Raw genomic sequence first — 60948 nt, forward strand, 5'->3', positions numbered from 1 at the left:
AACTCTGTGTGAGATGTGATGCACGAGCAGGCACATTTTCATGGTGAAGCTGTCAATCACCAGTTGCTCATTGCTGCAGCCATTTTCATCATATTGTATCTTTCAACCAGTGAAGAACACTGAGGTAGTACTCCTTATTAATTGTTTGGTCTGAAGAGGTGTACTTGTGATGGACAATACCTTCCCAATCAAAAAAACACAGTCAACATGGTCTTGATCTTTCTGTGACTTTGCCACACCTTCTTCAGGCTTAGAGAACCAGTGACTTCCATTGGGATGACTGGGCCTTTGTTTCCAGATCATAGTGTAGACCCACGATTCATCTTGTTATTAACTTCTTGAGGAAATCTGGTTCGTTGATAGCAATTTGAATCAAGTCATTAGAAACTGCAGCACATTGTTCCTCGGGCTCTGGTAGCTGATGCCATGGAACAAATTTTACCATGACATGTTTCAGGCCAAGATTCTCCATCAAAATCTCAGATACAGTAGTTTTTGGAATCCCCAGATCAGCTTCTAGTTCTTGCACTGTCAGTCACTGCAGTCAACAATCTTTGTTGATTGTAGCCTGTACATATTCAACATTCAGCAGGTGCCACCAGGGTCCTATGGGACCCCATGTTCTGCTTGTTGCAGGCCTTCCAGAATGTGGATCACTTTCAACAGATTCTTGACCATCTTTGTAGCATTTGTGCCACAATTTTATTAGCACTGCACTCATTGCATCATCCCCAAAAGCCTTCTGAATCATCCGAATAGTTTTTGCAGAGGAATGTTCAAACTTAATGAAAAATTTGATGCAGATTCATTGCTCTACTGGCTCGGTATTTTGAGCATGGCAGCCACACAGTACACATCCTCACTCAATGGTGTCTAATGCCCCCACTCACTAATACAGTGAAGTCGTTGTTGTTCACACATGCACATTCCTTATCTACTCTCTTTGGCTGCCAGGTTACATAGATGTCACGCAAACCATTCTTGTTATATTAACAATGGTTGGACTTTTTTCCAGACAGAACTCGCATATAAGGCAAAGGGGTCCTTCCTGGTCTCCATACTTTCTTCACCACCATCACCATCTCTTTCTTACTACTTCATTCCTGTTTGCCACCTTCCATACAAGCATGCTCTTGCATTTTCTCTCACCTGTTGTGGGTTGAACTGTGTCCTCGGAAAAGCTATGTAGAAGTCCTAACCCTTGTGAATAAGCTCTTTTACCGATGAAATTGAGTTAGGAGGAAGTCATTAGGGTGGGTCCTAACCCAAAGTCTAGTGGCCTTATAAGAAAAGGAAACACTATGTGAAGGCAGAGGCACACAGGGAGGTCACCATGTGACAGGCATATTGGGGCCATGCACCCACAAACCTAGGAAGCCAGAGGCTGTGGGCATGACCAGAAGCCAGGTAGGAGGCACAGAAGGATTCTACCTAGAATTTCTGAAGGAGCATGGCCCTGCCCACACCTTGATTTCTGGTGTCTGCCCTCCAGGACTAAAAGACAATAAGCTTCTGTTCCTTTAAGCCCCCCAGTTTGCGGTGCTCCGCTACAGCAGCCCAGAGGATGGGTGCAGCTCCTTTTAGTCAATCACCTTCCGTGTTAGGATTCAGCAGGTACACAGCTGAGGCACCTCTTCCAACCCACCTGTTTTGTCCACAGCTGGGATTTGATGTGAGCATACTGAGTGTTAGGACACACAGACAGCAGTACAGACACAGGGTAGAAGTGGGAGAAGAGCAGGTGCCACCAGCATGGCGGTGGGTGCCTTTACCACCTCTTAACACCAGATGCAATAGTCACAGGCAAAACCCTTACCACTGGATGTACATGGTCCCTACAGGGATGTTTCTCCATACAACCAGCCCCTCTTGGAATACTCTGGACCCCACACTCCTAGAAAGGACTACTTTTAAGGAACAGGTGCATATCTATCAATCTTCTTTAATAATGAGAATTAATGCACCAAATGTTTCAACCTAGAGAAAACAAAGGGAGGAGGGTGTGCTCATTAATTCTGTTTCTAAGCAGGCATCTAAACTGTGACTACAGACTGCCACTCTGCAGCCCTTTTCTCAGTGGGATTCTGGACTCGAGTCCAAGATCATGGGCACCATGTGGTTAGCTCACTGCACTGTTCCAGCTGGATCGAGGTGGGCAGGAGACCCTCCATGCCCATCTAGGGGTGATTGTGTCTGGCTCAGCCCTGAGGCCCAGAGTACAGACCTCCTAGCACCCACATCTTACAGGATTGTGGTGCTTAGAGATGCAGGTTACTCTCTTAGAACCTTCCCGAGCCAATGTGTGGCACTGGAGGAGAGCACTGTCCACATCCAGACACACTTTGTTCTGGCCACTCAGTTGCCCCACTTCACATGACACAGTCCACAGCATATCTGTGGATAGGTTAGCCCAACAGAGGCTACACAGGAATGGTGTTGGAAGGGCTGCACTGCAGCTCACATGCATGTTCATGCCACACATGAGTCCCTGCATGCCTGTGGGAGCCGTGCCCTCTCTGAGCTTCCAGGTAGAACCATGTTTCCTCCTGCAGGGCTGGCACTGAGTTAGAGCACTCCACATAGCAGGAGGTTTGTGCACCAACCATCTCACCAGGCCAACGATCCTAACCTTGTTACACATTACACCCGGGAAGACTTTCAAATTACCAGTGTCTGAGCCTTACCCAAGAGGTTGTATTTAATTGGCCCTTGGGGAGCAGGAATCAGTTTTTCCTAAGACAGCTGTATACCACCCTCTCCCCCAGGTGCATCTGTGTGGCCAGGATGAGATCGCTGAACTAGAATATAAAGCCCTAAAGTCCTTGGCATTGCATTCTATTCTTTCCTTCCTTTCTTTCAAGGCCTAGCATGGTCTATCACATTTAACAAATGTTTCAAGAATGAGTGGATGAATGAATGAATGAAAACTTCATGTGGCTTCCTCAGGTTAAGAGGAAGATCTGCAGGTTCTGACTATGTAAGGATGAAGGTTACATTCCTGTTAATTTTGATTCACTAGAATTTGTCATTTTATAGGAAAGGGGAAATGCTGCATGAAAAGTGAACAATATTTTTTTCACACCTGCAAAATTGGCTAACAGCAGACCTCATTTGAGTCAAATAAGCCTGGAGTAATTTGACTTTGGAATTAGATTAAATACGGCGAGCTGCAGACAAAAGCCACAACTTGTGAAAATGAGAAGCAAATGAAAATTGGTGAGTGAAAGGGGATTCCTAATGAAACAGTTTGTGAGTGTAGCTGTGACACGGGCTGAGCTGTGGCAGTGCTGGACCTTATTAAACTTCCCGTTCTTTGCACAGTAAAAACCCTGGTAAATAACATCTTGTTTACCCAACTTCAAACAAACAACATCTCATCAAATTCAACCCACTGGACTCAAACATTTACACAGTAGGGGAAAACAAGCCTTTAGACAAGCAAGAGATTAAGACATAATTTCAAAAATATTTAAGTAACGAAGGAGAGTAGGAATAAGTTAGGCAATAGCAACCAATGTGTAAGAGTCCCCAATTCCCATGGAATGAGATCTAGCAAAAACTTCTAATCATAGGTAGAAATGCAAGCATTTTATACGTGGGTAAACAGAGACCCAGCACAATGAATTCACTGCGTGGGAGAACATAGGGAAATAAGTTTCGATAAGAAAAATCGTCTTTCTGTTACTACTCCATCTTTTTACTTCACAAGAAAATATATATTTAATAATGGTCTAATATTAAGTAAGCTACGTTTTTTGTTTAAAGTATGCTGCCCATTTCCTTTGCTGTGCTCCACTGGATTTAAATGTCTCTGGTAACAGGAGCCACGTCTTCCTCCTTCCTAACGTGCGCGTTTTATGCCTGATGCCATTTTATGAGGAACATATGTCTAGAGTATCTTATTCTAATTATACCATTTACAATAATGTATGTATGTGTATATACACTGTATTGTGTAATATGCCACATATTGTAATTATACTTACATATAATGATTTCTGTTATATTTCATTATATACAATAATCATAATTTTATATTGTAATTACTTGTAATATAATTATTATATTTATTTATGTAGCCTTTAAAATTTGTTATATTGGAAACTATAAAGTCCCTCTGTGCTTCTGTGCTTGACTAAGACACATTTAGTCTTTTGCCTTTTTAGATAGGCTGCTCCTAAAGATCTTTGACCAGTGGATAGATGGATAGATGGAAAAAAAGAATTGATGGGTAGAGGGTAAAATAATGGATAGACGGATCAAAGGATTCATTGACATATACACACATATCTTGATTCAACAGACATTTGTAATATAGAAGCACTATACAGGTGATCATGCTTGGTACAGTTTATACAATTATTTTAACATTTTTCTGGAAGCAGACTATGGTTGGCCAGAGGAATTAAGGATGCAGCAAATTCCCAGTATACATTGTTTACTTTATGGGTAGTCATAGCCTCAAAACCACATGTTTGTATCTAAATTTCTAACTTAACACTATGCAGTCACAAAGTAATTCTGGGTAGGATGTCTTTTCTGTGCTAAGCACCCCTTCCTCAAAGACAAGCTAACACAGAGACAAGGTAGGGAACTGCAGATACGGCATCTGGAGATTTCTCTGGGCTTCTACGTGCCTGACATACCATAACTAGAAATTCAGTCCTTCTGAGTTAAAGCTGTGGTCTCAGCCAGGGGTGATTTCACCTCCAGGGGACACTTGACAATATCTGGAGACAATTTTAGTCATCACAACCAAGGTTGGAAGTGCTCTTGGCATCTAGTGGGTGGAGACCACCCCTCCCCCACTAAACATTCTAGAATGTACAGGACAGCCCTTACCACAAAGGTTTATGTGGCCCCATTTGTTAATAGTATCAAAGTTGAAAACCCCTGGGTTAAATCAATGAAGTTTTAGACCTCTGAAATGAAAATAAAGCTAAAAAGGAGCATTATTGATGTCTTTTAGATCACTAAAAGACACAAATATAAATTGAATGACTGGCTAACAGTTGCTGAAAATTTGGAAAATCTATTAATTATAATACTTATCACAATTACTGGGAAGTAGGTATTATCTTCATTTTATGGATCAGTTTCACAGGAGTAAAATAACTTGCCCAAGCTAAGTAACTCATGATGGTATCCATAAAATCAAACCGAGAGACTAGTCACCAAATGCCTCTACTTATCAAATGAAAAAAAACTTCACCAAAGCATGAAAGATGCAAGTTTAAGACTGAGAGAAGGACAGCCTCACATGGTTGTGAGTGAACTTATAGAATCCAATACTCACAAAAGATAGTACAAGCTATATAAATGTATTAAAATCATTAATATAAATGTATTAATAACATTATTAATGGCATTCTTATGGGAAAGTAGGCTGCTTAGGGCACATTTCTGAAACTGACATCAGGAAGGATAATCATATCCTTCTAGAAACTACCTTCAAACTAGGCTTAATCCTGTCCTGTGTCTCTATCTCAGTAGTCACTCAACCATTGCTTTCAAATTAATTTGAAATCTTGGTGCTCTGGTCAAAGACAAAATTTAATTGAATGGATTATGGACTTTTTTAGGCCTGATAGTTTCTATATTTAGATCTCTTTAGCTGAGAGAAAGGAAGGAAGGAAGGAAGGAAGGAAGGAAAGAAGGAAGGAAGGAAGGAAGGCTAAACAGACTAACCTGATAGCCAATGAGTTCAGCTCAGGAAATCACAGGACATTTAGAAACACATAAACAAGTCTCACCCACCAATTCACGGACATCTCTTTGAAGACAGGGCAATATTTTTAGTTCAACACTACTTTAATACCTGTTTATTTTAATGCTATTCCCAAATCTGAAATTTTTTCTTCATTTACTACTTTATAAAATTCAGCAAACTTGAGGCATTTAAAAAATATTTTGACACGTCATCATGACCTCCGATATGGTGACGTTTGCAAATCGTCATGAGATGGATCACCTTTTCTGCTTGGGCTCAGGCTAGTTTTATGTCACAGGCACAGCTTTTGTGTGTTGCTTTTAAAAATAGCCTGCTTTGGTTCCACGCCGAGCTGGCTCATTGTTTGCGTCTGCATTCACTTGGAGAGGTTCCCAGGCAGGAGGGTCTGCGGGGCTGTGTGGGAGCCTGCGGATCCCCGCCAAACCTGACACAGCCCAAGGCTCAGGCGCAAGGCTGTCAACCAGAGGCCCAGGGAGCTGCGTTGTTTTCTTCCTCTGAAACCTTTTCATGACAGCAATGGCCCTTAGAAGCTTGTCTCTGAAATCCATGAATTGGATGAGATCTTTGTTCTGGGCTCAACCAGATGGAAGCACAGGAGCAAGCAGCTTCTGGTCCACGAAGCTGGCTTTCTACACCCCACAGGTGCCAGCCTCAGCTCAGCTGGGGGACTCCTGTTTCCTGCACTTGTCCCCGCTCCTCGCTTCCCTTACAGAGCCCCCAGGGACTGCCCCTTCCACTTCACTAACAGTGCTGGGAAAAGGGAAGACAAGGCGTTTTTAGCTCTCTGGGTAAGGTTGCCCAAGGGAGGGAAGGAGAGGGTGGGAGTTCCCCTCTGCCCCCACACCCTCCACGGAGGACCCAGCATCTATCAGCCAGTCCCCAGCAAGCACCTGTAGGTGCCAGGATCTCTGCTAGACATTGACATTGAGGACTATAGAAGAGAAGGTGAGGGCCCTGCTCACAGGCAGTTCATAACCCACTTGGGGGGAAAAAAAGCAAAACCATCTGTTAAAATAAGATGCTTTCAAGCAGAGGAATGAAGACAGTCCTGTGGGACTCAGCTCCACTCCCCTCTTCCCCTCTGCATCTGTCCCAGGTTCCACCTGGGGCCTCTCCCAGTACCCGAGTCCCACACCCTGGGATGAGCCCAAGGGGAAGCTGCCAGTGGTAACAGCAGAACAGAAAGCAAGGGAGCCCTCTGGGGTAGGGGGTTAAGTGTGTCTGTCTGTCTGTCCGAGGGGTTGTGAGAGAAGGCATAGAATGACTGGGATATAATTCCATATATTAAAGTTTAAAAGACCATTGGTCTGGGCACCTTATCACTACACACAATACTGTGTTTAGGACAAATACAATTTGTTCTCTAGAAGACTTAAAAGTGAGCCTTGGTGACACAGTGCTTCCCAAACTAGCTGGAGAAGAAGGTTAAAAATAGAAGGCACAGCTGTCTAGACGAGGCAAGGGATCCATGCTCAAAGCTGTCTCCCCTACGTATTGCACAGATACGGACTCATCTGAGTCAACAAATTTCTTTGAGGGGAGTGTATTGGTTTACTAGGGCCACCATAACGAAGTACTACCATTTCAGTTCTGGAGGCTGGAAACCTGAGCTCAAGGTGTCAGCGGGGTTGGTTTCTTCTGAAGCCTTTCTCCTTGGCTTGTCGATGGTCGTCTTCTTCCTGTGTCCTCACAAGGCCTTCCATCTTGCATGTCTGTGTCCTAATCACCTCTGAGGACATCGGGCTTATTGGAGTAGGGCCCCATCCACCCAATCTCATTTTACTTTCAATACATCTGTAAAGGCCCTATCAGTCACATTCTGAGGTATTAAGGGTTATGACTTCAACATACGAATTGGGAGTGAGAGGTGCAACTCAGCCCAGAACAGGGGAAAATTGTGCATGTATGTCTTGGGGAGAGGAGAGATACAGTATTCCCGTCAACCCCCACCCACACTCACGTATACATGATTGAGTAATCCAGGTAACTGAGAAAGGTGAGTGAGGGTGTTTCTGGCAGCAGTGAGACTCTGGGGCAAAAGTGGAATAATTTTCAAGTACAGAGAACGTAAGTGGGCAGGTAGGGAACAGGCTGAACAGAATGCCTGGAGGAACTGTGCAAGGAGGGAACAACTAGGCCACTAGCTAGAAATGAAGGCTGGACCCCACTGTTTCTCAGTGAGCCAAGAACTGGCCCTGGTGGTTGGATTAGGTTCTGGTAGTTGGATTGGGTACCTCATGCAACGTACAGTGACTAAACCAATCAAAAAGGATCCTCTCAACTTGAGTGGTTCTTTCACTTCTCAGCAAATATATTTCCAAAGATGCTCCGTTTTGCAAGATATCATTCTACATTCTAAATTCCTCTATCCAAAAACCAAAACAATGTTTATAAAATGAGTTTGAAAAAAAAGAAAATATTAGATGTTCTTCATGAATTCTTATAAAGATATTGTTTTGTTTGAAGGCATTCTAATTATAAAACTGCACAATAAACCTCAATTCCAACCAAGCTACTCTTTCCTATCAGACAGATGGTAATTGCATATATATATATATATATATATACACACACACACACACACACACACACATATACATATACATATGTACACACATATACATAGATATATTACATATATATGCATTCCATCGCTTACCTGTTTATCTGTTTTGAGGAAATAATACCTATTTTTTTATTTTGCTTAACTTTTTTATTCTTCAGAAGCTAACTCTGAATAAAATCTCTTTTCAAGAAAAATATCACTGCCTAGAGGAAAAAGCAGCACTGAAAAACCGAAGACTTTTTTCAGAAAAGACGAGATGGCAGTGATAGATTAAGAGGGAGGTCTTATAAGCCTTTGCTTTCAAGCTGCGTGTGAAGGCAGAGAACAGCAGGGCCTCTTTTGGTGTTTTGGCTCTTCTGTGCTCAGGTGCACTGGGCTGGCTGGGGTGAGGGTTTGACTGGGGCCAGGGGCCAGGGGAAGAGAAGGAGGGTGTTCACACCATTCAGGAATAACCTAGGCTTGATTACTCATACTGTCTTAGAGGACCATTCCCTTTCTTTAACAAATGCCTTTGTATTGAGTGTTCCAGCATAGCCCACTACGCCTACCTATGAAATGTTTCACTGAGACACACATTTTGAGGTGTGTAGGAGGAAGGGGGGGTTATGTGTTCTTAGTGGAAAATGATGTGGGGCAGCATTTTAATACTGCAGATCAAAGCCTATTTTCTAAAAAATAAACTAATTGAACAGACTCAACTGGATTAGAGTAAGATAAATAAGAAAATAATCACAGCGTCTTCCTGGTGCAGAGGAAGGGTAAGCATCGCTGGGTAAACCTTTAACTCTTAAAAACTGTATTTAAAATAAACTTTGCAAATTTGGCAATGAACAGTAGTATCTTATTTTTTTAATTGTTTTAAGTAGAGGATTCATTTACACATAGTGTAGTGCACAGGTATTGCCTGAACAACTCAGTGGGCGTTGAAAAACATGTATACCCGTGTAACTTACACCCCAATCGAGATAGTTCCATCACTCTAGAAAGTTCCTCCAAGTTTCTTCCAGGCAAGCCCACCCCTCCACCAGATACACCTTCTGTTCTGATTTCACTCGATCTTAGCCCAAAGACCGAGAGACAATGTTCTGATTTTATTACCATAAATTAGTTTTGCTTATTTTTGAATTTCATACCAATGGCATTATGCAGTATGTACTCTTTTATATCTTGCCTCTCCCAATCAATATATAGTCAGTATATGATTTCATGGTGAGATTTTTCATGTTGAGTGTGTGTCAGTAATTTTTTTTTATCAGTAGTATTCATTGCATAAACATAACACAATCTGTTTATTCATCTTCCCAGCCAGGGACATTTTCGTGGCTTCCAGTTTTGTTTGAATATTGTGATATAGTTTCTATGCATGTCTGAGTCTTTTTGGACACATGTTTTCAATTTTCTGGGTTATGACAAGGACTGACTGGCTGCATCAAAGGCTAGGCATCTGCTTAACTTCACAAGAGACTTCTAAACTCTTTTTCACATTGGAGCATGTTGCACTCCCACTGGCATAACTGCTAGGAAACAAGAAAGAGGGTCACCAGTGGATGTCAAATTCGGAGGGATCCCCAAAGGACAAGAGCATCCTGGAGTGAGTTGTCGGAGAACTTAATGCAAGGGAGCCACAGCATGCAAGCTCGCTGCAGAGGTGGGCACTATTTCAGAGTGAGGGGGCCAAGAACAGGATGGGGAATCCCGATAGTCACTAAATGATTCTGGCTGTGCCAGCAATAGGCTGCCCTGGAAGATACACCCAAACCGAGAAGAAAGCAATGGTGCAGCTGGAGACCCCAGGGGGAAATGGGAGCTGCTCACCCAGATGACCAGCTCGACTTCAGTCACCATGAAACTGTGCTGCTCATCCTCAGTCACGAAACACCAGATATTCAGGATCTGCCTCTCCCAGGGCGCAAGCAGGGGTTCCTGCGCAATCCCATATTCACAGAGATACATCTCCACCAAACGTTAGAGAAAAAGCAAACCTAACCAAAGAACTAACATCGAAGGAAACAAAGCTAGAAGAATAAAAACAGAGATTTTAATATATACAACCAATGTCTTCAAGAGTAATGTGAGATACAATTTTGTCTGCTCTCTGTCAGTGGACAGCATTTGTGAATGCATTCTTACTGAGTGATTGAATATGTGCATAAATGAATGCATCCAGGAATGAGTATTAAAATAACAAAGACTGTGTCCCGATCAAAGGAGTCCCCACAGGTGATGCTGCCTCACCAGAAACAATCTGTGCAGCTTCCCTTGTGTGGAAAGGCAGGCACCGCAGGCAGGGAGGGGCAGCAGTCTCCCATGGGTTGTCATTCTGTTGTTCTGGCTGTAGTGATGGATGGTGCCCACTGTCCTCTCTATTTGCTTTTCAGGCAGGGACTGGTTCTCAGCGCCTCTCAGTTTGGGCAGCCTGGGTAGTCCCACACTGACTGGAGGGATGTGACTGAACAAACAATGTATAGAACAGACACCGGACGGTCCCACACTGGAAAGAGTTGTGACTGCTTTTTGGCAGCCAAGACTATTACAATGCCATAGAGTCACTGAGTTCAAATGTTTTCTCAGAATCTGTGACATGAGGTATAGGAAAGGGTTTTATTCTTCAAGTACAAGAGCCTCTTTGACAGAAAATCAGAGGACAAGAGACTCAGCATAAAATTATTTTAAATACATAGACAGGGCTGGGGATAGAGAATAACAAGCTAAATTCTTACTTAGCTTAAATTCGTGCCACCTAGGTAAAAAAGAGGGGAAAAGCCAGTGTCACACATGCTGATGATTTTGATGGAATGCAGAGGCTGTAATTAGGGGGCACGGTGTTACTGTCCCATCATGATTTTAGAATCTCATAGTGTCCGAGGGTGCGGGAGTGTTTGTTTATCTGGATGAAAGCAAGATGTTGATGATGCTGGTGGTTGAGCCAGCAAATATTTATTTCAGCAGTGATATTTTTGGATCGCTGCTGCGGACTCTGAGTTGCCTCTATACCTCTAAATCTACGTGTGGGTTTCATTTTGTCCTTTACCTGGTATAAAATGCAAATTTTAATTATAAACATTTGTGTAAGAAATTTATGTGTTTTGGACACATGAGATATGTGGGTGGGTTATAACATACACAAGCACGGTGACGTCAAAAATCCAGAGTAATTCGTTAGGAGTAAATGGACCCTTTCTGGAAATAACTAAAGTGTCCCATTTTCTTATTTGAAAAGATGGTGTGTTTTAGCACACATTGATATTGTGATGATCCCTTCTCTTTGCCTCAGACTCTTATCTCTCCATTAAAACCAGCTCTTGAGTCAACAAACAAGACTAGATGTTTTGCCCTGTTCGTTCTACAGCATGCCAGCAGAGATAATGAGGCAGTGACACTTGCCAGTCTAAGTCAGCTCCCAACTCTTCCAGGGCTTTCTGTCTTAGTGTACATGGCTCAGGGGCCGTATTAACCATTTCTGCCTGGTGGATAGGTGACCGGACAGTGAGCATCTAGAATAAAGTGTCATGTAATCCATAAGAGCAGAGTGACCTTTACTGTTTTATACTGCTGCTAAGATAAATAGCAAAAAGGTTCAAAAGATTCCATTATAGTCTAACACTTTAAAAATGCATACGATAACTCTAATACATGTTCTCACTTTCAACTAATTATAATATTTCACTCACCACCCCTCAGCTGTGCCAGGAAGCAGAACTGACTTTCCTTTCTTTCTCTTTGGACCTATATTTAGACCTAATATTTAAGGTGGCATTGAATAGAGATGCCACCTTGACACACAATATCAACTGTCATTTCATACTTCCACACAACCGGAAAGTAACTGTCTTTGCCTCGAGCAAAGATGAAAAGGACAGGGAAAATTAGATTATTATCTCTGGAAATCTCTTTAGGACCAAGCAGTTTCTTCTTCAGAAAAGAATGCATGACTCATCTCATCACTCAAGCATTCCTTCAACTGCCAGAGAAAATCTATATTCCATAATTACAAAAGCCATCTCAGGTCCTTTCTTCTCTGCTCCAAAAGCTAAGTATAGCCCAAGAGAAACCCTTCGGAGACTGTCACGGTTCACACAGGTCCTCCAGGTGGTTAGTCCACACCCTGACCCGAGGTTGGATTGGACCCTCTGACTTCAGCAGGTCACAAATGAACAGAGGAGCTAAGATGTCATGCTAGCCCCCAGCATTCTCTGCAGCAGCAGCAGGGGTGAAGCAGCTGCCAACAGAGGCAGGCCCCGGGGATGGTGCCGTTCCAGCATCAACAGCAGCTCCAGATATAGGCCCCTGCACTCCAGCTCTGTGAGGGGAGGCGCACAACCCTCCTTTGACTTCTTCAGCACCCTGTTTCTTCTTTTATTTTTCAAACACTCCAGTGCCTTAATAACCATCTATCTTTGGGAACATTTAGCATATCTGTGTGTTCTGGACTGGACCCTGACTAGTACATGGCTTGGGATAGGGAGTGGGTTTGAAGACTGGAATGACTATCTAACATCTTGGACCTTGAGCACACTGATGGCCTCAAAGCCCGTGGAAAGTGGAGAATTGGTAGTTAGTATAAAGGAGAAGTATCACAGTTCTATGATCGGCATCATCTGTGGTTCCTTGAGATGAAGGCCATGCCTGGGGGAAGTTTTGGGACAGCAAATAACCACTGCCCTTGACCACTGTGGTGAGAGTGATGATGATAACGGCAAAGTACAGGACACCAGCTTCTGACTGCAGCGGAGAGAGAGCTTGCAGAGGACAAATGGCGAGCTCAGGGACTGGAACTCTCAGCTCAAGAAGAGTCAGAGCAGGCAGAACACTCCACGATGGCCCCAAAGACTGTCATAATTCTTAGAGCTGCAGGACTGATTCTGCTGAAAATCAGTCCCAAAATCTGGTGCTTGAGCTTGCAGAATTATAAAATGCATTGAATTCACAGCTATGCCAGCCCTCTGGTGAATTGGGGCATCAGTTGTAAAGAAGGAGCACCCTGACAACTGAAATGACTTCATTTGGGTTGACTCAGAAAGCTTTGAGAAAACTACCACTCAAAAATTCCTGAGCATCCTTTGCCAGAAGTAGTTTCTCCTCACCTGAATAAGAACACCAGCCTCCTTTGGCTGAAAACCCCATACTACCTGGCCCAAGGAAGATGCCTCTCAAGGGAAGACTCAGCACTCTCCTACCACTCCCCATTGCCACCAAATCAGAGCCCAGTTCACCCCAAGGGGACAAATGCCATGTCTCATCCAATAGAAGAAAGTGTATATTCCAAAGGAATTGCAAGACAGTGTTAGTTATGCTGGTAGAAACTTGTGTCCCAAACTGAAGGTCAGAGTGGAGAACTGGTCAGGTGCCTAATACAGACTGCATTTGTGTGTGACCTGAAATCCCTCTTTTTACAGTTTTACTCCCTTAAAGTGAGCTGTTAAAAAAAACAACACTGAAGAAAGTAGGTGTGACGAGGACTTCTAACTGATTCCCAGTGTCCATACTCCCTGTTTCTTTCCAGTGAGTTTAAGCTGGCGCCTGCTTTCCAGCAAAAGCTACATCTCCCAGACCTTTGGAGCTGGGTATGGAATGGGATGAGGAAGGGTGGTATATGTCACTTCCAGGGCTTCTAGTTATAGTTACTTCCACAATGAGCAGAAAGCAGCAACTAAAGCCACCATGGAAGCCATGTGGTGCCTGGCCTGTTGCATTCAAGAGAAATAACTTCTGAATGAGTCTTTACATTACTTTTTGAAGGCAAACTCATCAGTGCTGTAACTAATACAAAGTATATTATTGTAAAATATAAATACTCCTAGGGAGCTACGCATTACTTAAAATTCCACATGAATTAGTGTATCCAAGGCGTTTTCCTCCAGCATCCTTGCAGTTAAGTCAGAGACAGCCCAGTATGCGGAACGCTGCTCACCCAGCACTTACAGAAGACAGTCTTAATCAATGTCCACATTCTTTTCTCAATCCAACACTTACCCTTCCAAACACCACTGGCAGCTTCCACTACTTGATCCAAGTTGGCAAGGAGATAAAACCCTCTTGCCATCTTGAGTCAGGTTTGTACAGGAATGGCAAAGTGAAGGGAAGGCTTTGAGGACCGGGAGCAGCAGAGAGCCCTGTGAGTTAGGGAGTGGCGGATGGTACACAATGAAAGGTGTCGTGGAGCTGGGGCTCTGTGCAGGCACTGGTCCAGCAAAGGCAGTTTCCATTGGACAGAAGTCGTATAAACCAGAGTTCTTGCTCACAAACGATAGCATTCATCCACCAAAAAGAATAGATAAATGTCATTTGAAGAATCTCCAGGATGCTCAGAAATTTGATTTGAAGACTACAAAACTGAAAAAACACCAAGATTATGTCACTGAACCACCAGGGAGACCCTTCTGTTCCAGCCAGGGCACAAGCATGTAGGTAGAACCATCCACTCTGAGCTGCAAAGCCCCAGGAAGAGTGGCTTCTGCCTCTGAAAGCTAGATCACTGTGTGCACTCACCAGGACCAATCCTCATTGGGCTTCCACCTTGTAACCTGAAGCTTCACTCTGGTTCGCTGGATTGTCTGAGACCAAACCACATGCCTGACCCTGGCCACAAGGGAGTCTAGGAAATCAAGCTTCTGGCTTCAAGGAGAGGAGAATCATCAGGAGCTGTATTGATTATCTATTGTTGCATAACATATTGTCCCAAAATGTGATGGCCTAAATGAATAATCTTCTTTCTTATCTCCAAAGTTTCTTTGGATGGGGAATTCAGTCAGGACATAGTTGGGATGGCCTATTTTTGCTCTCCAATGTCTGGGTCCTAAACTAGAAGTCTCAAAGGCGAAGACCAGAATCATCTGAAGACAAGTTCATGCATATGTCCAGTGGGTGCTGCTAGTTGTCTGCAAAGACCTTGGCTGGGCTGAAGGCTGGACAATCTCCACCTGGCCTCTTTCAGCAGCTTGGGCTTCCACACAATATGGTGGCTAAATTACCCTGAGAGGAAGCCTTCAGAGCCTACTTTTTCTAATGACCCAGACTCAGAAGAGACATGACTTCATTGCAAGCTCCTACTCCGTTGTTCAGAGCACTCACAACTCCACCTGTCCAGACTCAATCAGAAGGAACACAGCACCCATCTTTCTGTGAGAAGAGCGAGAGTCAGTAGTAAAAAGAATATGTGGGATGGGATCAACATATGCCAGCTTTGGGAAATCCAATCTGCCACAGGAGGAAAATTTTCCAAACATAGAAAGGGTGTGCTAAAGTGCTGGTGGACAAAACATAAGGGGGAAGTCCTTCACTAGCTATTTCAGATTGGCAGTGCTTGCCTCGTGCTCCACCTTCTTCCCTTCTACCTTCACCGGCCTTCCTCTCCTCCCTCTCCTCCTTTTCTCCTGCTCTTTGCCTGTGGTGTGTGGCCCCACGAGGATAAGATAGCCTAAGACAAGGCATCAGTGCTGGGCTCCCTCTCCCACCCCATCTTGGTTGACTTTGGGCAAGATCCTAACTGCAGTGAATTCAGATGTCTGTGCTGTAAAATGAAAGGTTGATTTTTCAATTAAACAACAAAAAACGTGTGTGTGCATTGTGTGGCTTGAGAAAATGCAGATGTGAGTATGGAATGTTTCTTTGTGTCTTCAAGCTCTTTCCTTTAGTGACTGCCGGAGCATCTTTCTATGGAGAGCTTTTTGAGGGTGCTAAGGATGTCCTCCTGTGAGAACCTCCACTCCAGGAGGATGGGACTTCCTCCACTGCTGTCTCCATAGTGACTGTATGCAGTAGGTGTTCACAGAGCAATGGTAACAGCACCACCTGGACCAAAGATGTCTGGGTTGGAAACCAGGCTCTGCTGGCTCTGGTGCCTTGGTTTACTCATACCTAAAGTGGAGATAAACATGGCACCTACCGAATTAGAGTTGTTATAAAGATTGCTGGGGAAGGCATTTGAAATATGGCAAGCGTCTTCTAAGGGCTAGCTTTGATGATCAATACATGAATGGCATAATACGTTATGTGACCTGATAATATCAGAGAGCCACACTATACTGCTCTGCAGTGAATTCTTTTGGAAGAAAATGTTTTGTTTTGTTTTTTCATTTTGACTGTGGTCTTAACACCTTCATTCAGAAGAATAAACAATGTACATGAGTTGAGGGCAGGTCTTTTGAGGCGGTCTGGTTGATGCCTTGGTGACCCTATGAGATTGGGGCTCACAAGGAAACAGGACCAATCTCGGAAATTGTCCTTTGAGGCAGAGAATAAATGAGTGAACCTCAGATTTGCGTCTTTTTACAAAAACATCCCCTGGAGACAGCTGGCCCCTGATTCAAATGCTCTTGGGAGCGTCATTGGCAGTTACAGTGCAATTCCCCAGACAATCAGCAATTGTGATAACCGGAGTCCCCTCCTCCCTCCCTTTCTATCTTTCTTGGCAGATTGGCCCAAGGTCCTCTGCAGACATTCCTAATCATCCTCTGTCCCACCTCATCATTACTTGTGAACCAAAGCAGAGCCAGAGACCCACTGCTGTCTGTAAAGATTCTTTCATTTAACTAAATGTTCTCAATTCGTCTGTCCTAATGTAAATGTAATGTTCAATAAGCTAATTTTTAAAGTTTGCTAACAAATTTTTTCATCATAACTGTAATATATTCCTTTTCAGGGTACTTGAAGATCAAACAGAAGAGAATAACTGTAGCGACAAAATGCAACTGCTACACTTTGTTGGGCTAGTGAGCTGAAACTTTCTAGAATCTCCTGGGACAGGAGGAGGCAGATTTACGAACCACACAGGCTCCTCTCCCCACCCTGCCCTACCATTACGTCACTGAAGCAAAGGTTTAGGTCCATGGGCTAGAGCAGTGATTTTCACCTCATGCCACATAAACTGATTACTGAAATTCTGTGGCTTTCCTGGCTGGCGCAGCTCAGTGGATTGAGCGCAGGCTGTGAACCAAAGCATCACAGGTTCAATTCCCAGTTGGGGCACATGCCAGGGTTGCAGGCCATGGCCCCCAGCAACCACACATTGATGTCTCTCTCTCTCTCTCATTCTCCCTCCCTTTCCTCCCTAAAAATAAATAAATAAATAAAATCTTTTTTAAAATTTTTAAAAAAGAAGTAACACTTTAAAATTAAAAAAAATTTTTTTAATTCTGTGGCTCACCAAAAATATAATTTTGCCCTTCTGACAAAAAAATGGGTATAATGTTGATTGATTCACACCAGATGGCTACTGTTGTGTTGGCTTCTTGTTGTATCGTTGTGTTAGATTGTCATTTTTAATTGGACAACCAAGGGAAAAGAGGTCAGTGCCCCCGACTAAATAGTCAGGCGGTGCACTTTCTAAAACTTCTCGCAGCACACCAGGGTGCCATGGTGCACCAGGTGGAAATTGCTGGGCTAGAGGGCTGAGGAGGGAATGAGCTGACATTGTAACTATTACCATTTAAATTTTTTTCCTTCCAGTCTTTTTTCCTAAACATAGCTTTATGTAGTTGCAGCCACAGTGTGGATATAATTTTGCACTCTGCCTTCTCACCCAAAATTATTATGTAGGTTGTAAATATTTTCATTTGCTATATAAATATGTTATAACTATAAAATTATTGCTGCATAATATATCCTCAAGTGGATTAGGTGTCATTTACTAAACACTTCCCCTCTGATTGTAACTTACAGTTGTTTCTGATTTTTAAATAACATACGGCTTTAGCCCTTTAAAGAGATGACCAGAGATTCCACGTGACAGATACACGAACAGTAAGATGACCCCATCTCCTGTGTTGGTCCGTCCTGCTTTGGCCTCTTGTCCCAGCATCATTATTAATTGTGGTTCTTTTATCCTCAGAGAAAAATCTGCATTCAGACAATAATTATGTTATCACCCTAGCAATATTTCCTTTCAAAAATAATGGCCTTATAAACAGCTCCTCCAGATTTCAGTTAAACCACACCAGGTGAGACCCCTGAGCCTCACTCAAGGTCAGCTGGCTCTGTGGCATTGATCCTCACACCTGAAGAGGCTTTCTCACCTCCACCTTGGGGACTAGGACTGATAGCCCTACCAGGTCACAGACCCACTCATGCAGTGTGCTGAGGTAGCTGGTCAACCTCCAGCCCAGTGTCCAGAGGCACAGGGACCAGGGTGTAGTAGATCCAAGTACACCCCTGAGCTGGGCCAGCTGCTGAGCCTCTACAAAATTCAGTTTCTTCACTAATAAAATGGGACCTTCCCATACCCTTCTTCCCCTGAGTTAAATGAACCCAGTACTTAAGAGACAGACATTTCCATCTTCCTTCTCATCCTATCTTTTTTAAATAGAGCTGGATAAGAGCAAAGTCTCAGAAAAAGCCCAGGAGACCCAGACAAACAGACCTTCAGGCGGTTGCAGCTGGGACTCCACCACCAGCCATTGGTCTCGCAGGGGGCCACTGCACTGCCCAGTTCCACCCACTTGAAGACAGCCTCTGTAAAAATGCACCTTTGTTTACGGTCACCTCTCCAGGGAACAGCACTGCAGGGGGCAGGTGCCTCCTTCGTGCCTGCCACAGCTCCTGAGGCTTATGCTGACACCTGACTCTCCCAGCAGGCAACCCGGAAAACCAAACCCCAGGCCCGTACTGGTGTCCACAGTGGCCTAAAGAGTTATTTTTCACAGCGAAAACCTGTAATAAGTTGGAAAAAGTGAAAATGATCAAGGCGGTTTTAAAAAATCGTGGTGACAGCAGAATGAACACACTCTGCTGATAAACGTAGGGGCTTCCCAAGTTGAAATCCAACCAGGTACAGCGGTGAAGTTTAGAGCCCTGAGCCATTCAGGTTTACGTGGTCATTGTTCCTGTATTTCACAGGTTGTCTCTGCCTCTCACCATCGCGGAGCTGGACCGAACACAGGACACCCGGCGTGGCAGCGCGCTTCCCGCAAGCACGGAAGCTTCGCCAGTCCCCAGGTTGTTTCAGCTTCTGATGCTCTCTGAACGTGCATTTTACTTGAAATTTTCACGGATAAAAATAAGTTTCAAAGGTTAAATAGAGAAAGGGAGCGGAAGAAGGGAAGCATCCAGGCCGAAGGAGGCTCTCCTCTTGCGCGGGCAGTCCTGAGGTCAGCCGGGGGTACCCAGGACCCCGGCGTCTCGGAGGGGCATGCCCGGCGCCCTGAGCGCCCTCAGGCGCCGGCGTTGGACTCGTTTCCGCCTAGCCTTTTGGAAAGGAATCAGAAGCCAGTGCTTGGCGGTCGCCTCCTCCCGGGACCCCTTTACAAAACGCAGGAACCTTCCTGCTTGCGGGACCGCAGAGGAGCCCACCGGGGCAGAGGAGTTAACTAGCATACCACTAACCCTTGAAGGTTAACTGCAGGGACTTCTGGAGATTGCGGCGGGCGCGATTCCACATCCTCCGCCCCTGGCCAGGATTCTCTGATCCGTCTTTAGGAAAGCGTCCCCCTAGTCCCGGGCCCTGACGGATCAGGACGGCTGTCCGGGACATCGAGTCCATCTGGTGCCAGGGAATCAGTAATCGGGCTGCTTTCCGGGCTTCCCCGAACCTCGTCCCTTTCGGATTATTCTAACGAGGTTAAGTGAGGCAGGAGGCTCCGGCCCGGGCGAAGGGGTGGGAGGTCGCAGCGCGCGCGGATACTGGCGAGGAGAACCGGAGTCTGTGACAACCCTATTACCGCTCTCACAAGTCCCTTCTTCAGCCTCACCCTCGGCCCCGCTTCTTTGAGCCGTTCAGCCTCGCGTGCTGAGACCCCACTGCCCGCACGCCGCCAGCCCTGCGCACCGCTGTCTCCCCCCAGCGGCCGAGCGCGTGTCGCCGCGGGAGACGGGCAGCGGGAGGGCGGCGGGGCTGTACGGCGCAGGCAAGCCCGCGGCTCCGCCCCGCGTCTCCCCTCCCCGCCGGCAGAGCCGCCCCCTCCGCACCGCGCTCGGCTCAGACGGAGCAGCCGCCTCTGCAATGTCAGCAGCCGCAGCGGCGGCGGCATCGCGAGCGGCAGCGGTCGGGGCCCCGCGGTAGCCGCCAACGCCGCACGGCCCGGCGGGCGCGCACAGCGCCAGGCAGCGGCCACCTTGCTGCCCTAGGGGCTCTGTGGGCGACTCTGCGCGCACCCGCGCTGCGCTCGGACGTCAGGCCAGCCCGGCTGCGGCCGCGCACAAAGGACCGCAGACATCGGGCTCCGGGGACTGAGCCCAGGGAACAGCCCGGGGACAGCCTGCCACGCCGCGTACCCTCCTCGCCTCCGCTCCCCGGGCGGCCGGAGCCCAAGCCAAAGCGGGCCCCGTCATATGACAGCAGCGATACCGCAGCTGCAGAGCGCGCTTGCTGCCCGCTCCTCTGCGCCACGACCACCGGCACCCCGGGTGACCCGCGCCGCGTCCCGCTGAGTGGTCGGCCCGTCTCCGCCGCCCGCGCCTCGGCTGTCGGGCTCCGGGGGCAGGAGCCGAGGGAAGCCCCAAGCCGGCGCCGAGCCTAAAATGGCCACGCTGCTCCGCAAAATCGGGCTCATTCGCCTGCACAACCGGGACACCGAAGACCCCAAGCACCACCACAACCATCGCGGCGGCGGCGGCCAACAGAGCGCGTCGCTGCGCGGTAAGAGCGGCACCAAGAGCAGCAGCCACAAGCAGCAGCAGCACCCCCCCGGGGGCGCGGGCGACTCCAGCCCCGGGCCGGGCAAAGGCAAGGGCAAGCGCGCGCCGGAGCTGGCCCCGCGCGACAAGCCGCCGCAGCCCGCAGCGGGGGCGGCCGGGGCGGCGGGCGCCGGGGGCCCCCGGGATCAGGCGGCGGGCGCCAGGGCGGGGCCGGGCCCTGCTGGGGCGGCAGCGGCGGCGGGCGGCAGCCTAGTGCCCGCCGCGCGCCAGCAGCACTGCACGCAGGTGCGCAGCCGGCGGCTCATGAAGGAGCTGCAGGACATCGCGCGCCTCAGCGACCGCTTCATCTCCGTGGAGCTGGTGGACGAGAGCCTCTTCGACTGGAACGTGAAGCTGCACCAGGTGGACAAGGACTCGGTGCTGTGGCAGGACATGAAGGAGACCAACACCGAGTTCATCCTGCTGAACCTCACCTTCCCCGACAACTTTCCCTTCTCGCCGCCCTTCATGCGGGTGCTCAGCCCGCGCCTGGAGAACGGCTACGTGCTGGACGGCGGTGCCATCTGCATGGAGCTGCTCACGCCCCGCGGCTGGTCCAGCGCCTACACGGTGGAGGCCGTGATGCGCCAGTTTGCTGCCAGCCTGGTTAAGGGCCAGGTAAGCGGGAAGGGGCTGTGGCGCGCGCCCGCGACCTTACCCGCTGGGCTGGCGGGTCTGGCCGTCTCGCTCCGAGTTCGGGCTGCTCTTGTGCGCGGGGCTCCAACCCGGAGACTCCAGAGACTTCCCCGAGCCTCCGCTTCTTTTCCCGAAGCCTCATCTTCATTTCCTACTTTTCCAGCTCGCCTCTCCCTGTCCCCCAACCTGTCTCCTCTGGTTTGCTCACTCTGCCCTTGTCTCTCCATAATCCTCATGCTTTCCCGTCCTCATGCTTTCTCTTCTCCATTTTCTCTTCTACCTCTTCTCCCACTTACCCGCCCCCCCCGTCGTCCCTCAGCCCTACCCTTCTCCCGTCTGTCCTCTATCCTCTTCTCCATCCCCCCATCTACTCCTCTCTTTCCTGCCCTCCACCTCTGTCATCTCTGCCTCCCGCTCTGCCTTTCCCCCTTCTCCATCCCGTCTCCTCCATTCTCCTCTTCCTTCCCTCTCCCATTCCCTCCCTCACCGCCCCGCACCTGCTTCCTCTCTCTCCTTTCCCCATAACGTCTGTAAAGGTGGAACTTTAAGTGTAACTCCAACCTAGTCTAGTACCAGATGTCCAACCCAGGTATCCAAATGTCCAACCTAGTTTACTACCATACATGCACACACAGCTTTCCTCCCCAACTTCCCAGGTGGGTGCTTGGCCCGTGGGGTGCTCTGCAGAAGGTGCCGGCGCTGGTGAATCTGCTCCCTGACCCTGTACGCTTTTCCTGAGCAGCAGCTAGGGTAAAGGTGAAAATTTCGCTCTTGAGAAATTTCACTGGCGAGGCAGAGGTGTGATGTGAGTGCCTCCTTAGAGACAAGGCCAGACCCTGCCAGGGAAATGCCCGGCACCTGCCCCTTCCAGGACCTTCACCTCTGGGGTAGGTAGATATTCAAGGCCTCTGTCTCTTTCAAACCCGTTTCTTCCTTTGGTCTTCTGGTCCCCAGTGGTTAAATACTTTATCAGAGCTAAAGATTTTTTTCTAAATAAGAGGCAAGTTCGATGCCTGAGTCCCCTGGCCTATTGCACCAGATGGCAGCTCTACTGAAAAGAAACCCCATAGGACTTGAGAGCCGAGAATGAATGAAACCTCCTGAAATACGTTCCCACCTGGCTGCAGACAGGCGCATGAAGGTTTTATCTCCCCACGTTATGTGCTCTTGATTGTGTTCAAGTTGGCTGATATTTTCCCAAGACATTATTAAACATTACTTAATAAAATCATATTTCTATATGGGCATCTTTTAGATGTACAAAGAACAATTGTTTCGTTTAAAAGACTGAATGGCCTCAATTTGGTCTTTCTACAGCCAGCATATCAGAAGCCATCAGTAGTCCCCTGTCACCTGCCTTTGTCCGTTTCACTGCAAGATCTTTCACACTAATCAAATAATGCTTGTTCTGCCAATTTCACTAGAGCTGGAGCCCCTGGGATACCAAGCAAATAGCATCCTACCTCCAGTGAAGGGAGCTTAATTCTTGACTGAGGTCTCGTGTTACCAAGTAACTCTCCTGCTAGAGTATCCTTTCTGGGGTTTAGGCTCCAACTTAATTCCTGAGTTAGGAATAGGATGAATGTGGCAGGTCTGGAGAGACATGTCTAACTGAGCAAGGTTTAACTCATTAACGTCAGAGGAATCTGCAGTTCTGTAGTTCAATGCTGGCTCTAATGTCAGATGCCTGTGAGTTGATCCAAGACGCAGGGAGGAGAGGGGAATCTCAGTTTATTTTTCAAACAATTTACACAAAGGATGTGGAAGAATGTTTCACAGAAACGAGTTTGTTATTTGGTTCTGAAATCATTGCTAATCAGAAGTCTCTGGAGCAGTCTCTTACCTTTTTTCATTCTTCACAGTGAAGATGACTTTTGGGATCGGGGGAGAAAATGTCATTTACTTCATGGCATCACAGGATCACAACATTTTAGACTTGGACAAGATCCTAGAGGTCACCTGGACCGCAGCCTCCATTTTAAAAGATGCAGGAAAGTAAAGATCTCAAATGAGAACTAAGAAAGTTCTTTTTTAAAGGATGTGTCTTAGTAAGTTAAGTGTTTTCCATGTTTACATTAATGTTGTGAATAATTGTTCTGTTAGTGCCCATGTACTTTTGTTAAAGTAGGCATGCCCTTGTATCTGTATTCCTTTTCCTTGTATTTAAATTGAGAGTCTTGCATACAGCTTGCAAGTTAGAGACCTCAGTGATGAAAGTAATTCTCAATAAAATTTCATTTATTCATTTCAAAATCTTACCCAATTGAACTCAGGGTTCTCCACCTAGCATATTGTTATATTACCTGTCCTAAATTCTAGTGCAAAAAATATCTGAAATGAAGGTGAGAACTCAGCAAGTTTTTTAAATACCAATTCAATTTCTTTGCGTTTCCCATGCTGACTTTAACATCCAAAAGCGAGGAATGCACGGTGTGCATAAACTATTGGAAACGCAATGTAAGAGTAGAAAATGAAGTCAGTAATGTTGCAGGATTCTGTGCACAAAGGCAGTTCAGGAATCTGAGCAATATTGAGCCTTTCCCACCGTTACTAACGTCCGCCCTACCTACAGACTGCTCATTGCAGCACTGTAGTTACCAAGTGTTTTCCATAGTAAAAGGGACTAGGCTTTGGGAAGGCACTCAGAACACCGGATTCTGTATTCCAAGAGAAACAGGACTGCTATCAAACGAGTGATTACTCTGAAAGAATGAATCATTCGTTCTAGTACATTCCTCCATCTGTTGGCATTTCTTTTTAGGATTCGTTTTTCTTAAGTGACAAAGTCAGAAAAGGCTCCTAATTTTTTCCTGTCATGATTGCTCAGCTTAACTTTCTGAACTGAGGACACACCAAGTTGATTTTGATTCTATACCTTTAGATAAATTGAAAACTAACATTAAGGGGTTCATTGGTAATATTATCAACAGATCCACTTAATTGTTTTGTGGACAAAATAAAAGTTGGTGTTTCTCACGTAGGATCAGCTCAGTCCTCTCACCAGGCCTTTACCTGACTCTTCGGCCCATGTCATCAAAATCTCTGGTGTGCTGCCTCGTGGACTGTGGCTGCTTCCAGTCCAATTAGTGAGAATGTCTTGTGCACTATATTCCATGTGGAGACAGTGATGTGTTGGTGTATTTGCCTCCTGTCCAGGACAAAGCCTCTTTTGACTAATAGAAACACTTTAGGGGGCTCTTTTGCTTCTGGACAATTGGATGAAAATCCCTGTACTTTTTAAATGAACTGGTGGCTGAGTTCAAAGTTTCAGTCATTACTTACACCCTTTGTCATTTACTGAACCCAAAGGAGACAGTCCACAGCTCCCATACAGGACTTTTGACATCCAAATGTTAGCAGTTGGTTCTGAAACTAACATCAGGTGCACTGTCAGCATAGTGCTTACACCTAGCAGGCAGCCTCAGGTAGAAACCACCGTGGACAGAGCCTGTGACCCTGACACTGGAGGGTCCTGCCCAAAGTGCTCGGAGCTCACTGGCTTATCCTCCGGGTGTGGAGTCTGGGATAACTGGAGGACTGGAAAGAGACCCTCTTCTTGCAGCTGTATGAGTAGAAGGGTCCTCAGAAGCCACTTGAGGGACTAGTAACTCAGGGTTCTGTTTCCATACCTGCTTACCTCCCAAGTGTCCCCCTTTTCATTAGCTAGACATGGCCAGGGGCAGGGGACCAGATGGCACTCCTCTATCCCCTCCGAGCCAACCGCAGGACTGGGCCCACCGTGAAGATGATCATAGTAATATCGGCAGTGGCCAACATCTGCATGCTCTGTCTGGGGCATGTTCTGGGCCAGCTAAGCACTGAGGCTATCACTTGGTTCTACTGTTTTGATGGTCACTGTACAGGTGAGGTAACTGCCACTCCACACAGTTAAGTGACATTAATAAAACCTCATGTTCTAAGACCAGCAATGAGAGGCAAGGCTGTGAAAATCAACCCACCCGAGCAGAAGCTGTCAGGAATGGCAGTCGAGCCCGCCCACCCAAGGACACTGCACTCTCCTGGCAGTCCTCTGACCGGTGACCTGCACCATAAGCCTTTGTGTCCACACAACACAGATGTGCAGCCAGCTGTCAGCAGAAGACTGAGAACAACAACGCCTACACAGCCTCGGATCTTAGCGTTTGAACTAAAACTTGGTCAGCGGTGCCAGGATGGTTGCATTTGCCTGACAGACAACATGAGTTCCTGGGGCTTTTGCGTAAAGAAAACTGGCAGATGTGGCCACTCATCAGAATGTGATGAGGAGGTAAAGGGCTCTACAGATCAGCTTTGGTTGTAGCGTGCTTCTTCGAGGTTCACATTAGGCCTTAAAGGGGGCTGTACCAATGGTGTCCCAGGCAATCATGTGTGTGAGCACACACACACATACACACACATGCACAAAGTCATCTTCAAAACTTCTTCCAAAGTACGAGGCCTAGAAACAGCATTTTACTTATGACTGCAACATTTCAGGTCTTATCAAAAAAAGCGGTGAAGACAAACAGCACTTTGGGTTCCTAAGATGTACAGGCATCTAAACTATTATAACTGACACATGCTTTTAAAGCCCTGTACTAGTTTGTTGGAGCTGCTGAAACAAAATAGCACAGACTGACAGCCTTAACCAGCAGAAATTTAGCGTCTCAGTTCTGGAGGGCAGAAGTCTGAGAAGAAGGTGCTGGCAGGGTTGGTCCCTCCCCAGGGCGCGGCAGAGAAGCTGCTCCAGGCCTCTCCGTGGCGTGCAGATGGCTATCTTCTCCCTGTTTCGCTTCACATCTCTTCCTTCTATTTGTGTCCTAATCTCTTCTCATAAGGACTCCAGTCATATTGGATTAGGGCCTACCCTAATCACCCCAGTTTCACTTGATTGCCTCCAAATTCTGAGGTGCTGGGGGTAGGACTCCAATGTGAATTTTGTTGGGATACAGTGCTGCCCAGAAGGAGTCCAAACAGGAACTCCTTAAGCAATTTAACCTCTTGTTTCTCTAGAGGCTGTGCTGGTTTGCCAAGTAACATAAATGAAGGCAATCATGTGAACACAGAGACACTGAGGAAGGTCAGGAGGGCCAACCCGGAGTGCACCTTGGAACAGAGATGTAGCAGCCCCTTGAGAGGGAGGCTGGAGAACCTGGAGCGGAAATGATGATAACCTGGGGTGGGTAGCATGTGTGCTCACCCAAGCAGAGTGGACTTGCGGGGGAGGGGTTCTGTGAGTCACTGTGGTTTTGTTCTGTGCCATGTGTAGGTGATGGAGAGATTTACCCACCAGGATGACTCTTCGACTTGAGGTATCCAGGTGCTTGACTGTTCAGAGGGAAAAAAAAAATTAAAAAAAAGCTCATTCTGCTATCAAGTAGGGCAGGCAGGAGGATACAGACGGGACTCTACATCCTAAAAATAGTCCCACACCAACTTGGCAGCCCCGCAGCTCTGCTCCCTGGCACTGCGCTCCTCCCAGTGCTGATGGGACAGTTAATAATAGTAGCAACTCACTTGGCCCTGAGTTGTCGACTTCTGAGAATCTAAACTTGCAAGAAGAGGATGCAAATGCATTTCTGTTTGATTTTCTGGTTTACATTAGAGATGTGAGAGGTTTATTTTTCCTTTCAAGGAGCAGCATAGTTTGGAGGCTTATGTTTGTTTTTGTTAATGGGAGGTGCCAAGGTGGACAATAAGTTGAAGTTCACTGTAGAGTCTGAGAGCCACGACACAGTGTGCCCTTTCCCACCCCCAAGAACAAGTGTGTGTGAATTCAGTAAAGCAGTCCTGGGTACCACATTGGGGATGGCTAATTTATTTTCTTCTTTAAAAATAAAAGCAGCTAGTGACAGGGGTCTCTTTGAGCCACACTTCAAATCTAAGTCCTAGAATTTTGCTACGGTGATGAGGTAGTGAGGAGGGAGAAGGAGGACAGGTGACAGGTGTAACTGCTTTCCTCTCTGTCAGTGGTTCTCTCCTGCTGGTAACTTTGATGCCCTGGAGAGTGTTTAAATTATTCCAGTGCCAGGGCCCTCCCCTCAGAGATTCAGACTTCCTGGGAGAGGCTTGTTGGAAAAGCTCCTGTGTGATTCTACTGGGCGGTCACTGTGGGAAAGCCACCTGGACCAGTAATTCTCCATCGTTCCCAGGTCCACCCATCTGGGATGCATCCTCCCACCGGCAGCCACGGCAGGGAGCCTCGGGAGGCGGTGGGTGTACTCAAAGCCCCAACCTCCCCTCTTTTACCTTGATTGGATTCAGTGTCTTCTGTCAACCCCGACAGAGCCCCCTGGAAGCCCTGCCATCATGAATCCAAGTCCTTCCTCCCTAGATAGCACGTGCAGACCAAGACGGGGTGTGAACCCTGCAAAAGGCCATGTGCTCGAGACAGGTCACTCACTCTTCACTAGACACAGCTGGGAGGACTCGAGTACGGACCACGCAGAACTGTGCATGGTCAGCTAATTCATACAGCACAGGTGTGGAGCGCTAGGCACACGGATGAATAGACACATAAAGTGCCTGACACCTAGGAATGCCTCTCCGGTGGCGATAATGCAAGCCCATTTGTATGTCTTTGACATGGTAGGCAGCTTCACAGTTATATTTTGCTCAATATTTAGTAAGTGCACATTTTTGTAATATATGTGGGCTGTGTGTGCACTGGGGGCTTGGGAGAGGTGGGGTCCTGGGGTCAGCAGCATCTTCAAACTTCTGTATGACTTTCCCAGAGGGAACTTGACTCTAGAGACTCCCAAAGACTTACCTCTGATGTTGGGGACTGGTCTAGTTTTGAACACTGTTTTGTTACTAATAAATGGAAACATCAAGCATTTTTCAAAACACACAAAGCAGTTGTTGTAATAGCAGAAATATTTCTAGTAATGGCTATGCTTTCCTACCAGGGAGTCAGCAAACTAGATAAGGTTTTGTTCCTTTTTTTCCTTCATTGTCACACATTTCACTCATTCATATGTTCATTCACATTCAGCACCCATTTGCTGAGGGCCTAGGGTGACTTGCGTGCTACAGCCACATCACCCTTGGCATTCCCAGGGTGACTCCCATTTTGTGTGGCATTTCATCCTCTTGGCCATCTCTCAGGCCGGCTACTTTGGGGAGGCCAAGAAGAAACAAGGTGAGCTGAGCAGGAGGACCAAAGACCCTAGAATGAGAAAGTCAGGGAACGAAGCAGATCTGGGATCAATGACGTGGCAAAGGACCGAAAGAGTAGGGGTCCACGTGGGGACCGAGTGAGGTCCCCACCCAGCAGGTCTAGGCACAGGCAGGGAGCAGGTTTAATGTGGACTCTTCCATTTGTGATTGTCGAGCCCAGCTTTTTCCGTCTGCCCTTTGCTCCTGCCTCAGTAGATGCTACGACCTCCACTTGGACTTCTGCACTGCCCCATGCCATCTCTCCACCTCCTTCCATCCTCCCTGCTGCCACTGTCCTGGTTCCTCTAAAATGCAGACCTGGCATTCTCACACCTTGACTGTGACCCTGACAGCACAGAGCCCAAGCCCCCTGCACTGCCCACCCACAGTGGCACTCCTCCACCTCAGTGTCCTCCACAGAGGTCCCTCTCCCACCAATCCCTTCCAGCCATAGAACACTCACACTAGCTGGTTCTCTCCACCCCTGCTTAGCTCACAGGTGTGCCCACCTGAAAAGCCCTTTCCTCCCATACACTGGGGGAGCCCCTGACTATCCTTCAAACCCTGCCAAGATACTCCAACCCCTCTGCAAACAGCCCCTCAACCACTCCTGCAATAAAGCAATGGCCCCCTCCTCTGAACCACCGCTGCATATTCTGGAAGACGTTCATTTCTATTCTTATCCTGCTATATTACATTTACATATTTAAATGATATTTCCCCTTTTCCTCAAACAATGCCCAGCACATCATTTGTGCAAAAAAAAAAAATGTGTGTGTTCCGAGATCACTGGTCTGAGCACACTCCCTGTCCTTTAGCTTTGACCCCTCCTGCAGTGTGACATCAGATGGTGAATGTTATCATGTACTGTGCAAAATGATTTATGGGTCACTCGGTTAAATCCTTGCAGCAGACTATGAGATGAATGCTATTACTATTCCCATCTTACAGAGGAGGAAACTGAGGCATGCCCAAAGCACATGGCTGGTAAAGGACACAGCTGAGTTTCCACGAAGCAGTCCAGTGCCAGAGCCACCTAGTTCTGATGGGCTGTGGGACTGGCAAGTGGAAGCCAACCCACCAAGTAGCACATGCAGCTTGGTTGTACCCTGGGGCCCCTGTACAACTTAGGGGAGCCTTGGCAGCGATACTGTTCTTGGGTTTGCTGCAACACCCAGAATTGATCCACAAGGGAAGAGATCATGTATCCATCCAGTCTAACACGGCACTGAGTTATCAGCAAAGCTGGATACCTAGAATGGTTCAAATTCACCATAAGGTGTTATTTCTATTATGTAAAATGGAATAATATTTTATTTCTTTCAAACTGTAAGGGAAAGATAATTATTGCTGCTTTATTTCTTCAATACACAAAAAGGAAAGGCATTTTAAAGATTCTGAAAATAACTCAAGAAAGATATGCTTTTTTAACATAATGGTTATATTGGTAGAAACCACTCAAATTGGAGACATTCCTTCTTTAAAAATAATTTCTGTAAACTAGTTACTAATTCTCTGTCACAATATTTGGCAAGGATTCTCAATATTTTTTAATTAAGAGTTCTTTGATGAAAATGATTATACTTGAAGTATATTCCTCTCACTTGGAAATTAAAGGAAGAATTTCCAGACAAATATTGTTAAGGGGGTGCTTGCCACTTTTTGATCTTGAAATTCATATACTTCCAAAACTTAGAACATGGCATTATGGAATTGATTATTATTGGTTATAATAGAAAGCAGTTATTACTAGTGCATAAAGTCGAACATAATTATCAGAACAATTAGTTTTGCCTTACTGATGCATGTGAGGGTGATTAGGGCGATTTTGTGTGCCAAGCTGGGCACCCACTTTGCTTCCCAGGACACAGCAGTCAGGAATGGGAAGTAATTGTACAAAATGAATATAAATTGCAGCAAGGGTGTATCTGTGCTGACATCTTTTGCATTTTATGGCATGCCCTCTTTCACTCTGCTTCCCAACCAGAGAAAAGTAGAAATATCATGGAGGAAACTTCAACTGAATTTGTTACAAGCTTAAATTGACTGTAGCTAGCTGACTTGTTGTGAGCCTTTAAAATGTCACTTTTAAAAAGTCAGCAAAATACTAAATCAATCATAACTTCTTCAATCTCACTTTGTGAGAAGGGGACGGTTTCTCAGAGAAGCTTCTTGTGTTGCCCATGTGGTGCGAGAACTCTCCCCTAGGGCCAGAGCTGCCCTGCAGCTTGGACTGGGGAAGGCAGAGCCCAGCCAAGCTCCAGGCAGGGCCCCCGGGGGAGACCCCTGCATCCAGCACGTCCAGCGCGAAGACTGCCCGAAGCTGATGCAGAGGAGCTGCCCTGGGTGGCCGCTGCCATCCCACCCCTCACAGACCTGCTTGTTTTCCCTTTGATTAATTTTTAATGTATATTTTGGAAAAATCTAGGAGAGCTCATAAAAGATAGTTTCTCTAACTGCAGGATTAACCAGTAAAATTACGTAAAGCTTAAAGAAAATAATTTCCATTCATAAATAAAACTAATCTAATAAGAAGTGACTTTGAATGTCGCTGGATTGAATTAAGGTGATTTATTTTTAGTAATTCTACTTAAAAGAGGATCCTGGCATCTGCCTTTTCATAGATAAGAGAGAAGGAGGCCTCTTGTTGGTTATTCTTGAAGATCACTCCGAGAGGAACAGGAGGCCCCAGAGCCCCTCCCTGCCACCTCTGGCCCCCACAAGCCCACGTGGAGGACTGCACAGCCCCCAGACATCCAGGACACCTGTGGCCTCCTCCTCAGAGCAATGTTTTCAAATGCATAAGATAAAATTCATAGATTTTCCAAGAAAAATGTAGTTATAGTAATTCGTCCTTATTCACAATTGCAGTCAACCTCTATCTGAAAATATTAAATGAAAAATTCCAGAAATGCACAATTCGTAAATTTTATATTGTGTGCGGTTCTGAGCAGTGAGATGAAACCTTGCTCCATCCCCCTCCCTCACACCTGGCACATGAGTCACCCCTTTGTCTTCAGCCTCCACGCTGTAGGCCGACAGTCACCCAGCAGCCATCTTGGGCATCGAATCAGCTGTCCTGGTGTCCTAAGTGCTTGTGTTCAAGTTGCCCTGACTGAAAATGTCCCCAGAGTGTGAGGGTGGTGATACTGGCAACTCAGACGTGCCAGAGAGGTGCTGTAAATTGCTTCCTTTGAATGAAAAAGAGAATAGAGTACAATAAGATACGGTGAGCAAGACCACATCTGCATAGCAGTTATTTCAGGGTATTGTTATAGTTGTTCCATTTTATTATTAGTTATCACTGTTAACCGCTTACTGTGCCTAATGTATACATTAAACTTCATCATAGCTATGGATGTATAGGAAAAATTATAGCCTGTATAGTGTTTAGTACTATTCACAGTTTCAGGCGTCCACTGGGGGTGTTAGAACATATTCCCCATGGGTAAGGGGGGACTACTGTATACTAAAATACAATTATAGTATTTTTTAAAAACATCATGAACTAAAATATGAAATCAAAAAGTATATCTTTATTCAATTTCAAGATCTAGAGACAGGTCCAACAACTCTCCTAATTAGACATAGTAACAAGTACGGGTGGCATTTCAAGATATCTGCAACTGTAATGTGATTTTTTTTAATCTGAAATTTCTCTATTGGTGACAAAGTCAAGGCATTGCTGATACCGCTGTAGTTTGTCACTTTCCATTATAATTAAAGCAGGTGCTAAAGTGCAGTTAGGAGTTAATGAAAGTAAAGACATTTTCCCCACCCAAGTTTATACATCCTTGGGGGTCTGTGGGCCCCAGGTGAAGAACTCCAGCTAGTTGTGAAGGCCAGGGCCAGAATCGCTGGGGACAAGGTTTAGGAGCCCAATACAGGACTCCACTTCACCATTGTTCTTCTTGGGTGGGGTTAGGACAAAGCCGGGGGCCTGGAGGCAGAGGCAGGGCTTCGACACCATCCCTCCCCTGGGCTCGCTTCCCTGCTGGACAGGCAGAAACCTCCCTGAGCCTCAGGCACCTCACTTGAAGATGAACAGAAACCCCTTCACAGGTAAATCACGACACTAAAAAAATGATGTGCAAAGGGTCAGGCATAAAGGAGGTGATCAATAGGTATTCCTTCCTTAAGTAGAATTGTTATTGAGACAAATACACAGGGAAAGGATGACCAACGACCCAGACTTTGGCTGCCATTCAACATCCATCACACAAACTGTTCTGCTTTCGTAACTCTCAGTATTTCAGGGCAATATTGACATCCAGGTGATTCCAATTTTTTCATACTTGACCATAATGTTACAAATATTCACAAAAATGGCAGGAGAGCTTCCTGTACCCTCTCCCTATGGACTGTGGTCATTGCCTCTGTCAACTTTCCATCATTAAATCATTTTGCATCATGAGGAGTTGATTTCTGACGATGACGCTGATCATATTAATATCTGACCACAGACAGGTTTTTCTCCTTTGCAACTTCACTTTCTCAAGAATTTTGTTAGTAGTATTTTTAAACTATCTTGATTTCCTTTGGTGCTGCTATGTTGGAAAACTACATGGGAAAATATTATTATTTAAAGCATTTGTCTCTATCATCTCGAAATGCATACAATGTCTTTGGTAGCCAGTAAATATTGTTGAGAGTCTTTCTTCATTACAGAATGCCATGTCCATTTGAAAGCTCTGTGGTTACCAGTTTGTTTCAAGATGGAAAGCTGGTTCAGAAGTTGAATTCAAAATTTTGTAAAATGCTGTAGGCTCCAACAATGCTCACAACTATTGCCTCAGCACAACTGAAAGGGAATGCTGTCGTAGTCAGTTACAGTTGGCTTTCTTACAAGGTAAGAAAGGCCTTCCATTTAGCGAAATTCAAGAGAAATCTCATTGAAATGTCCCACCTGCAGAAATTACTGAATTTTCTTAGAAACTTCTGGAATATTATTATGATATTAAGACAAATGGAGAGTAATTAATAATGGAATACCAGTGCCTGCCTCCTTTCCCTTTATAACTCATTCGGGCCCTGGGCATTGGCCCCACATCTGCGGTAAGGCTTCCTGCGTTGGTAGGAGAGTGACTAGATGTCTCCAGCAGTTTTTCCAACTCTTAGGACTCAGAGGGGTAGAACACCATTCTCACAAGCAGAAGGAATGGTCTACAGCTCATTGGTCCTCCAGGATTCTTATGCTGTTTGTGTTGTACTCACAGTGATTTTTCTGTAGTTTAGCAATATTGAAATCTGAAATCCAACATCTGAAATCATTTAGAGGCACGAAGCGCCCTGTCCCCAGTGTTTCTTAGCCTGCAGAGCAGATCATTCTAAGAAGGGATGTGATCGTCTATGTGGAAGGGAGACTGTAACACTCTGTAAAGCAGTGTATGGGCCTGGCTGGTGTTGCCATAACTGCCCTTTAGGTTTGTAATGTTTTCAGCATCATAGTGGGCAAACAGAAACAGGTCTACCCAGCATTGCTCAGATTGTTTTATGCCTCTTCCTCTCTCCTGCAAGCTAATTATTTAGCTGTCTTTGAATCTTTTGTTTGAGGTCGTTTCAGTTGGGCCCTATCCTAAGAGAGATATTAAGGGCCCTCAAGCCACACCTTGGCATCAACCAGGCACCATTCAGAGTCTTAGGGGCTGCCAGTCGCCCCACTGGATAAGTCAGTGGGCTTAGCTGGAAAGGAGGAACCCAACAGGCTCTGTTAGTCAACCCTTGACTCTATTGCCCTTGAGGGGCCAGTAGCCCGCACAAGAGCAGGTGGCCATCATTTAACTCTTTGAGACCCGTTGAAAGGAGATAGATGGTGCTACCCATCACCATGGCCAGAAAACCCTCACTGACTTCACAGCTTGGGAATGGTCAGCACCCAACCAGGAGACACTTGAAGCCCAGGACTCAAAACCTGAATGTGGGAGGAGGTGTGTGAAGGACACAGCCAGCAGGCAGACCTAAGAGGCTTGGGTCTGCTTGGAGAAAGGAGTGAGTATTCTGCCAGCAGGTGCCAGCTGGAGGCCTGAGAATGCTCAGCTTGCTTTATCCAGAAGTCTTGTGGACAGTCCCATGAATTCAATGGAAACGTCCATCCTGTACCATTAAATTAAGTTGCCCCCCCCCCAACTGTTGAGGGAAATGTTAAGAATGCTACCAAACCTAAGAAGGGCCTGACCACCTGACGTGCAGCAGTTGTGAACTCTGGACACTGAATTTTGCCATGGAGGAATTAAAGCAGTTTATTGGCAGGACACCAAGCCAGGAGAACAGGAAGTTATCAATTAAAACCTGAACTACCCGATGGTTTTAGTCAAGGGCATTTAAAAGCAAACATTGAGGGTTAGGGGCGACACTAATCACTCTGACTGGTCAGCTCTTGTCTAAGCTTCAGTGGTTTTCCTTCGTCTGATTAATTTAGTTCCTGACGTCACCTTGTCTGGAGCCTTCCTCCCTGTGGTCGGGTGATCTAACTGGGCTGAGGAACCAAGATTCTGCAAAACATCGCATGACTGTAGATCAGTGATGTTATCTTTAAAGCGAAAGGCAGACGCTAAACATCTTGTGATCTTTGTTATTATTTAAGCTATCGTTGCTTTGTGCTAAACTAGCTACATGTTTCTATTATCTCAAGCAAAGTATCCTTTTAAACATTTCTTTTTTAGAACTTAGTTTATAGGCAGGCCTCCAGGACATGACCGACTTATTTTCTTAATCTTTGACTATAAGCTACTTGACAACAAAAGCAATGGAAGCATTTAGTTGAAGCCTATTCCTACATCTGTAGAGCCTGTGATCCAATACATGTTTACTGTTAACTGTTGGTGTCAAGATCTCAGCCACGAGGAAATGCTTTCTGACATTTCTGGTTCCTAAACCTGCAGTGGAAGACCGTTCTTTTGCCACTTGTTTGGTCTTTAAGAAGAATAACGCAGTGATGTTAACTAGCCTTGTAAGGCAAGTATAGTTTGAATGAGTGATAGAAGGGTTAGTTTTTCATAAGCAATCTCACCTTTTGAAAGTTTGAATTTCTAAATCAACCATCATTTGCTACTTAATATTTTCCTTTTCATGTTATTTTTCTCTATATAATTTCAGTGGCCATTGGTACTTTGTACACAATCTTTATTTTCTTCATTTCCTGCCATTCTCATCCATTTCACTACCTTCTGCTAATCTAAGTCAGTAAGTCATAACTTTGACAGATAGGTAATGTTTTAAAAAAATACTTCAGAATATCCTAGAAATATCCTCAGATATTTCAGAAATATCCTCAGATATCCCAGAATATCCTCAGAGTTTCACTCTGAGGTTGGGTGGGTCCTTTAAAATTTATTTCTTGGAAACCTCTGCTCCCCCATCCTCCCCTCTGCTCTCTGTCCTCTCATCCGCTCCCTCCCCACCTGCCTCCGGTCCCTGGACAGCAGGGAGGCAGAGAGTGGTGATGCTCTGGCTGTTACTGGGGAGATCAGCTCTTGGTGTCTTAGCAGCGGTCTGCCCATTCCCGTTCCTCCCTATTTCCTCTTCTGAAAATGGAAGCAAGAGTGTATCCACCTGGCATTCTGATGAGGATTTAGTGAGCTGCCAAGATTTTAGCTGCCCCTTCAGCACCCCAAGGTCCAGTGCCCTGTTGGGATCCCACCCTCCAGGCCCATCTCTAGGTCTCATCCTCCTTGCAACCTCTGCTCCTCCATCTGCCTAGGCTCCCCGTGCAACCCCCCAGAGCACTCTGCTTCCAGCGTGCTGTGGCAGGTGCTTCCGCTCGGGAGCCATGCTGTGTCTCCCCACCAGGCTGGGCTGGACGTTCCTCACAGGGGGACTAACTCCCCACAGGAAAAGCAATTTGGTCGGACTCCGACAGGAGAGCATTTGCGGCCCGTGGGGACTAGCCCAAACCTTGCACCAAGCAGGCACTCAGCCCTTGCTGAGTGAAATTGAGTTGATGACTTTCAGCTACCGCAAAGTAATGAATCATCAAAGAAAAATTACAGGTGTTGAGTGCACTGTAATTGCAGTGTCAAGAAAGTGGACATTTTTAGCAACAAAACGCACTGGGTCAAGAAGGCGTTGTCTGGTTGACGCCCAGTGCCAAACTCACTTCACCTGCAGCACCATGTGCGTCCCATGTGATTTGAATTTTGTTTTTCTCTAAACACTGCATGTATTGATCACATTTTAGTAAATATGAGAATTAGTGTTATGAGTTCTTGTTTTTAATCATGTGCCCTGGAAACATCATCATAACTATTTGCCAGAAAATAAACAAGGCGGACACTGAGTGGAGGCTCCTGTTCAGGGTCCAAGAGATAGTGAGTGGGGGGCCCTGCTCCCTGTCCCCAGGTCACCAGTCGGCATGTTAGGGTTCGGTGTTTATTTTATAATTTCAGTGTGAAGGGTGTTATTTAAAGAATGTGCCTGCAAACATCTTCTCTTTAGTATCTTTGTGGTGTTTTTCTGACTGGAGGTTTCTGTGCTACTGTGTTTTCTCCGTCCCTCTCTGTCTCTCTCTCTCATCCCCTCTCTCCCCTGTCCTTCCTTCCTTCCTTCCTTCCTTCCTTCCTTCCTTCCTTCCTTCCTTCCTTCCTCCCTTCCTCCCTCCCTCCCTCCTTCCCTCCCTTCTCTCTCCCTCCCTTCTCTCTCCCTCCCTCCCTCCCTCCCTCCCTCCTTCCTTCCTTCCTTCCCTCCTTTCATCCTTCCTCCCTTCCTCCCTTCCTTCCATACATCCAGCTGTGGTTTTCCTCATTGCAGTCTGTGTGAGCCTGTACTACTACTGCAAAGCTGCTGGGATCACGGTAATACAGACGGGGTACTTTAAACAACAGAAATTCATTTCCCCGCAGTTCTGGAGGCTGGAAGTCCAAGATCAATGTGTCGGCAGGGTTGCTTCTTCTGAGGTATTTCCCCTCGACTTGTACACAGTCATCTTCTCCTCATATCCTCACGAGGTCTCCCTTCTGCTTGTGTGTCCTAATCACCTCTTCTTACCAGGGCACCAGTCCGTTCAGATCAGGGCCCACCCAGTGACTTCATTCCTCCCTGATGACCTCTGTAAAGACACGTCTCCCAACACAGTCACATTCTCAGGTGCCAGGGATTAGGACTTCATCGCATAGAAACTGGGAGACACAATTCAGCCCCAAGCAGAGTCTTTCTTTTCAAACACATATTAATTTAGACCAGTTACTTCTCCTCTTGTGACTTTGATCTTGGAATTCCCATCTTCCCATCATTGTCCTGAGGCCTGGCCCCTTGGCCCCTGCTGCCTCCAGGTCTCTTGTGTCAGTCACTGGCCTTTCCTCCTCCTCAGCCCCTTTCCCTCCTGCAGCCTTCCTCCTCATGAACTTCAGGTTTTCCAGAACTGGTTTTCCTTAGCCTTGTTTTTCTTAGCTCTCCCACAGTTTCTCTCTTTTCTTCTTTGTCCCAGTAGTCATAATTGCCTTTATTTTGTCATGCTGTCCTTTTTCTTTCCACTAGAAGGATTTCTCCTGGCTTTCAATGCTGTGGGCTTCTCCCCTTGCTTTCAGGAAAACCTATGAGCAGGACGCCCTCCATCTTCTCTGGCACTCTCTCCATTTCTCCCCTTTGCTCCTGTGTACCTGAAGACTTCTTGTCCCACTTTTCCTTCTCACGGTCTCTATAAATCCCCCCACCCTCCTCCTGTGCCAACCTCTGAGTTTATCCAAGGTTGATGAGAGTACTCTTTTCTCCTTTCTTCCTGGCCATTACTGTCTCAAATATCCCTGGCCACACTGGACTACTCACTTGTCCTATTGCTTCTCTTGGGTTCAGTATTTCCTCTCCTCCTCTTTGCCCAGGGTTCTGTGTCTGCCTTTTCCCCTCAGGGTCCTCTCGGCCCTGGGAGCAGGTGGCTGTCAAAAGGGGCACGGTGCTCCATGCATTTGCCTGGGCACCTGCAGAGAGAGAAGACTTGGGGCGAAGCCAGGCTGCACAGGAGGTGGCCCGGAGCAGGCCGTGTGGACATTCCAGGTGAACCAAAGGGAGAGGGGCTGCTCGGCTGGTGATGACTTCAAACGACAGCTTGAGGGTCGGTGATCCTGGAAGGGCTGCACGAGCGAACCAGCTGAGGTCGAAATAATTGGGAATATGTTTTAATCCATTTGGTTTTTATGCCGATTTACCCAAATGGATGCATTTTTAATCCAAAGATATTTTTTTATCAATTTAGATGATCTTACCAAACTTAGGTGTAGAATGCTTTCTGAAAGCCCTTAATTTCACTTTTATGGTAATTTTACTCATTCAATTTATAATTACATCAGAAAAAAAATTCTTACTTGGTCATTTTATTGATCAAACTGTTTAAAACAAGCACTTAACAAGACTCATCGCAAGATTTATTGAGGAGAACAATTTTGCTCAGTCATTTGCACGTTGCATGAATTCTTATTTTACTCAAAAGTAGAGGAATTCATTCAAATATCCTCAGACATTTCCACCAGTCTGCCAGCTGGACCTGAGGACAGGCTGGCACAGCCCTGCATGGTGGTTTCTGGAGGAACCTAACATGATATGTGAGCACAGCTGTCCCTTCCTCCCATCACCCATGGACGCCCCCGTTCACCTGTGGTCCTCCCTCCCGAATCCTGTCTCTTGGAACCTTGAACTCGGTAGAGCAAGGGCTTGGCTTTATCACCAGTGCTAACAGAGGACAGCAGCACTGTCTGAGCCCTCCCTGACTCTCCTTTGCCACAGTCATGTTATTTCTGTGTGTCTAGACCCAGAGCTGAGCAGATGACACTCTGCATCTTTTCCACGCTTGATCGCCAAGGCCTGCTGTTCCCAGGTGTTCTGTGAGTGGAGGGATGTTCCGCAAACTTCACAAACATCAGAGTCTAACAAAGTGTCATGAGACTGGGTACTACTATATATAACCCAAGATTTTTTGTGAAATAAACATAAATGTTTAAAGTCTTTATATAATTTTCCTACTCAAACAGATACACTGAAATGTTGGCATTTTCTTTGCAGGGTGACATCCCTAGCTTTCACAATGCCATAATTAAAATGATCTGTAGGGATTTTTCTTCCACTGAATGCACTGAACCCCCCATCAAAAAGAAGCCAATTAATTAAATGAAAAGTAACAAATGGATTTTCTCTGTTACCACCAACTTTGATCTGCCCTCATGATGATAACAATTTATTAGAGAAGTAAACTGCTCCAATTCAGTTTAATTAGACAACAATTATTGAGTTGGAATCAGATGTCCTCCTGCAATGAAAATGAAAACGGGAGACATTTTAGGATAGAAACTCAGACAAGTGGGCTGCTGCAGTCAGGGGCCACGTTGCCATCTCCTTCTGTACATCCCTGTACACCCGTGCTGAGTACAAATACCCCGTACTTAGGAGACTGAACAGGGTGTGGTGACTTTGTCCTCGAAGGAAGGATGGGCCCCTGCTAGATGGGTCCTTCCCAGAGGGCAGTTCTGGTGACGCAACTTTGCCCATCTCCAGTGGGTCCACTCGAGGCAGGGCCTCAGTGAGCCAGGCACACAGTAGTGTAGTGTAGCTCTTATCATCATCATCCTCTCATCATCATCATCATGTTTTTTTTGATTTTTCCATGGTTCAGTATTTCATTCAGGCATCTGAAAAAGCATGGATCTGGTGATCATGCACACAATTGTAACGCTGTATGTTATTTTGTCTACCTCATAAAACCCTTGAGTTTTTTTCTGATTATATAAAGTATATGCTTATTGTATAAAAGTCATGCAGTACCAAAATGTAGGAGGTAGAAAATGCAAAGCTCCATGGTTCCACCTGCCAGAGATAGCTACTTTTCTACACACAAACCCACACACAATTACAGTGGTGTAACCATTTTCACAGCAAGGGAATCACACTCTTCATGGAGGTCTGAGTTTGCATGTCTTGTCTCACCTGGGCACTGCAGGCCTCTCAGACTCACTCCCAAATGACCGGCAAGCACCCCCGGCGTGGCAGTGCTTGTGAGCAGCCCTTCGCTCTTACGAACACCCTGCGAGGGCCACCCAGTACATCAGGTTTCCACACTTGGGCCTCTCTGCCCCGGAGGAAACCACCAGAAGTTGGTTACTGGATCCAAGGGCGTGGACACTCCATATATAGGTTGGATACACGTGGTCAAATTGCTCTCCATGAAGGTTATGCCAGGTCACACTCCCGTCAGCTACGTGACTGAGACACCCGCCCAGGCACCTCCGGCTACTGCTCTGCTTGGTCCTGCCCGCTCTCATTGACAAAAAAGGATCTTATTTTTAAGTTTACGTATATCTTATTGAGGCGTAGCATCTGTATGACTTTTCAAGGGCTGTCCTAACAGCACCACAGACCAGGTGGCTTAAACTACAGAATTTTATTTCTCACAGTTCTGGAGGCTGAAAGCCCCAGATCAGGATTCTGGTAGGGTTGGTTTCTCCCGAGATCTCTCTCCGGGGCTGGCAGATGGTCGGTTTCCCTCTGTCTTCACGTGGCCTTTCCTCCGGGTTTGAGTGTGTGTCCTGATCTCTTCTTTCCAGGCGGACACCAAACCAATACGATTAGGCCCCACCCTCATGGCCTCTGTTCCTGCCATTTTTCTACTTTTCTCTGGGTTTTCTGGTTGTCTGGCTTTTCCTTGCCAATTTTCATGAATTCTTTCAGTTTTCCAATATTAATTCCTTGTGTAGGTTTTAGACATTTCAAATATTTTCTCCCAATATATTCTCTCTCCCTCTCTGAAAAAAAAATCTGATTTTGAACTAGTTCCATGTATCCATGTGTTCAGAGTGAAAACTGTATGTAAAGAGCTGTTTCTCCCCATTATATCACAAGGTAAACTCCCTTTCTCTCCAATATTTTGCTTTCTAAGTTTAGTCTATTTTCTTGTGCATTCTGTCAGGTAGAAGCCCAGCTTCTTTCTCCCCACATAGTGAGCAGGTCTCCTCAGCCCTGTCCGCTGAGCCACCTGGCTCTTTTCTGCTACCTTTTATTTTTTTGTCATTTTTATCATGTGCAAGGCCCATATTAATTTGATTCTCTCCAGTTCCATTCATCTGTCTGCCTGCTTCTGTACAAATATTACACAGAACTGCTTTTAGGAATACGGCCTCCTAGTCTGTCGAACATCAGATAGGCCAGGTCCTCCTCTGCTCCGCCTTAGGTTTAAAAATCCTCCTAGCTTTTTGTAGATCATCAGTGTCCCATGTAAATGTTGCAATTTCTTGTCAATAATTTTGCTTATAGTAGTGAGCTCTAGTTTCCACAACCAAGTTTACCCTGAAGTCTCAGCAATAAGTGTGTCTTTCGTGAACACAGCCTGCTGTGGTCTGCTGCCCTTCTCCACTTTGAACGTGGGACCCCTAAGTCCACAGCAACAGGAGGTAAGAGTGAGGGAGCGCATCAGCTCGTAAATGCCCCCACTCAGGAAGAACGTGCATCCCTTCTGCTCACAGCCCACTGGCCGGAACCAGCCCCGGGGCCACATCTGCTCGGGAGGGAGGCGGGAGATGCAGGGAAGCTCCTGGCTATTTGCAGCTCACCAACACTCTCTACCACATCGAGTTGCTCAAAAATAGCCACAGGTTAGCTCATCCAGTTGCACACGTGACATATGCTTAGCTCTTTGTATGTGAGTCTGACCTCCAGAAAAGTGGTTTAAGAAAATACGTGAGACTTTAGGATTTTCGAGGTAGGAAATTCTATCATCTACAAATAAAGCCAGCAGAATATCGCATTCTAGCAGCACAGAAAAATTGTTAATGCCATGAGAGGTAGGGAAACAAAGCTAGAACAAACTGTTATTTTTGCCACCTCTAATATGAAGCTTGATATTTGTATCTTTGAATCTTAATGTCAGCCAAGATAAATATAACGAAGCCAAGGCAATTAATGTGTGTAATTGTTCTTATGATATTTAAACTATTACTGCAAAATATACCTGCAGTTAACAATTCCATTACTAGGGAAAAGGCAGTTTTGGTGATTTACTCCTTTACTCCCTTGACATCTAATTAGTGTTCTTCGCAGTAGGCGTGTGGGGCGGTCTAGAAAGCTACGGCTTAGTAGCTCGGATAACACGGAAGGAATGTTTAGGAATGCGATTGTGTTTCGGTTCGAATCCTGACTCCAACATTTCCTAGTGGGGTGACCATGTTCCCCACCTGCCAGCATCAGTTTCCCCTCCTGTATCAGGGAAGATGACAGTTGCTCTGTCTGCCACCCCAAGGAGTGAGATGCAGATGGGGAAAGTGGTTTGGAAAAGATGCAAAAACAACAGGAAGCTCTGCAAGGATGAGAATCGGGCTGTGAAACGACACAATTCCTTTACACAGCTTTGGAAAGGCCGGTAACCCACACGGAGAGCAGAAGTAAACCTGGCAATCCCATCTCTGTTGTAACGCCTGCACTGGTGCTTTAACACGCTCACTCACAACAAAGACGTGTGACACGTGTGTCCTTTCGGGGTCTGTGGCCACCCTTCTCAGCACTCACGTGTTTTGATTAAAGATAAGATCCTCCCTTCAAGTCATTGTCGTCACAGAAGAGACTGGAGGAGCGGAAAACTTCCTCCTCTGTCCCCAAAACACAAAGCCCTTGTACAAAAGAGGAAAATGAATTTGGGGAATGATCAAATGAATCAAATATAATCCTGACAGGCTGTGTGGGTGCAGGAAGGGGTGGGTCTAGGAAAGGATCCAATAATCTGATATAAATAAATAAAGTGACTTTTTCCCCCTCCAGAAGGGCCTGGCACAATTAGATATATTACTGCTTAAAAATCTGCTTAGTATTTAAATACAGTTGTGAAATGCTCCATTAAAAATTGCATCGATGACGATAATCAAGGCCTGTTTGTGGGCCAAGATGGTGGGCCCTCCAGTATTCATACTTTTATCACTTGCTGTTACCTTTTCCAGTACAGCAGAGAGGTTATGAGCAGGAACTCTGGAACTCAACTTGGTGAGTCCCAATGCCACCCATCTGCCACATGAACTGGGGCACTTGAACTGGGTTCCGCAGTTTCCTGATCAGGAACGAGGTTGTAGCAATCTCTCCCCGGTGGGGACTGGGCTTGCTTATGCTTGTAAAGCCCTTGGAACAGTAACTGAGACACATTACCTGCATTGTATCGTAAAGTATGTATTGTTTGAAGACTCCCCGTGATGTTTATAAAAATCACTGACTGAATTCTCATCTCTATTTATTATAATTCTTACTCAGTCAAAAAGAAAAGGCTCTGTAGCAACACCCTTACACAAATAAGAGTTGAAATCACAGCATCCCCAAAGTAATGACCTAAAAGTTATAATAGCCATCCCAGTTGCTTATAGAAAATCACTTCTTGATTTTTATTAGGTCAGACAGAATCAGTCCCTCGATTTTCTAAGCTTTTCAGTCAGAGACTAGAAATCTGAAATTAGGACCGACTTCCTTTCTTGATCACAATCTTAGGACTGTGTCATGGTAACAAAACACCTCGTTGTCCAGAGACATCCCCACCCCCTTGTTTTCCCAACCCCTAACAAGCTATTTTATGCTGTTTCTTGGCCCTGCATTTTCTTGCAAACAGAAAAAGCATGTGCTGGTTTCTGGCTACACTGGAACCATCGTCTGTGTGACACCAGCAAATGTGGGAGACGGGATGATGGTGTGTAGCTCCGCAATCATTGGAGTCCTTCACTTTTACCCGGTCATTTGTGGCACAAGGCCAGGTGGCCTCTTTGCGTTCAGAGTTCTTGATTTAACAAGAAACCAGTGTAGGTGCATGGTGTGGGGGATTGGAAGGCAGGGTCTGTGGGTGATGGAAGGGTGGGAGCAAGGGGGGAACCAGGGGAGACAGGGGTGGGATACAGGGGGAAGTAACACCAGCCATGGAAGCAAAATGCTGACGTGCTGCGGTACATGCCCCCAGTACAGAAATGAGCTGGCTTTCCAGAGCAGCCCTTCTTATGGGGGCTGAGTTTCACCCCTAGACCCTCCAGAAAGCTGTTTTATGATACACTTAGTGTTTAAAGGAAAGTGCATTCGGACTGGTTGAATTAGGGTAAGCCATCGCACTCCTGAAGTGGCCTGTAACATGGAAGTCAGGCAGCGCCTGCACAGTGTAGGTGAGGGTCTGGAAATCTCCTGGGCGGAGGGCTGCCTTCATGATCACGCTCCGCTCCTCGCTCCTGCTCCTTGTCTTCCCACCTTCCCAGCAGGTGGGGCCTCTGATTTCTGTGCCGAGCGGTGCCTCCCCCAGCATCTTCCACCCTGGTACCTCATTAGCGCCTCATTAGCAGCTGGTGCACAAAACAACCAAAAGTGTTTTCTCAGGCAAATGTACCAAGCACTGTGAAGTTCATTATAAGGCGTTTGTTATTCAAAGTTTTCAGCACATAGAGGGCCAGTTTTCCCACAGGGGGAGCATCGCATTCGAAGACTCTGTTGGACGCCTGCTGGGCTAGCATGGCTGCAGTGCAGAGCTTGCGCAGGGCCCCAGTGACTCGTTATGGATGTCCTCACAAAGTGGAGACTGTGGGGTGGGGCCAGGGGGGCTGTGAAGGAGTCACGCACAGCCTTCCCTGAGTGTGCCAAGTCAGGCTATGACAGCTTTTGTGAAAGTGAGTCCGGCAGCAGAAATACACGGTGAATGCGTAGCCTGCTCCGGGTGATGCTTTCCGGTTCTTTCATGTGTGGTGTGACCTTCGGTCGTATCCTGTTCCCCATGCTCACTTGTTAATTAGATTCCTCAGCAGGAAAACACTCTTTGGATTTGTAAAACCGAGCCACCACTGTCTTCACTGGACACTGGTTGCCACCAGTGATTTGCACGCATGGCAGGAACAGCCCCCATTTGGGGTAGAAATGAAAACCACTGAACCCAACTCCACGGACCCAGAAATCACAGTCTATGCCCATCCTCACCCAAGTGGCCTGACCCATGAGCTCTGGGACCACTCGCTCACATCAGTGTTGTAGGCCTATCGTCACATGAAGGTACCCGGTTCCCTGGGGAGGACAGAGCCAACAGGGCACGCCCTCCACACACACCCTCACAGCCTCTGCCTCAGACTAATTGGGCAACCACCGAGACTCACAAACAGAGCTTGGTTCCAGGCTGTGAACTCTCTCCAGGCAAACTGATGTAGGGGGAGCTGCCATCCTAGGCCGAGCTCGCAATTTCAAGCTTGCCAGAGGCTCCTGGTGCATTGTGCCCACACCCAGCCCTCCCACTGGAGTCAGCCTGCTGAGGTCTGCTGCAGATGCAATGGGCTTAGGTGGGGGACTGGTGGGAAGCTGACTCGCTTTCTCTCCCCACTCAGACAGGTGTGACTGGAGTCCCCATTGACCACCACCAGTTTTGAAATAGGAGGGACTGGTTCCTGCCAGCAGGAGTCTTTGGCTGAGAGCCTCTTGGTGATGTTTCAGACTTTAAAGAAATGGTTGACTATAGGTTTGGTGGGCTTTGTTCAAAATAGGGAAGCAAAAGAGAAACTCTTTAGGGAAAAAAGGTGATGAGTTTTATGCTAAGTAAGTGTCCACACAGAGGCAGCAATGGCTGACCTGGTGAAAGTGACTGGCAGGAAGGGGACTGACATTAGGGAGTGAGGTGGAGGATGGTGGTGAGAATTCCAGGGTCCCCACCTGGGCACAGGTGAACCAAAGACAGAGTAGACTGATGACCTGGACTACATGGTTCTTAGAAGATGAACTGAGTGCTCAGGGCTGTTCTAGGAGGCTTCATCCATGTCCTCATAACAGTGGGTTCCAACTTTACTCAGCACTGCAAGCAGGAAGACCAGATGAAAGACAGGCCTTGATCTCTGCTCAGACCTATCCTATTCAAACAACACGAAAGGCAGGAGGGGCATCTCCAGTGGCCAGAAATAAAATTGTACATCCTTATGAGCATTGCTTCTTTATTAAGCATCAAAAAAGAAAGAGAGAAAGTAAATAATCCATGTAGAGTCTTTGCTATTGCTGTATCTCTTTTTTAAATATATTTTATTGATTATGTTATTACAGTTGTCCCAATTTTCCCCCTTTACTCCCCTCTACCCAGTACCCCCATTTCCTCCAGGATTCCCCCTCCCTTAGGTCATGTCCATGGGTTGTGCATATAAATTCTTTGGTTTCTCCATTTCCTATACGACCCTTAACATCCCCCTGTCTATTTTGCACCTACAATTTATGCTTCTTATTCCCTGCATCTTTTCTTCCATTCTTCCCATTCCTCCTCCCAGCTGATAACACTCCAGATGATTTCCATATCTATGATTTGTTCCCGTTCTGGTGGTTTGCTTAGTTTGTTTTTTTTAGATTCAGTTGTTGATAGTTGTGAATTTCTTACCATTTTGATGTTCGTAGTTTTGATCATCTTCTTTTTCTTAAATAAGTCCCTTTAATATTTCATGTAATAATGGCTTGGTGATGATGAACTCCTCTACTTTGCCTGGGAAGCACTTATCTGCCCTTCCATTCTAATTCATAGCCTTGCTCGATAGAATAACCTAGGTTGTAGGTCCTTGCTTTTTATCACTTCGAATACTTCTTGCCAGTTCCTTCTCACCTGCAAAGTTTCTTTTGAGAAATCAGCTGATAGTCTAATGGAAACTCCTTTGTAGGTAACTCCCTGCTTTTCTCTTGCTGCTTTTAAGATCCTCTCTTTGTCTTTAACCTTTGGCATTTTAGTTATGATGTGTCTTAGTGTGATCCTCTTTGTGTCCAACTTGTTTGGGACTCTCTGTGCTTCCTGGGCTTGTATGTCTATTCCCTTCACCAAATTACGGAAGTTTTCTTTCATTATTTTTTCAGATAAGTTTTCAATTCCTTGCTCTTCTTCTCCTTCTGGCATTCCTATGATTTGTATGTTGGCATGTTTGGAGATGTCCCAGAGGTTCCTAAACTTATCCTTGTTTTTTTGAATTTGTGTTTCTTCTTTCTGTTCTGGTTGAATGCTTATTTCTTCCTTATGTTCCCAGTCTTTTATTTGAATCATAGCTTCATCCTCACTGCTGTTGTTTCCCTATAGATTTTTTTATTTTAACTGTTTTTTTAAGATTTTATTTATTTATTTTTAGAGAGGGAAGGGAGGGAGAAAGAGAGAGAGAGAGAAACATCAATGTGCGGTTGCTGGGGGCCGTGGCCTGCAACCCAGGTATGTGCCCTGACTGGGAATCGAACCTGCGATGCTTTGGTTCACAGCCTGCACTCAATCACTGAGCTACGCCAGCCAGGTTCCCTATAGATTTTTCATTTCACTTAGTGTAGCCTTCACTTCTTCCTTTGTGTTGTTGCCGTATTCAGTGAGTTCTTTGAGCATCTTGATCACCTGTTTTGAACTCTGCATCTGATAGGTTGGTTATCTCCATTTCATTTAGTTCTTTTTCTGGGGTTTGTTGTATTCTTTCATTTGGGCTGTATTTCTTTGCCTCCTCAATTTGGCAGCCTCCCTGTGTTTGCTTCTGTGTATTAGGAAGAGCTGCTTTGACTTCCTGTCTTAGTAGCATGGCATATCATAGAAAAGGCCCCTGAAAATTGTATGAGGTGGAGCCTTAGGTAATTGCCAGGACAGGGCCCACTTCACTGCTTTGTGGTTCTGCAGGGGTGGGGGGGAGGACTTGGAGAGGAGATAATGCTGCTGCCTAGCTTCTTAAGATTTGCCAGGCACTCACCCTGTGGAATGGGTGCCTTGGTGCTTAATCCCAGAGGGGTTGGGTCTACATACATTTTAAGTCCTTGCAGCCCCTTTAAGTGGAGGCTTATGAAAATCTGGCAGTTTCTTCCACCACCCCAACCCCCACTGGTTTTTACAGCCAGAAGTTATAGGGACTTATCTTCCTTATACTGGGACCCTGGCCTGTGTGGTCTGGCCTGAGGTTGGAATCGGTTGCTCCCAAGGTATCCCTCCCAATTTTTATCCACCACCTGTGCATGTGGACCTTCCAATTCTGCCAGCACCTCTCTGTGCCACACCTCTCTGTGCCACACCTCGTCTCCCTGCCTCTCCGCACATCCCTGTCCGTCCTCGCATCTCCACTCCTCCTACCGGACTGGGTTAAGGTGACTTCTTTAGATCCTTGGTTGTCAGACTTCCGTGCAGCTCAATTTTCTGGAGATTCTGGATTTGGTTTGGTTTGACATCTAGTTGTAATTCTTTCAATGATTGTACAAGGAAGAGAAGCATCCTTCGCCTCCACATTTACCAGAAGTCTTGTTATTGCTGTGTTTCTATAACCAAACAGACCCTTCTCAAAAGTAATATATAGCTTATAGATAAGCTTAATATATAGCTTATAGATAACTTGTACCCAAATCATAACATTTTTATGAGGGGGGACACAGGAAAATTGGAATTATCTTCTGGAGGGAGGCCCCCTTGTAATACAGTCTTCCCCAGCTAGGTGAGTGTTCTAGGAAACCCATCTGTATTAGTATGCCAGCTGGCATTGTTGTGAGAGGCTGCATTCAGCTTTCAATGAATTTTTTTTAAGACTCTTTCAAACATTTGCCTGTTTCATCATGGGTAATTTATGCACACACCTACCCACACTGCACTGAATGTTCAGCAGTTTTTGACCAAAATGGGATGACCCTTGTGCCCCACCCTCCCTACTCACCCAGTCTCACCCTGAGCAACATTTTCCTTTCCCTGGAAGAAAAATGTCCTCAAAGGGAAACGTTTTGCTGACATGGAAGAGGTGAAATGAAAAATGGCAGAATGACTAAGAGGCATCAAAATCAAGCTCAAAAACTGCTTTGAGCAGTGGAAAAACATCTCAATAGGTGTATTGCATCAGATGGAGAATGCTTTGATGGTGACTGGAGCTGAAACATGTAAGAATAAATACAGAATTTTTTATAAATAAATTCCAGGGGTTTTGGGGTCCCCCCCCGTACATTTGAATGTTTCCCACAAAATCTATTGAAAGACTTCCAATAATTCCAAAAAATCTCATCAGCTATATTTATTTAATGTTGTAGAATTTTCTTTTGCATCTTAAACTTCTTGTGTTACTGTATTGTGGTGCCAACATTCCCTGTCATCACAAGCCATGCCATTTGGGAAGGATAGTGAGGCTGTGAAGTGTCACCGTAAGTCGCACAGACAGACATGGCCCCTGAAACTACAAGCCTTCTTGAGGGTGAAAGCATGATGCTGCTGTTACCTTGGTTCTCTGTGGAAATCTTGTGTTACCTGACGCAGTTTTTCCAGAACAACCGAGTTCTGGGTTATTTTTTCAAAGGCACGAAGCCCCTGCTGAGCAGAGGCCAAAGGTGGAAGGCAGCTGTCCTCTGTTTTGACAGGTTAATTCCCATAACCGATTCCTGCCCTGGGTTCTGGTGACAGTGTGGGTCTCCATCATGCCTTTGGAGTTCCCTTCCATGGCATTCCATCACTGTTGTCTGTGCTGCCCGGAACCGCATGTGTGTGGGAATGGGCCATGGAGAGTGCTGGGATCACCTGGTTACAGAGGGTCATAAAATCAACAGTGAGGCTGGGGGAGGGGCACCTGACTGGAGGCAGATGGCCCCTCAAGTGTGTGGGGTGAAGCTTTCAAGAGTGAGTGACCCTTGTCAGCACAGCTGCTTTCTGTGGGGAAGTGGAAGAAGGCAGGAGGTGTGGGCAGTGGGCAGTTTGTCTCTCCGGCAGCCATCAGATCTGCTGGTTCGCCCTGCCTGCCCAGGGCCTCTGCCCTCCCTGGAAGAGAGGAAGACCTGGGCTCTCCCACAAATGCCCCCACCCCACACATCCCTTCTTTTATTCTGACTCCCTGCAGCAGAAAGTCCAGAGTGCCCCATGCTTAATGAAGGCCATGTGGCCAGTTGGAGGCAGCCTCAAGCATCACGGTAGCAGCAGGTTAAGGTCAGTGGGGTCCCCCGCACAGAACAGGAGGACTGCAGTGACAATCAAGTCATTGAGAGTGAGCCGGTAGACTGAAAAATGAGTGGGGCTCTGTGGGGAAGAATCTTGTTTCTCATCCTTTTTAAAATGTGTTCCCAGAAGGAGGGAAAATGTGGTTTCCTAAGAAAGTTCATGTGTGTAAGAAAGTGGTTTGGCCTGGATTCCAACCTAAGAGGTCAAGTTGGCTGGGAAAACACCACCGTTTGCTGCCAATCTCTCACTGGATGTAGAGCGGAGGCAGAGAGGTCCTCAGCAGAGAGGCCGGATTGCTGAGGCCAGTGAGGTGAACACATGTTTTTCCAGTGGAGCCAGGTCCACTGTCTGGTGGTCCTGTGAGGCTGCCTGCGATGTAGGGGCAGAGGGTATGTCCATGAGGCTTTTCTGAACCCCACACACAGGCAGCTGGAATTAGCTTGTAAGTAGAACACACGGAAGAAGTGGCTCCTTAGCACTGAAGAAGCATTTTAACTGTGAAGATGGAACACGGTGTCCTTGGCTTGTCCTGTCAAAAGCAGCATTCTGTGTCTAGCAACAATGGAACCCCAGATTGCCAGTGGTCTGCAGGCACAGGGACTGTGAGTGAGCAGGCATCTCACGAGGCAGGCTCACCTGCTCCGATCACCCAGGAACCAAAGCTGAGGAGGTTCACACAGGAACCACATGCCTGGGACAGGAAGACCGGGCTCTTAGAGGTGGAGGCAGACTCAATGCACTGATCAGCTCAGGGCTTAAACAGCCCTGTGGTGACCATGGGATGGAGGCCTTGAGCTCTATGTTGAAAAGAGGGTTTGGAGGGCCAGAGGGGGTTCAGTGTCTATGACTCATCTTTTGTCCAGTAGGTGAAAGCCAGGGCAGGCAGCATTTGGTAGAGTGAATGGTCAGTATCTCGTTTTTCTTATTTTCTGTGATCCTTCATGTTTCTGTGAGGCAGCTGGGCCCTGGGTTCAGAGTGTGGCCTCCAGCCCTGCGCTGGAAGCCTGTGTGACTCTGAGCACATTATTGACCTCTCCATGTCTGTTTCTTCATCCATAAATCAAGGCTGAGCCCACTTGGCGGGGTTTCAGTGAGGTTTTAATGAAGGTGTTCAAGCCCCGTCCTGGCACCAGCAAGCACTACTCAGAGCACCATGAGTGCCTTTAATAAGCAGGTCTAGCTGTCGCTTCCTGAGCTCCAGTGCAGCTAATGAAACCCACTGGGACCCTGCTGCTTGAGCAGAAGTGTAAGGATTAGTAGAATCTCCAAAACATATTTTGGAAATGATTATCTGATGTTTAAATTTTTAGCAGAAAGTTCCTTTTTCTCTGTTTGCTTCTGCCAAGGAAATACAATATGTCTCAAAACAGCATCAATAATTGCCAGAACTTTCTTTGAAATGTAGAAGGAAGAGATACTTGTGTTTTGCATCAAAAATATCCAGAACTGTGCCCCTGATGCTGCCAGTGGCTTGAGGATTTTTTAATGATAAAAGTGAATATTATGTAAGTTCTTATAATAAAACTGATGCTGGCTTTGTTGTTATCTTGAGAGTTTTCATAAATTTAAGACCAAATATCTGAAGATGTTTATTACCTAATACTTGAGAAAATATTTTAGAGACTTTAATAGAGAGTCTGTGGTTACATAATATTTCTCAATGGAAAACTTTAGAATGTTCCACTAAGGCAACATCCCTTCTTGAGTGAAGTGGTTTTGCATCATGGGCATTAATGTTGTACTTTGTCCTGCTACGAGTCACTGCCACAGTTGAGCTGGTCTGTGGCCCTGGCAAGGGAGTAAGCTGGAATCTGGCCAGTTGCACTCATTCATTTGCTCATTCATTCATTCATTCATTCACCCACTGCCACCACCCACCAGGCCCCTGGCTAAGCCTTGCACATCTCACTCGCCTGGGTCACCTGGGGTCACTGGTGTCTCCAGCAATGGGCACAAGGTCCATTGGGTGGCAAGCACTTAATTAATCTGTGGGAAATACAGATTGCTGTCTCGGGACTTTTTTGTTATCAAACTGCACTCTTCTAAAGAATCAGATTTTTCTTTCATGTGCAAAGATTGCTTTAAAAAATAAGGTCAAGAAGAGTTTATAAAGTTCTGATTTTATCATAAACAAGCAAGCATCACACTTCCGAGACTACTGTCTTCCCCTGAGGGCTGGCGCCAGTGCTTTCCGGACACCTAGCTGCACCCTGCACTCAGATTCCCACCCACACCCTCCCTGACGTCCCCTTGTGGGCCCAGCCCCTGTGCCCATGGCTTTCTGCTTCCCCTCTTGCCTTCCCCCTTCCCCTGCCTCCCCAACTCCCCAGTCCCCTTTCTGGAGCATCTTCTAACACAGTGTCACCCACATGCTATCCCTGTCACACGACCACTATGCCCACCTGCCACCCTGCACACCTGGCCAATGGTGTATCCTTCTTCAAAGGCTCACCCCACACCACAGGTGTCACTGGTCAGCTATCACCACGTGATCAAATGTGGAGACAGACGCAGGGAGGGTGACTTGCTCAAAGCCTGTAGTTAGTGGTTGGAGTGGAGTTCGGGCCCCTTGAGTCTCTCTCGGTGGACCCTCCACCACACCCACTTCCCGTGATGTGAGAGCACCAAGCACTGCATCAATGGCCTCCTGCCTGCGTGCCTGGATTTAAGATACACTGGCCAAGCCCCGCCCACCCAGGGGGACTCAGTAGCTTATCCTGGAAACCGGGTCAGAAACCTTTATGCCTTATTCCTCCCTCCTTTCAATAACATGCCTCCCAAGCCCTGCTGACGTGGCCTCCACTGGCCTGTCCTCGCCACCTACATTGCCTCTGCCACAGGCCAGGCCTTTGCCTGTCTTCTCTGCACTGTGACCGTAACCTAACTTGCCAATACCCCAACCCGATGGCCACCCAAATCCCAAGTGACCCATCCCAAAAGACAACCTGACTGGGTGTTCTCGCGCCCCCAGGAGAGTCCAGATGCTGCAAGAGGGGGTTGAAGACCTTCCTATCAACCTTACCTCTTGTAGTGGGAAGAATTGTGTCCCCAAAAAAGACATATTGAAGTCCTAACCCTCCCTCACCCACCCCACTCTGAATGTGCCCTTTTGGGGGGTCTTTGCAGATGTAAAGTTAAGATGAAGTCATCCTGGATGAGGATGGGCCCTAGTGCAATGACTGGTGTCCCGGTAAGAAAAGGGGAATTTGGCACAGAAACAGAGAGGTTCACAGGGAGAAGGCTGTGGGAAAATGAAGGCAGAGATCCGAGTGACGTGTCTACAGGCCAAGGGACACTGACAATTGCCAACAAACCACAAGAGCTAGGGGGCGACGTGGAACAGATCCCACCCTAGAGCCTCCTGAAGCAGCCCTGCTCACACCTTGGTTTTGGACTTCTGGCCTCCAGAGCTGTGAGAATATATATTTCTGTTGTTTGAGGCCACCCACTAAGACACTCTGTTCTGACAGCCCCAGCAACTAATGTCCTCCCTTTTCTGCTTCCTCTCTCCCTCTCCCAGGGGCACCTGGACACAGATCCCTAGGGCTCCTCCTGGCTTCGGCATTCTGGCAGGATTATTCCACTTGTCCCTTGAGTCCAGCTCCTGAGCAACCTCCTCCAGGAAGTCTCCCCTGCCCGAAAGGAGCCTAACACAATTTGAAACCCACATTGCAGGGGTTAGGGTTTGTGAGTTCTAGTAGACCAATAATTACACTTTCCAAGACTTTGAAGACAAATAGCTACTCTGTAATTCAGTCCAGGAAATGAGTGAAGAGACTTCAAAACTTTGCATGAGTTGTCTGGAAGTTCTATTTTTAAAAGAGCAGAAGCCTGTAATTCATAGGTAAATGAAACACAAAAATGCCATGAAGATATCTTTGCAGAGGAAAAAAGTAAGGAAAATTTAATTAAGGGAGAAATAGAGAATGAATGCATTTGTGTCAATTTGTTAAAATAGATGTTATTTAGAAGGCTGAGAAATTAACCACATAAATTTCAATATTGGATTTGCCTGAAGACATTTTTGTGACCAAATAAACCAAGTTATAATATCCACAACAAAGAAAGAAAATTTTGTGTTTCTTTTCAAAAGGACACAATAAAACTAACTTTGCCCAAGAAGACCCTATGACGGTTTAAAAGATAAAATGCACCATTTATTGTGTCTTGTACCTGGCACTGTGCCAAGCATATCATATGCTTTAGCATAGTAAATATTTGTAAAAATCCAGTGTCATATAATACTATTATTATGCTTATTTTACAGATGAGAAAATTAGGATTCAGAGAGGTTAAGTAACTCACCCAAGGTCACACAGCCAGAAAGTGTTGGAGAAGGGATTGTAAGCCAGGTCTGTTGAATTCTGCACCCCCTTCCACCCTAATATGCACCCATACACACACACTCACATGTGCATGCACACACACATACTCTGTGCCCCAGCTTTACCAAGGGTCTACCCATGATTCCCTAAATATAGCCGACTGTTTTAACCTCTGCTTTGGGAGCCCTTATCTGCATCATCAGGACCCAGTAAACACCTACCCGCCCGTATTTCAAAGCTCAGCTCAAGTGTAATTAGACAAAGAAATCTTTCTGGATGCACAGACAACTGACACTACCCCTCTCCCCACCTTTTCTTTTTCTCTCCCCCATGGTAGACTTTAATCCCCACCCCTGAGCTGTATGAGGACCAGAATCATCTCTGCCTTGGATGGTCCTGCAGTCCCAGTAACCGCCACAGTGCCTAATGGAGAAGACTTGTAGCAATTATTTGCCAAACAGAGAATGAACCAACTCCCCCTTGCTCTGGGCCATCTTTATTCTGTACACCAGGGGTTCTCATTGAGAGGTGATTTTACTTGGCAATGTCTAGAGACAATTTGCTTATCCTAATTCAAGGAGTGTTGCTAGCATCGAATGCGTGGAGGCCAAGGGTGCTGCTAAGTATCCCACAATGCACAGGACAGCTGCCCTCCCACCCACAACAAAGAATTCTCTAGCTCGTGACATCAATGGTACTGAGGCTGAGCAACCCTGATGCACACCATCTGTCTCAGCAGCTGCAAATACCCGGTTATCTCCCTGTAATGGACTCGAAGCCCCTGAGGGCAGGGGCCCAGATCACTTTGTCTTTTAAGCACCCAACAGAATGAATGAATGAATGAATGAATGAATGACAGAGAGAAATGCAGACTGACAGAGCCAGGTGGAAATTCAATGTGCACATTGAGGTAATGAAACCCCTGTAAGATCAGTTGGCTGAACTGAGGACCTGAGTCTGGGGAAACTCATTAGCTGTGCAGAAATATTTTCATGTTGACCATGGTGATTGGCTCCCAAAATGGTCAAACCAAAAGCACCAACTAATGGTTTTGTTTGACAGATGCAGCCCCAGAGAGCTGTATTCTCATCAACATTGTTCTGTGTCCGTATCACAGTGAGACTTTTCAGGTTCTTGGGGGAAACTCTTACGTTACTCACAATTCTACATTTACAGCCTATGGTTCGGGAGAGTGTTTACTTCTCTAACTTCCTAAAGTCAACAACACGATCACAGTGGGTTGAGTAAAGTGTCACATCTGGGTCTTTCAGCATGAAGCACAAGTAGGAATTTTAGGAAAAATAAGAGTTATTCTAACAAAAATGCCCACAATAGCCTGTTTGATTTTTAGTTAAATGGAAGCAGAAAAAGAAGAAATATGTATGTTATGAAAAGGAAAATAATTCTTCATTAAGTGTATGTACTTTAAAATTCTCAAAATATTTCCAAATTCAGTATCTTACCAGATATTCATAGGGTTACTGTGAAGCAGTTATTGTCCCCACTTTTTAGAGGAAAATACAGAGAGTCAGAGGAGTGAGGCTAAGGGTTTCCTCAAAGCCCAGATTCTAGGAGTCTGGACCCTGGAGCACCAGGGGCCCGGGATGGACGGAGCAGTCCTCCCCTTCCCAGCGCAGTGGGCTCCTCGAGGGCATTTCAGCTGAAGGCTCGGCCACCCTGGCAGAGCCAGGAAATGTAAGTGGTCATTTTCGAGCTCAGGGTTGCACTGGGAGATACTTAAATAGCCAATCAGCAGAGGGCAGGCAGTCTATGAAAAGGTGTCTGTTAACTGTAAAGTGGGGTGCAGGAAACAGGAGAGGAGAGGAGAGCTCTTTGTGGACAGCTGAGCGCAGTGAAGGCGCGGAGACCTCCGACGAGCTGACAGCAGGCTCTGTCTCCCGGCTGCTGAATAGACTGGGTGCTGGCGCTTTATGTTCATAATTCTTCCCGGGGAAAAAGGCCACAAAGAACGGTCTGTTCATCTGGGGTTTTGTCTGTTGTTTTTTGTAACAATTGGGACTTTCACAAAGAATAGGCCACGTATATGTTCATGCCAAAAGTGACAGAATATTCCAAGATTATCATCAGCCTGTATTTGTCTGGCTGCTATTAGTACAGAATTCTCAAATCACACCATAAATTTTCATCATTATAGAAAAGAATCATAGAGGCGATTCGAATTTGCATTTTATTCAAAAAATGTAGCCGTTAATATTTGTTTTCACTCGTGTAGAAATTGATGCCAATATTCCTACACAGATTCATTTGCATGTTTTTAATGAAGTAACTTCGCACTTTGATCTCAGCCCATGGTGATGATTATAAACGTATTAGCTAGTGGTGGTCCCCTTTAATCAAGTATAACTACACCAAATAAGCACCACTGGAAGTTATAAAATTAAAACTAGGCGTCATGTCCTGGTGAGACGTTGGGAAGTTTCTAGAAGTCAGTAAGTGGCAGTTTCCTGTCTTTCTGTTGCCCTTTACCCTTTTAGCAGTTCAATTCATGTGAAGCAGGCAGCAAACTTGAAAAAGTGGTGCTGCCCTTGATCGGCAGATGGACAGATTCACCCAGGGGCGTCCAGAGGTTGGGGCATAGAGAACAACTGTAACTCTGGATTTCTGACTCCTCAGTGGGGCACTGGTCTGAGTATCCACTGCTGAAACGAACCGTGAGCACTGAATTTAAGTATGTGGGACACTCTTCCATTCCCAGTTTCTAGTGATCAGCTGCTAATCTCCCCATGGAATATGAGGCCAGTGCAGAGCTATCAGTGGGGTATCAGAGAAACCTAAGACTGGGTGGAACTTGCCCATCATACAGAACCTGGGCGGTTGCTGCCCTCAGTGCCTGTCCAAGGGAACAGGTTTGCAATGTGACCCAGGGAGACCTGGCTCTGATTCAGGTCACCATTAGACACAGATGGCACCTGCCCCCAGGTGTGCTATAACAAAAATATTACCTATCGGGAATGCAGAGGGCCCACTCAGAGATAATTCTTCATAGACACTTATAAACAACAGGAGAATGTTGGGAATAGTATGTGTGCGCTTGCTGGTGGAGAAAACTAGCCAAGCAGGGTGTTCCCACCCCAGCAGCAAAACACACACATGAGACACTCGGAAAGGCCTCCCAGAAGGAGCAAAGGGCAGTCAAGTGCAAGGCACTGTGCCCAAGAGGCTCAGAGTGAGTTTTGGTTGATCTGCTGTTGAGAGGTGTAACAAAGGATGTCTGAGGCTGTAACAGTGGGAGTAGCGAAAACTCTGTCCAACTGAGGGCCAGGCGCTGCCCAGACTCCTTGCTGCCTTCAGTCTGCTTGTTCTTTCTGGGGCCCAATAGACTTCCTTTTTGGAAGCTCTCTGGAAGAGTGCTGATGGCCTGAGACACAGTCATGTTAGCAGTGTCTCTGGTCCCATGTCTCTTGTGGTCTAGAACCTTCTGTGTGCATCCTAAATGAATCCAACCTTTTCTTCTACAGCAGACCCAAATGTCCCACCTTCGGACCAGAACACACCTGGTCACTATAGGTGGGGTGCGGAACTGCCCCTGGGTGTCCGTCTCTGAAGTTTGTGCGAGCAATCCCTGGCCCCTCACATGTACCCCCTCACGTGGAACTTCAGGACAGACTCCCCCCTCCATGTAAATGGCTCCATCAGCTCCCCAGTGGAGAAATGTGACATCTAAGAAATGTATTAACTTCTCCTGGGCTTGAATTTAAAGTCAGATTTTTAAAATGTGTGTGTGACTATATAAATATGCTCATCTATGTAGAAATGTAGAAATCTCTGTTGTTTTTGAGAGGGACTAAAAGCTATAATTAAAGGCATGCTTTTGGAGAGCAGGAAGTTAGAAGAGGACCTGCCTTGTGGATGGCACACTGGGGTCTGCACTGATGCTCTGATAAAGCCAGACCTGCCTCTCGGGGACTGGCAGAGGTCGCTTTCCAGCACCATGGAAGGAGCACGTTCAGAGGAAGCCGGTGCCATGGGTGTGTGAAGACCTGCCTGTCCCCTGCCCTAGAAGCTTGCCAGCCACTGGACTCCCTCCATGTGTCTTGTACCGAAGCTGTAATGCTTCATATCTCTGTTTACAACACTCAGATTCAGACATTAAGAATGACCACAACTTTACCTCTTTGAACACAGATGGTGGAAAACAGGATTCCTACCGAAGTTCTAACCTGGCTTCTTTTTCCTCTCACACAGGGGCGGATCTGTAGAAAAGCCGGCAAATCAAAAAAGTCCTTCAGTCGCAAGGAAGCGGAAGCCACCTTTAAGAGTTTGGTGAAGACGCATGAAAAGTACGGCTGGGTCACCCCTCCCGTTTCCGACGGCTGATGTTTGCAACGTGCCGCCTCAGACGCTTCGGCGGCCTCTCCACACACACAGACACCCGCCATCTCCTCCTCGACGCTGAGCATCCTCCATCCTTTTTTACTCCAGCCAGAACTGAATCCTGAATGCCAAGGAGACATTTAAGTTATTTATGAACAGATGTGTTTACAGAGAGAAAGAGGGAGCAAACGCTGTTCGGGATTAAGTTTCGATCATAAATGAATGATCATCTCTAAGTCACTGTAGAACAAATATTGAGATGGTGACATTTCCCAGCCCACCTGCCCCTCCACCCTGACCACATTGCCCTTAGCTTCTTTCCATGACAGCAGCTCCAAAGAGCAGGCAGGCAACTCAACGCCACCTGCTCGACCCATTTCATGTCAGTGGCGCCGTTCGTATCCCATAGGAGCGCCCTGCATCGCCGGTACGTGTTTGCTGTGCTCTCTCTCTCTGTTTCTCTCCCTGGCAGGGCAACATCACTTGAAGACATGTCTTTCTGTGGCCCCATGTGACAACATGTAGACCTCATTTGTGCTATGACCTTTGGCTCATGAAAACAAAATTTTAATATTGCCAGGTTCTAGTGATTTAAAACAACTGCCCTCTTGGTTCAGATGTGCTCTCTATGTTGATGGGGTGGTGTCCACAGAGAAACCAGAGCCCGCAGGTGAAAGGCAGGGCTGCTCTGGCCACAGTGGTGTGCGCAACCCTGAGACACCAGGGGCGCGCTCCCTGGGGCTCAGAGCAAAGGGTGGTGGCATGCGGGTGGTCTCTTCCGATATCCTGAGATGCTCCTCCAACAGCGAGTTTCTATTCCTGTCTTCTCTCTGCTGGTCAACCCACCACCAAAAACAAAAGACAATTTTCCACTCACTGAAGTCATCGGACTCATTTTATCATGTGTGCTAGTGACAGGGAATGCCAGAACTGCCAAAGGATACCAAGTGATCGTTTGACAATTTGCATGACCGGGTTTAATTCTTCACCCTGTAGTCACTTGTGTGTCCCCCGAGGCTGGGATGCGTGAGCACCCCACTGTGATATAAACTTCCTGTTATTTAATCTCCCCACAGTTTCATTTCTCTCCTCTGTTAAGTTACTTAGACCTTTCTAAGAAACTCCATGAAATGCAGAAGTACTGTTTATAATAATATGCGGGAAGAGAAAAGTGTTCACCCCAAGTGGAAAATCTTACTGGACACATTTTAAATAAAATCATGCATACCTGACACACTGCCTCAAGATTCCAGTCATTGTGGGCTATGCTTCTATTTAAAATATCTAGTCTATTTTAATGATTTTTATATTTCCAATACTACAACTAGCACAGCAGCATTCTGCAGTGAGATGCAGCAGATGACTCCCAATAACCCACAGTCTTCACAAAACTCCAGCGGGTTAAAACGGTCCCCAGAGACAACTAGGGAGATAACTAGAAACTGGCAAATAAAGGGATGATTTGGCCAAACTTGAATGTTGCCAATGATATCTCACCACTCTGAAGGAAGAGAAACGTTTGCTGATGACACACCCTTCTTCAGACAGTCTTGGCTACTTGAACAACTACCTGCTCCCAGCCCAGTGCTGTCAGAGCTCTAACCTGGCTTCCAAGGACAGGGCAGAGTCCTCCCAGCATGACTGGACATTCACCAAATCTGCCTTTTATGGCTACTTTCATTCTTTCAACTACTTTTTTATGTGCCCCAAAACACATGCAGCTCTGTTCGGCCCAAATGACAGTGTATTGAGAATGCTCAAGTTC

The 60948-nt window shown here is 46.3% G+C and overlaps 1 protein-coding gene across 1 annotated transcript; it reads left to right on the plus strand.

Moving 5' to 3' along the window:
- The first annotated feature begins 20203 nt into the window (after positions 1–20203).
- UBE2QL1 (ubiquitin conjugating enzyme E2 Q family like 1) lies at positions 20204–60415 on the plus strand. The gene is made up of 2 exons (XM_045847976.1): positions 20204–21524; positions 59055–60415. The coding sequence occupies exons 1-2, from the start codon at positions 20751–20753 to the stop codon at positions 59184–59186; spliced, it is 906 nt and encodes a 301-aa protein (XP_045703932.1). The 5' UTR covers positions 20204–20750; the 3' UTR covers positions 59187–60415.
- Positions 60416–60948: the final 533 nt, after the last annotated feature.

The sequence above is a fragment of the Phyllostomus hastatus genome, unplaced genomic scaffold, assembly GCF_019186645.2.
Source record: "Phyllostomus hastatus isolate PE091 unplaced genomic scaffold, TTU_PhHast_1.1 phas_contig_58, whole genome shotgun sequence".
NCBI classification, from domain to species: Eukaryota; Metazoa; Chordata; class Mammalia; order Chiroptera; family Phyllostomidae; genus Phyllostomus; species Phyllostomus hastatus.

What these genes read in the sequence shown, in the direction of transcription:
- UBE2QL1 (XM_045847976.1), top strand. Translation starts at nt 20,751, where the DNA reads ATGGCCACGCTGCTCCGCAAAATCGGGCTCATTCGCCTGCACAACCGG. An exon ending in CCAGCCTGGTTAAGGGCCAG is followed by an intron (nt 21,525 to 59,054) that starts GTAAGCGGGAAG and finishes CCTCTCACACAG; the next exon opens with GGGCGGATCTGTAGAAAAGC.